At 42.3% G+C, this 72,089-nt stretch overlaps 2 protein-coding genes across 6 annotated transcripts; both read left to right on the top strand.

The window, feature by feature from the left end:
* Window positions 1-5,866: 5,866 nt before the first annotated feature.
* ppp1r3b (protein phosphatase 1, regulatory subunit 3B) lies at window positions 5,867-26,063 on the top strand. 2 transcript variants are annotated; one of them, XM_068030354.1, is made up of 2 exons: window positions 5,867-6,021; window positions 23,282-26,063. In XM_068030354.1, exon 2 carries the CDS (start codon window positions 23,283-23,285, stop codon window positions 24,180-24,182), a length of 900 nt encoding a protein of 299 aa, XP_067886455.1. In that variant the 5' UTR covers window positions 5,867-6,021; window position 23,282; the 3' UTR covers window positions 24,183-26,063. The 2 variants fall into 2 exon arrangements, with proteins under 2 accessions (XP_067886455.1, XP_067886454.1); XM_068030353.1 differs by lacking the exon at window positions 5,867-6,021 and adding an exon at window positions 12,936-13,078.
* Window positions 26,064-41,341: 15,278 nt separating this feature from the next.
* Window positions 41,342-69,002, top strand: eri1 (exoribonuclease 1). 4 transcript variants are annotated; one of them, XM_068030351.1, is made up of 7 exons: window positions 41,342-41,481; window positions 60,109-60,287; window positions 61,244-61,463; window positions 62,319-62,402; window positions 63,448-63,557; window positions 64,536-64,650; window positions 67,311-69,002. In XM_068030351.1, exons 2-7 carry the CDS (start codon window positions 60,148-60,150, stop codon window positions 67,551-67,553), a joined length of 912 nt encoding a protein of 303 aa, XP_067886452.1. In that variant the 5' UTR covers window positions 41,342-41,481; window positions 60,109-60,147; the 3' UTR covers window positions 67,554-69,002. The 4 variants fall into 4 exon arrangements, with proteins under 4 accessions (XP_067886452.1, XP_067886450.1, XP_067886453.1 ...); XM_068030349.1 differs by lacking the exon at window positions 41,342-41,481 and adding an exon at window positions 54,781-54,917; XM_068030352.1 differs by lacking the exon at window positions 41,342-41,481 and adding an exon at window positions 54,825-54,912.
* Window positions 69,003-72,089: the final 3,087 nt, after the last annotated feature.

The following is a 72,089-nucleotide window of genomic DNA, read 5'->3' as shown; positions in this document are numbered from 1 at the left end:
CAAAATGGTCACTCACTGCTACTTCATCCACTTCCCAGCTTCATTTTCAAAGACTAAATCTAGAATTGCACCCTGTCCCATTGGGCTAAAAAAGTCCCCTTGAATGCAGTTCAAGAATTTTGTGCCCTCTGTGCCCTTCACACTCTTTGTATCCCAGTTGATATTGGGGTAGTTGAAATCCCCAACTAATATTTCCCAATTGTTTTTGAACTCAGAAATTTGCCTACATATTTGTTCTTCTATCTGCCTCTCACTATTTGGGGGTCTAGAGTACACTCCTAGTAGTGTGGTTGCCCCGTTTTTATTTCTGAGCTCCATCTATATGGCCTCATTTGATGACCCATTTAGCATATCATCCCTCCTCAAAGCTGTAATTGATTCTTTAACCAATAATGCTACAGACCCGGCTTTTTATCCCCCTCTAGACCCTGCCTGAAAACTTTATATCCAGGGATGTTGAGCTGTCATTCTTGCCCCTTCTTAAGCCACATTTCTGTTATAGCAATGATATCATGCTGCCACGTGTCTGTGACTTCAGCTCATCGGCTTTGTTTGCTATACTCCTTGCATTTAAATAATTATCTTTTAACACTGCCAAATTCCTGTGCTGTGCACTTTTTAAACTTTTACTTCTGTCTTTCAGAGTCACTCACTAATTTCCTGCCTCCCGTTCCCTGCCCTGAATTTGTCTTATCTAAAACTGTCCTCTGGTTCCCATCCCTCTGCCAATTTATTTTAAACCATCCCCAAAAGCACCAGCAAACCTTCCTGCTAGGATATTTGTCCTGGTCCTGTTCAGGTGTAGACTGTCCAGCTTGAACAGATCCCATCTTCCCCAGAACAGGTCCCAATAACCCAGAAATCTGAATCCCTCCCTCCTGCACCATTTCTCCAGTCAGGCATTCATCTGGTGTGTTCTCCTATTTCTATACTCACTAGCACGTGGCCTTGGGAGTAATCCGGAGATTGCTACCTTTGAGGTCCTGCTTGCTAATCTCTTTCCTAACTCCTTAAACTCTGCCTGCAGGACCTCAAATAAAAGCAAAATACTGCAGATGCTGGAAATTTGAAATAAAAATAATAAGTGCTGGAAATAAGCAGCAGGTCTGGCAGCATCTGTGGAGAGAGAAGCAGTGTTAATGTTTCAGGGCTGAGCATTTCCAGCACTTTGTTTTTGTTTACTGCAGGATCTCATCCCTTTTTCTACCTATATCATTGGTACCAATGTGGACCACTACCTTTGGCTGTGCACCCTCACCCTCCAGAATGCTCTGTAGCCACTCAGCAATATCCATGACCCTTGCACCAAGGAGGCAACATACCATCCAGGAATCATGTCTGCGACCATAGAAATGCCTGCCTGTACCCCTAACTATAGAATCCCCTACTACTATTACTCTCCTGTCTTTTCTCCTCCCTCCCTGCACAACTGAGCCACCCATGGTGCTCTGGTTATGACTCTCACTGCACTTTCCAGATGAACCCTTTCTCCCATCAGTACTCAGAACTGAATATCTGTTAGAAATTGGGTGCGTGCCAGGGTCTCCTGCTCTACCTGCCTTGCCCTTCTTGAGTGGGTGGCTGCCAGACAGACCCACTCTGCCTGCACTCAAGCTTCAGAGTGCCCACCTCCACCACATGCTATCCATGTATCTCTTATCCTCACAAATGCACCTCTGAGACACCAGCTGCTCCTGGAGTTCCAAGATTCGACTCACATTTTTGCATTTGGTAGCACTTTCTGCACATGTAGTTGCCCAGGACATGGGCAGGGTCTTAGAGCCCCCACATGGTACAGGATGTGCATTTGATGGGTGTGAGCAGCACTGTTATGCCTCAAATGATTTATTAACTGCACTAAAAATTGGAAGTTAAATAAACAATAAAATAGTTCTAAATAAAATGAACAAGTAACCACCTACCAACTACTGGTATTTCAGCTTCTACTTGAGATAGATTTAAACGTTAGCCAAAAAAATAAAATGAGCAGAAAAAGAAAATAAGAAAGTAAGAAAATACCAACCAGATGTTAGAGAAATCTCCAAGCCTGTTTGTGAAGACACAGAGACTAGGATGCTTTGGTGTCAATTATTTATTGCTTGTCACAGAGCTTACTTCTGCTCTCCAAACAACACAGCACCAACCAGTGCTGCCTGACTCTTCCTTTTATATATATATATATATATATATATATATATATATAAATACACACACACTTGAATACAATTAACTAGTTAACACCCAACACCTGTTCACCCTATTATCTTGAACTACCAGGTATTTATCATCCATTAACAGAACTTCAGACCTTAACAGATTCCCCCTTTTTTCTTTTAATTAAATACATATATATATATTTATATAAGAAAAAGAAATAAAAATCAAATAATGACACATTTCTCTTTACATTATTTATCATTACCTTTCAACAGCACCAGCCATTAACAAGCTGTATATTCCCCCGTTAAAAAAAAAACGTGTTTAAAGAAAAAGCAATCTTACAGTAAAAATGTTTTCCACATTTTCCTAACTTATCATAACACAAGACGGCCCTCTTTGAGGATATCCAACAATTTTTTCGAACAAGCACCTCCCTTAGTAAAACAATCTGACAACTGATGACCTGCGTCAACCCATTTTATTTTAGAAATTTCCTTTCTTTCCAGCATTTATTTTATACTTGCAAGATCAATCCTCAACCTCTTTTCTGTGACACTTTTTGTTGAATGGACATTGTCCCAGAGAGAATGGTTATCTATGTAGCATTCTATAGGAAAACCTTTCTCCGATTGCCCCTTATACAAGAGCTCCTTTAAAATACTCGATAAATACATACGCATATCTATCGCTTCTGTCAGTTCAAGTATCTCAGCAGCTAAGGTGCTTTTAACTATCCTCTCTATTTTCTTCGACTCCCAGGCTAACGGACAACATTTATCATTTCTTCCCACCAAAAATATAATCGAGCCAGCTGTGTTCGAATAACCATCAGGAAGATTAGCGTGTGAGGCGTCACTAAAAAATGACCAATTTCATCTCTTCTGGGTCACCCAATGCTAGAAATTTGAGTGTATATTTATCAAAACTCAATCTCTTCAATGTTTTATTTGCTTTCAGCACTTCCCCAACAGTAACATGTTTCAGCTTGAACGAGCAGATTTTTATCATCCATTAACAGAACTTCACACCCTAACACCAGATACTCACTGACTGGCTCCCTGTGCCTTGTCGCTCTCTCTCCCCTCTCGTGCTGTTTGTAGCTCTGAAGTCTCATTCAGCCAATCACCTACCTGCTTCCCTGTGATGTCCACTTTTCAAAACGAATCTAGCTTCCCATTATTAATATAACCTACCAATATTAAAATTTTACCAATAGTAGTAATAACCTCAGTAATAAACCTTACTGCTTTCAGATAAAATTAAAAAGTAGATTCACTGGCTTTTCCCTTCTGCGCCTTAATTAATTATAAGGCAATTACATAAATTTTAATTTTAAGTTTGTTTTTCTCAGCAGAACTCCTCATGACATTGAAGTTTTGGTGGCTGCCAGTAAACTTGAGGATAAACTAATGAGAAGTAAAACAAAGGGAATTAGATAGTTGGAGAGAGTTTGGAGTTTATTCTGAGACACCAGATAAGTGGCAACCAGCTTTGTCACATAGGTGGATTTGTACTGAAAACATCCATGCAAATGAGCTTTATAAGGCTAAAGCGAGGCTAGTTGCTAGGGATTTTGAAGAGTGACTGGGTGATACAGATGCTAGAGTGGATTCTACCACAGCTGGAAAAGTAATCTTGAATTTTTTTTTGCAATTTTGGCCACATAATCGTGGGAGTATAGATCAATTGATGTAAAAGCTGTGTTTCTACAGGGAAATTCTTTTCAGGGAGAAGTATATCTGAAACTGCGCAAAGATGCAGCACAGCCAGAAGGGAAACTATGGAAACTAAACAAATGCCTGACTGATGCTTCCAGAGTGTGGTATTTTTTGGTGAGATCTGTTCTGCTGAAATAGGTTGTGTTCAACTGAAATCAGATTCTGCAATGTCTTATTGGTATCATAAAGGGAGGAGGGTTTGGTGGAGGCTCTTGTGGAGCATAAATACCGGCATAGACCGGTTGTGCTAAATGGACCGTTTCTGTACTGGAAACTCCTATACATTTCTATTTAAATTTGCACTGCACTAAGATTGTTCAAACTCATTTTATTAGGAAGATTATTCTTTACAGAGTTAGTTTGAGCTCCCGCTGCTTGCCAGCTGCACATTTTGGAAATTCGAGGGCAGTTGGCCCAAGTATTTCCCATATACACGTCAAGTGGGTAAGACTTCTCCAGCAGTCTGAGCTCAGAATATTACCCTCTGTAATCAATGCTGCCTAAACTGAACTTGAATCTGAGCTAGCAGGGAAGGAGCAGTGTTGCTCAGTTCTGTACATTTCTACCTGCTTTACGCTGAATGTGGCCTGGATATGTGTTAGACACACAAATGGATTTGATAAGCTCTGACAGTGGCTATTTAGAGTATCCTGCTGTGTTGGAAACATTCTCAATGACATATCTGACATCCTCATGATAAATGCTTAATGTTACTGTAGTGACCTTTCGTTCTAAGTTGCCTGTCTACTGCCCACTCTGCTAACTGCTGGTGCATGAGTTCGATATATTAGAGCATTGTAAACAATCTCTACAAAGGGAACTGTAAAGTTTATGTTATAAAGTGGGGACTATAGAACACATCTCATTAGTTAGGTCTCTCCCATGTAAACTGAAATCCTGCTCAGTCTGGAATTCCTATCAATGTAAACACTTCACTTCTAATTGTGCTACAGTAGGAAATGTGGAAAGCAGACATCCAACCAGCCTCTGTATTGAACAGACGAGTGTGACCTTGAAAGCTATTTATTGGTTTAACTGCAGTGAACTGGACACTGGTGTCAGGGTTTGAGTTATGAAAAACACACTTGTGCTTTTCAGCCTGGAGAGAAGATATCTGTGAGATGATTTTATGGAGGATGTAAGAGTTTAAATGGTGTATAAAAAGTTAACCGGATATATTACTTTAAACTGCTGGGGTAGAACACAGAGGATGAAGTTCAAACACGTAAAAGTTATTTTTGGAGCAGATTAACAGGCAATTCTTCTTTACACAAAGATCAACATTTGGATTAATACCCTGAATAGAGTATTGGAGGTAAAATCCCTGGAATCATTTAAGAAGCAATTGGATGCGGCAATGGAGAAGAGAGAAAGGCTTCTTTGGATGGATGAAATAAGAAGAGCCGAATAGTCTTCCTTATCCAGAATGACCTCATGACCTCCCTCATTCCTGTGTCCAGCTAATTGGGGTAATTTTAACTTTCAGCAATGGTATAAGATGGGCAACATAGATTGGCTGCTCATCGACCACATAGAAAGGAAAATCAGGAAGGGTATAGAATAGGCGCCGATATATTGCCTGTTTTACACGATGACCAGAAATTCCAATATTTGGATTGCTGGAAGGCAATCGATTAGTTCATTTCTCCTTGACTGATAGGAGTTCTTCAAGAAAAATAGTGAGCTGAGATTTAACTCCAGATGAGAGGAAACGCCAGCCAGTGTATGCAATAGGCGGCTGATCTGATATTGCTGCTTTTGCATCACAGCCAAAGTTGAATTTCAGCTCCACATGTCTCTTTTTCTGAACCAGAGATCAGAAAGAGACCATATGAACATATGAAATTGAAGGGCAGGAGAAGTCCAACAGGTCTACACCACAATCATGATGGCTGGAGTACCATGACCAGACACTTCCTACCCCTCCCCGCCAACTCCCCTCATCCCTCCTGCAGCCACATGTTATCCTAGGAGAGGCAGAAAAAGAGAAACCCCCAGGGTCAATAAGGAAAAAAAAATACTCCAGCAAATTCTGCTCTGACTGCCTCAGGTGATCGAAACCAGTCCAGGAGAATAGTCATCATCACAAATACTGGAATATTCTCCAACACACAAGCGAAGTTACAGCCTACTCTTACTCAAGGTCAGTTAGTTTGAAATAATGGACAATTAAAAAAAAATGACTGAATTATCAGAGGTAGACTGTATTCTTAAAAGGGAAGAATTTCCTTCCTATAGAAATCTTGATCATGCTGAATATGAGGACCAGGGTACTCTTTTTTTCATTTTTCATGGGATGTGGGCATCACTGGCAAGGACAGCATTTATTGCCCATCCCTAATTACCGTTGAGAAGACGGTGATGAACTGCCTTCTTGAATCACTGCAGTCCATCTGGTGTGGATACACCCACAATGCTGTTAGGGAGGAAGTTCAAGAATTTTGACCCAGAGAGAGTGAAGGGGTGGCAATATATTTCCAAGTCAGGATGGTGCGTGACTTGGGGAGGAACTTGCTGGTGGTGTTCCAATGCGCCTACTGCCTTTGTTCTTCTAGGTGGTAAAGGTTTTGGAAGGTGCTGTCAAAGGAACATTGGTGAGTTGCTACTGTGCATCTTGTAGATGGTATACACTGTTGCCACTGTACACTGGTGGTGGAGGGAGTGAATGATTAAGGTGCCAATCAAGCGGACTGCTTTGTCCTGGATGGCGTCAAGCTTCTTGAATATTGTTGGAGATGCACTCATCTAGATAAATGGGGAGCATTCCATTATACTCCTGACTTGTGCCTTATAGATGATGGACAAGATGTGGAGAGACAGGAGGTGAGATACTCGTCACAGAATTCCCAGCATCTGGTCTGCTTTCATAGACACAGTATCTATATGGCTGCTCCAGCTGAGTTTCTGATCAATGGTAACCCCCAGGATGTTGGAGATAGGACATTCTGTGATGGTAATGCCCTTGAATGTCAAAGGGAAATGGTTACATTCTCTTTTATTGGAGATGGTCATTACCTGGCACTTGTGTGGTGCAAATGTTACTTGCCACTTGTAAGCCCAAGCCTGGATGTTGTCCAGATCTTGTTGCATGCATTATCTGAGGAGTTACGAATGGGACAGGACATTGTGCAATTATCAGTGAACATCTCAAATTATGACCTTATGATGGAGGGAAGGTTATTGATGAAGCAGCTGAAGAGGGTTGGGCCCAGGACACTGCCCTGAGGAACTCCTGCAGTGATGTCCTGGGGCTCAGATGATTGGCCTTCACAAACACAACCATCTTCCTTTGTGCTAAGTATGACTCCAATCAACGGAGAGATTTCCCCCTGATTTCCATTGACTTCAATTTTATTAGGGCTACTTGATGCCACACTTGGTCAAATGCTGCCTTGATATCAAGAGCAGTCACTCTCGCCTCACCTCTGGAATTCAGCTTTTTTGTCCATGTTTGGGCCATGGCTGTAATGAGGTCTGGAGCCAAGTGACCTGGGGGAACTCAAACTGAGCATCAGTGAGCAGGTTATTGCCTTGTAAGGGTTGCTTGATAACATTGTCAACAAAACCTTCCATCACTTTGCTGATGATCAAGAGTAAAGTGATGGGGCGGTAATTTGTCGGATTGAATTTGTCCTGCTTTTTGTGGAAACGACATACCTGGGCAATTTTCCACATTGTCAGGTAGATGCCAGTGTTGTAGCTATACTGGAACAGTTTGGCTAGGGGCATGGCTAGTTCTGGAGCACAGGTCTTCAGCACTACAGCTGAGCTGTTATTAGGGCCCATAGCCTTTGCTATGTGTGCTCAGTTGTTTGTTGCTATCACATGGAGTGAATTGAATTGGCTGAAAATTGGCATTGGTAATGCTGAGGACCTCAGGTGGAGGCCAAGATGGATCATCCACTTGGCACTTTTGGCTGAACATGTTTGCAAATGCTTCAGCCTTGTCTTTTGCAGTGATGTGATGGGCTCACACATCATTGAGAACGGGGATGTTCTCGGAGCCGCATCCTCCAGTTAGGTGTTTAATTGTCTACCACTATTCATGATTGGATATGGCAGGACTGCAGAGCTTTGATCTGATCCATTGGTTGTGGGATCCTTCCTCAAGCAAATCTCACAATAGGTGCACATTTACAGGGGCAGACTAATACAGGGGTCCACATGGTCTGTGCTCAGGACCCACACATAGAAATTTAGAAAATTTGCAGCACAGAAATAGGCCATATGGCCCATTGTGTCTGAGCCAGCTGAAAAAGAGCTGTCCAGCCTAATCCCACTTTCCCATTCTTGGTAGGTAGCCTTGTAAGTTACAGCACTTTAATTGCATATCCAAATATTTTTTAAATGCCATGAGAGTTTCTGCCTCTAGCACCCTTTCAGCTAGTGAATTCCAGGCCCCCCACCATCCTCTGGGTGAAAACATTTCTCTTCAACTCCCCTATAATCCTTCTACCAATTACCTTAAACCTACTTCGTCTGGTTATTTACTTCTCTGTTAAGGGAAATAGCACCTTCCTATTCGCTCTATCAAGGCCCCTCATCATTTTATACACTTCAATTAAACCTCTCCTCAGCTTCCTCTATTCCAAAGTAAACAACCGTAGCCTATCCAGTCTTTCCGTGTAGCTAAAATTCCGGGCAACATCCTCCTAAATCTCCTCTGTCCCCTCTGTACCATCCTTCGTGCAATGCGATGACCAGAACTGTCGACAGTGGTCTAACTACTGTTTTATACAGTTCTAGCATAACCTCGCTGCTCTTATACTCTATATCTTGGCTAAGAATGGAAAGTACCCCATATGCCTTCTTATCCAACTTATCTACCTGTCCTGCTACCTTCAGGGATCTGTGGACATGCACTCCCTGTTCCTCTACTCTTCTCAGTACTCGGTCTGTGCCCAGGCCCCCATGGTCCATGTCCTGGGCCCCATGGGGTTCATGTCCAGGGGCGCCACGTAGTCCATATCCAGGAGCTCATGTGGTCCCTGCCCAGCAAATCTCTGCCAAATGTTTTTTCAGTATAAAGTTCAGCAGAATGCAGAAAAACTATAGAATCCTTGGATCAGTTTCATTTAAGTGAAGTATATTGTGATACAATTTGCTTTATTATTAGTGCAGTCTGTTAAACATTCTACAGTACTATTTCTTCATTCATTTTACTATATGTTTGTGTCTAAATGTATCGTGGAGTGGGGGATTTGTTGGGCAGGGATACAAAAGAGCTCCCAAATGCACTTAGTGTCTAGAGCCCCAAAAATTCTGCATATTTGGGGTAATTTTATGATTTTCTGCTCGCAGACTGCAGCGAGATTACATGGGAATCAAGGTCAGAGACAAGTCTATCACACTGTAGGGTGAAATCTATTGCCCACTCTCCCATGTAGCAAGGTCCCACATCAGGAAATAAAAGTTGTAAAGCAAGTGTTGTCCAGAAGTCTGCCAATGTTTTACTGCCATTGATTTCTCTTTATATTGTAATAATTGCAACCTTTAGCTTTTGCTTGTTACAGGAAATTATAAGTCAATTTATCTCCAGTGACTACTGAACTGTTGAAGTAAGATTGACTTTAAAGCAATGATCAGTTTAGTCACTTCAGTAAACCTACTCTCACAGTACTGCTCTGAAATATCTGTTTTTTTGCTGAGTTCCCCTTTAGAGATTCATGGCCCATGGGCAACCCACTCTTCTTAGGAAAGAGAGAGGGTGAAGTTCGTCTTCGCTGGTAGCGCAAAACAGGCAACAGTGAATTGGCAGCCTGCTTTACACCACAGCTAATTTTCTATTGAAGCTGACCGTGAAGGGCACTGTAAACGGGCAGCCAATTCAATATGGGTGTTTTCACGCTATGGGCAAAGACTAAATTCACCCCTGAATTTTTGCATCGATCAAGAGGATTTTATTTTCTTATTCAATACATTATGTAAGACAGATAGCAACATAAAAGAACACTTGATGGCTCACCTTTATCTCAGTGAGTAGGATGAACCTCTTTGCTGCTGGTGCATAATTTATGGAGTTGCAGACAGATTTTGGAGAGTTTCAAGTGCAAATCATTTTCTGCATTCAGGCTGCTTCTATACTCAATGTAAATAATTAAGAAAATATCCCCTCACAAAGATCCATTGAGGCGAAGTGAACAACTATTTCAATGACTCATCTCGGGCAATTCTGAGAACTCTTTCTGAATTAAGAGGCAGAACCAATCAAAAGGCATGACTTTAAAATTGTTTCCCAGAACAGAGTCACCAACACCATTAATCAAATTCTCTTTTAAACTCACAGCAATCTTGACCTTTGCTACAAATGGATTTGGAACCCAGGTGAAATCCTGCAGTTCATTTATCTCTTTCAGGAAAATATTTGCTGAATTTTGTGTAAAGCTCCAGATGTTTGCTGCAGAATTATAACTTTAACTTCTAGGACCAACACTGCACAGTTCAGAGGGACAGAAGATAATCTCACAGACACAGTTGCATTGTCTTGCAGCCTGTAGCAACTAATCAATAACAAAAACATTCTTAGATAAATCTCTTCTTTGTCACGCAAGATGAAAATTTTATAGTTCTTAGATTGCTAATAAAGGTTGACTTCATTGAGCCTGCTACATATGTCCACCAAAAAGTCCAGTAAAACCTGGTGGAAAATTGATGGTGAAGTGGTGATTCTGAGTTTACCAAAAATATATGGCTCTTCCCCGAGTTCGAAGATTCTTGCCAAAACTTTAGCCATCAAACGTCTTTCATTATCTGCATCTGCCTATTCAGCCGAAAGAGCTTTGAGTTGACAAAGTCTCGTGTTTATCTTTGAGGGTAGGATGTTTGGTCACAAGTGGAGTTTTAGCTTCTTCATTTCGTTCTACCCTGAGGAATAGCTACAATACAAACAGTACACTACAGTTAAGCATTTCTATCGGAACCAGCAACTGTGACTTGCAAGTCTAAGTCAGGAGGATTGTATTTCTTATTTTTCTTCTGCCCAACTCTACTTGTTCTTTCCAACATCTTCAATGCTATGTTTCTAAAGATGCTCTATTCCTTCACAATTATTGGCACACTCACATCAGTTGTACAGCAGGTGGGCGCTAAGGGGTACTGTGTTGTCTAGAACACTTCAAATTTGAAACATAGAACCAAAGAAAAATTTACAGCACAGAAGGAGGCCATTAGGTCCCTGGAATGGTGCATCAGTGCAGATATCAATGCAGGTATGGATCATCAGGAGTGGTAGCAAACTAAAACAACAACTTACATTTATATAGCACCTTTAACATAGTAAACGTGCCAAGGTCTTCAAAGAAACAATGAATAGCGTGGAAAAATTGCTGGGCTTGTGGGTATTTCTCTCCAAACTTCCTGCTTTACAGACAATTAGACAATCAAAAATCCAAATTTCTTTAAATTTTTAATTTTAAAGAAATTGAGTAAATGTAAGAAAAAACTCAAAAGATAACTTAGAAACTGATGCAGCCTCGCAAATGACAACTTAGATGTTTGAAATCTTGCTGATTTGCAGAAGCAGAAATTGGCCCAATCAGAACTGCTTCTGATGGACAGTAATTGGTTACTTCTGGTCAACAGCAACACATCAGTGAAATCTTCTGGTGCACATTTTTCCTTTAATGTTGCGTGCTGGTGGTGGAAGCTACAGTTATGTTTTATTGAAAGAAATGGAAGTCCTTCACTGATATTTTTCTAAAGCTGTCAGAAATTAACTGCGGGAAGCTGGTAAATGAGTTCCCAAAGAACTTCACATCCAATTAAATATTTTTAATGTGCAGTGACTGTTTTTATGTCGGCAAATGCAGCAACTAATTTGTGAAAAACCAGGTCTAAGATGCAACACAGATGTCCATGATCAAATTGAATGGCAGAACAGGGGTTGAATGACCTACTTACTCCTGTTCCTATGTTCTCATGAGGCACCATAGATAAATGAATAAATACTATTCTGAACAATGAGGACAATGAGGGTTCTGGGGATCTGGCACAATTAGCAACTTATGCACTGTGTGCCATGCACAAATAAAGTTTGTGCACATCTCAGCACAGGGCAAATTCGGTGTGGATTCAAAAATAATGCAGTCAAACTCTGAAATGGGACAGCAGATCAATCTGCATCTGTAGAAAGAGCAGAGGTGTTCACTTTTTTACTGCCGTTTAATTCCAAACCTAAGCCATTTCAAGTTTTGACTTCATTATAAGCACCCATGCTTTGAGACAGAAGTTCATAGGTCCAAGTTCCACTCCAGAGACTTGACTGCTTATCCAAGGCTGACATTTTAGTGCAGTCCTAAGAGTGCTGCAATGTCAGAGATGTTGCCTTTTGGATGATACATTAAACTGCTGCCCTATTGGCCCCCTCAGGTGGATATAAAAGGTCTCAGCATTATTTGAAAAGCAGGAGTTTTCTGTTCATGATTTACCCCTCAGCCAACATTACTTAAAAAATTCTGGAAATACTCAACAGGTCAGGCAGCATCTGTGGAGAGTGAAGCAGAGTTAACATTTCAGGTCTGATGAAAGGTCACTGACCTGAAACGCTAACTCCGCTTCTCTCTCCACAGATGCTGCCAGACCTACTGAGTATTTCCAGCATTTCTTGTTTTTATTTCAGATTTCTAGCATTTGCAGTATTTTGCTTTTACTTAAAAAATTATTTGGTTATGATCACTTTGCTGTTTATGGAACCCTGCTGTGCACAAATTAGCTGTTGTCTTTCCCTACAACAGTGACTCAATTTCAAAAGTACTTCATTGGCTCTAAAGCACTTTGGGACAACCTGAGGATGCGAAAGGCACTATATAAAAGAACGCCTTTCTTTCATCTACTCCCAGTTGAAATGTTAAACGAGCCGCTGTCGCGACTTTGACTTGATTCCTCATATTGAAACATTATCACCACATGAACTGGCCGCTGCTGTTGCTGCGCCTCCTCGCGGTTGCACACGGGGTAGCGGCTTCCTGACGGTGGTCCGGGCTCCTATTGGGCGGATATTGTCGAGGCGCGCAAGTTAATTGGCTGAGAGCGTCTGTGACGTTTCGTGGGGGGGTATGGGAGTCGGGCTGTCAATCAGGGGAGAGTTGCAAGGAAAAAGCGAGAGGAGTGGAGTTGGGAGACGGCGGGTGGCTGTGTTTCCAGCCACCTTCCTAAGTACGGTGGGGCTGCTAGCTTCCCCCCTCCCCCATGAATTGTAGTAGGTAAGTGTGAGAGAGGAGCAGGTTCCAGGTAGCAGCCAGTGATTCAGTTTGTAATTTGTATGTGCGTTTACGGAAGTTGCCATTAAATTATTTGATTATGTATCTTGGGGAGAAAGGGAAAGCTTGTAGATTCTTGGTGTAAGTTAGAACTGGATGCATTTTACATGATATAGCCACTCAAGACAGTGGGTACTTTCCAAACTTGTAATGCATAATAGATACGAATTTATAATGTATAATGAATAAATAATAAATTAGGTGACGGTTGGGTCACTTTAAACTCCTTCTGAACCTTACGGCTGAGTGTCCGAGGCTCCGGTGAGTATGTGGGGAAAATCCTCCAGGAACCTGCGTTACGGCATTGCCGACCGTCCGTGGACACTTCGGGCAGCAAATACTGGACCGTCGTTCGGACTTGTGTATAGAGAACAGACGTTGTTCCTTACAGTGAGAAAAGAGATTGTAGCGGGTGGTGGAATGTTGCTTTTATGTTTGAGGTTCGCTGGGGGAAAGGGGGAGCTGTCAGGCTGGAAGAAGTGTGGGTTACTTAACGTATAAAATGATTACTGTTCAAACTAAGTTTGTGCAGCTCAGAGCAATTGCAGCGAAGCTTTGAAATAAATCGCGTTCCTTATTGAAGCTTATCTTGCAAGATCCGTGCACAATTCTGAATAAATAATCAGTTGCAGCTTCTTGGCCAAGTTAAGAGCAGGAATGAAACAGCACGGTTTTTGTATTGAAGTTCATTTCTTTTATTGATCAAAGCAGGGATCAGTTGCACTGACTTCCTGGGGTCTCCAGTGTATATTCCGCAGACGGTGTAGGCTCCACTCCCCCGAAATATGGAGCTGAAGAGAGACAGTGGTGTAGGGGTTGTATTGGCCAATGTTCTGGTGATTATTTTTTGATAGGGGAGACTGTCTAAGGGCACCTCACCTTTTTTGCAAAATTTTTCCATGTAATTGTAGGCATTGTCAATTAGAGGAGATAATTTGGTTACAAAATCTTAGTTTAAAACATCCAGCAGACTAATGTTAGTGGATCCAATCAACTGCCACTGTCTTAATTTTCTCCAATTTAATGACTTGCAATTCTAAAGTTCTTGAAGGATGAATCCTTGACCTTTGATTGTACCATGTCATTTTGAGGCCTGTTGAGTTGGTTGCCACTTAAGTTAAATCCTTCACCTCAGTCACCTAAAAAGAAAAAAAATCTTGGTCGAATTACAAAGAGGAAAGAAGTTGCATTTGTATAGAACCTCATATATCCCCAGGACCTCCCAAATTGTTGCACAACAAAATTCTTCTGAAGTGTTGTTGCTGTTGCAATGTAGGAAATGCAGCAGCTAAATTTGTGCACAGCAAGAGCCCACATGCAGCATTGAGATGAATGACTAGATAATCTGTGATGTGGTTGAGGAGCAAATAATGGCCAGGACCTCGGGGAGAACTCCCCTGCTGTTTGAAGTAGTGCTATTGGATCTTTCGCCTCCACCTGATAGGGCAGACAGGGCCTCGGTTTACCGTCTTATCTGAGATGGCAACACCATTGATAGTGCAGCACTCCCTCAGTACTACACTGAAGTGTCAGCCTGGTTTATGGGCTCACGTCTCAGCCCATGACTTTCTGACTTGGAGACAAGAGTGCTACTACTGAGCCACAGCTGACATCTTGGTCTTCTGCCTAGCACACATCAGCCTTGCCTGAAAAGAGCCACATCTGATGGATAAATACAATTTTAATAAAGTCCCAACTAATTTCAAATCAATAAGTATGTAATATAATAATCAACAAATAAGCTGGAATTAAAACCCAAAATTCAGAATTGAATAGCTCACGATGTGCTTTGAAAGTCATTTAAGCTAACATATTCTCTTTTTAGTAAAGTGAGCACTTCTGGAAATAAGGATTCAAACAAATTCTGCAGGAAGCCTGCTGGCTCTGAAATATCTGGATCTTGAGTTCAGGGTTTCCCAGGATTATTGCCCTTTTAGCTGAACGGAAGTGCCTCCCTCCATCACCGAGAAGGATGAGCAGGGATGGCGAGAGTACCTCCAAGTTCCCCTCTTAAGTTGCACAACATCCTGACTTGTATTGTTGTTCCCAACACACATCTATTAGGTCACTATACTGGAGGGAGCACCATCACCTCAAAGACTGGAGTGGTTCGAGATGGCCCAACACAACTGTCTTAGGGTGGTAAATGAATGTGGCTTTTCTGCCATCATTCACACCCAAGAATGTTTGTTTTTATTGAAAAGCTCAAGCAGGTGTCAAGATTGCTACTTCCAGAATCTGCTTCAGGTTGCTCCTTTCTGACTAATTAACATAACTATGATGGGAAAGGGGCTGCAAGAGGTGCCAAGAATTTCTCATTAACAGCAAGACATGCATTCATATTCCTTGCCAGGGCTTGCTGTTTTTAGACCCCATCCTCACCTCTTTCTAATGATGGAAAAGACTTGATAGCTCAATACCAAAACTGTAATTAGGACTGTGAATTAGCATTTTGATTTGTATGAAAAAATCAAAACAAAATAAAATACAAAGTTTTAAACATTTAAAGTAACCTTGGCAGGAAAATCTAGGTAACCAGCAACACTCATGCAACCATAGTATGTGGCCTGAATGGATTATTAATGGAACTAATTTGTGAGGGGCACATTTATTGGTCTGCAATAGATCAGGAGAAAATTATTTAGATATTCAGAATTATTTTAAGCTCTTAGATGAGCAATGCCATGGGTGATTGGCTCTTGCAGTATCTAATTTGGTTGAGCATTCAAAAATTTGAATAAATCATCTACGATAACAGAAACTTGCATTTATATAGTACATTTAGCATAGCGATATGTCCTAAGGTGCAGGAGCAGAATAAGACAGAAATTGACACTGGGCCAAAGAAGGAGACATTAGGGCAGGTGATCCAAAGCATGGTCAAAGAGGCAGGAGTGAGAGGTGGAGAAGTTTAGGGAGGGAATTCCAGAGCATAGGGCCTGGAAAGCTGAAGGCACGGTTGCCAATGTGGGATGAAGGAGGTGGGGGATGTTCAAGAAGCCAATATTGGAGGAATGCAGAGTGTTGTAGGGCTGAAGGAAGTTAGAGAGGGATGAAGTCATGAAGAGATTTGAATGTAAAGATGAGAATTTTAAAATTGAGACATTGCTGGACTAGGAGTCAGTCAGTCAGTGAGCACAGGGATGATGGGAAGTTGATCAAGAGAACATTGGAATAGTTGAATCTGGAGGTCACAAAAGCCTGGATGAGAATTTCAACAGCAGATAGGTTGAGGCAGACATGTGATATTATGTAGAAACTGATTCCATTGAGAAAACTTTGGCAAATATAAACAAAAAGCAAGGGTTAAAAATTGGCACGACTCTAGTTGTATTTCCCTCTGCTTTGCCTTTGGTAAATTAAATGTGTTGCTTTATAATGGTGGGAGTGTTATACTAAGTAAGTATTATTTTGCTGTCTGGATGTGGCTGCGCTTAACCTGACATGTCCCTGTACGGCCATGAAGTCCAATTGTTGTATTTAAATACATCAGGTCATTTAGAGGGTAATTGCCGTGCAGGGAAATTTGACAATTTGTAATTGGTTCTCCATTTAAATAATTTTGACAGTTTGAAATATACATATTGCAGTTGTTTCACACTCTCCATTCCATTGTGGGGACTGGGTTGTTTTACATTTCATTCTCATTTTGAAAAAAATGTTACCTGTGGCCCACTGGTAACTCTCGCCTCTGAGTCAGAGAAGGTTCTGTTTTCAAGTCCCACTCCAGAGACTTGAGCACATAATCTCGTCTAACATTCTGGTGTAGTACTGAGGGAGTGCTGCACAGTCAAAGGTGGCCTCTTTCAAATGAGGCATGAAACTGAGGCCCTGTCTACCCTCTTGGGTGGATGTAAAAGATCCCATGAAACTATTTCGAAGAAGAGCAGAGGAATTATCCCCAGTGTCCTGGCCAATATTTATTCCTCAATTAAAGATCACTAAAAACAGTTTATCTGGTCATTATCATATTGCTGTTTGTGGGAGCTTGCTGTGTGCAAATTGACTGCTGCCTTTCCTATATCATAACTCTGACTACACTTCAAAAGTATGCCATTGGTTGGAAAGTGCTTTGGGTCATCCTGAGGTTGAGAAAGGTGGGACATAAATGCAAGTTTTTTTTAACTCAAAATAATGTAATTATAAGGTCAAGGATTGTACAGATAAAACCCATTTTTTGGAGCGAGTGGAGAAGATTCATGTTACCGATGGCTAGTGAGCAATAAGGCTTCTGGTCAATATTGAATTTCATTTGTTTTTTCTTCATTCATCTCGGGATGTTGGCTTTACTGGAAAGGCCAGCATTTATGATCCATCCTTAGTTGCTCTGAAAAGTTGATGGTGAGCCTTCAGTTTGAAATTGGTTTGATACAGTTGAGTGGCTTGCTCAGTTTGCAGTTAAGATTACTGAACCGGTTGGAATTTTACGACAATCCAACAGCTTTGTGGTCATTTTTACTGATTTCAACTTTTTTCTTGATCAGTTTTTTTTTACGCCTGAATTCAGATTCTCAAACTGTCAAGGAGGAGTGTGAACTTGCATTCCCTGGATTGCAAATTCAGGCCATAAAATGAATACTTGCAATAAATCAAGTACCAGTTGGAGCTGGAAATCTGAACTGTAAATGAAATAGATACTGGGGATGTGAATAAGGAACATAATAGTGGTAGTGCATGGATTAAATTTAATAATGAATGACTTTTTGTTGAATGTAGTAACTAAGCCTGCTTGGTCATGCTATCGACTTAATCTGCGCCCTTTTTTGATGTTGATCAAAGCTGTAACTGTGCCCAAACTAATGAATTGAAGTTTGGTGCTAACTTAATTTTGTTATCAGAACTAATCGCTTCATGAATTGATGCTGTGGCTTACAGACTGCTTGTGGTGCAAAGACAGACATCTACTTTTTAATATAGTTTTTAAGAAAATCCCAGGAGATGTTGAGGGAGAGAGGATGGGGTAGAAAAAGGAAGTCATGTGTTTCTGCACATTTCTGACCTCCTTGGTATTTCCGTGGCCCAGTGGATAACTATAGTTTAAAATGAGTTTTTGTTTAAATTTGGCTTGCTGCCTAGATTTCTTTTTAGCTGCGGGGTGGTAGGCTTCTTAATGTGCATGAATTTGTAGAAGTTGTTTTTTCTGCCTTTACACGGGTGAAGTTAAACAAATGGTTTATATTGTACTTCAGTTAAACCACGTATGACATTACCTTTGTCTTCTGGAACAGTATGTGCAGTAACATTGCGCAGCAAAGTTGCCTATTAAAGCACGTGATGGTAGACTCAGAGGTATGCGACACTGCTCTAAAGAAGTGCAGCACCACTCATCTGATGTGACTGCCGAATCTGTAAAAATAAATGTGCTCTTCATGTCAACTACCGACTGTTAATAGGTTCATCTCAAGGTCATGTGGACCCGTCATGCCATTTGCTGTTAGGCACAGCTGAGAGTATTAGGTTTTGCTCCAAAATAACCTTCTGGGGTCGGTGGGGAGTGTATTGGGGTAAACTATCTTTTGGATAACTAACTGCCTTCTAAAAAATAAAATGCAGTAGGCATACAGCTGATAGTAGTGGAATGCAGCAACAAATTGCATTTATAATAGTGCCTTTAACATAGAAAAATGTTCCAAGGCATTGCATAATGAGCAACATCAAACAAAAATGGACACTGAGCAACATGAGGTATTTGGAAAAGTGACCAAAAGCTTGGTCAAAGACATAGGTTTTAAACAGCCTCTTGAAGGAGGAGAGGGAGGCAGAGAGATTTAGGAGGGGAATTCCAGAGCTTAAAGCTGAAGGCATGGCCGCCATTTGTGGAGTGATTAAAATCGGGGATGCTTGAGGCCAGAATTAGAGGAGCATGGATCTCCCGGAGGGTTGTGAAGCTGGAGATGATGAGAGATGGGAAAGGGCAAGCCTATAAAGGGATTTGAAAACAGGCATGAAAATTTTAAACTCTGTTGCTGGACTGGGAGCCAGTGGAGGTTAGCAAGCGCAGGTTGATGGATGAATGAGACTTGGTGCTAGTTAGGACTCCAGCAGCAGAATTTTGGATGAGCTCAGGATTATGAAGGGTGGAAGATGGGAGGCTGACCAGGAGAGCATTGGAATTGTCAACTCTAGAGTTAACAAAGCCATGGATGAAGGTTTCAGCAGCACAAGCTGAGGCAGGACGATATTACGGGGATGTAACCAGATGGTCTTGGTGGTGTATGGTGGACAGCTCATCTCTGGGACAAATGGGGCACCAAGGTTGCAAACAACTGGTTCAGCCTGTGACTGTCTGCCAGAAAAAGGGATGGGGTCGGTGACAAGGAAATTGAGTTTGTGGCGGGTACCAAAGACAATGGCTTTGGTCTTCCCAATATTTAGTTGGAGAAAGTTTCTGCTCATCTAGCACTGGATGTTGGACAAGCAGCATAACAAATTAGAGGCAGTGGAGAGGTCAAGAGAGGTGGTGATGAAGTAGACCTGGGTGAGTAGGATTTGCAACACTAACTTCCCTGATCCCTTTTTAATTTCTGAAATTAGAAATTAAAGTTCTTCTGAGTGCGTACTATAGGCTAACACCTCGGGTCAGTGCTTCAGGAAGATTGCACTTTTGGAGGGGTTATCATTCAGAAGACATTAATCCAATCATCCATCAGTCTGTTCGGATTGATATCAGATTGGCATCATTCACTGAAGAGAAAGGAATTTTGACATTCTGGCCAACATCCTCCCAACCATACCATCAAGAAAAAAGTCTCAGCTCATTTGCTGTGTGCACATTTACTGCTGCATTTGCTGGAGTATCTCAGTGATCTTCAAGCCATACCTGTTGATTGTGAACCACTTTGGGATATCCTGAGGATGTATGAAGTATTAAATAAATGTAAGTTCACCCTCTTGCCCCTTCCACTGTCCACCCCTCCCCTTTTCACCCCCTGCCCCTCCATCGTCTCCTCTTCCCTGTCCACTTGCTCCCTAAAACCAGGTACAGCAGAGTATCTGATGTTGAACTTAAAAGTACTGATTTAAAGTAGTAATTGCACATTAATTAACACATCTATTATGATGTTGTTATGCTGTAATGTGTATATTACTGATGCCCATTGGTCTTCGGTACCTCGTCCAAGAGGCCACAAGTTATTTCCAAGTCCTGAATTTGGAGTATGGGGGAAAGATGGTGATGGAATGGGAGGAGGAAGAAGCACAACTGAGCCTGATCTTGCCCTCACCTGACATCCACACATTTGCCTATCCTGCAGGGGTTGCTGAATGGTGATGGCAAACCTTGGTGAGTTTCTCATTCTTAACCTGAGAAGTGCTTCAGCTAGTAAGAGCACGCTTACTGACTGAGCACTCTGGCTGAGAAACTAACAACACAAACCCACAGATTTGCTGCTGTTTGGCTCCACTTCTCATTGGATGGATAGTGCTAAAGGAAGAAGTTGCATTTGTATGCTGCTCTTCGCTGTTGCAGGTCGTCTCAAAATGCTTTACGTCCAATGAAGTACTTGTGAAATGTAATCACTGTTGTAATGTAGGAAATGCAGCAGCCAATTTTTGCTCAGGAAGGTCCTACAAACAGCAATATGGTAATAAGCAAATCATGTATTTTAGGTGTTGGTTGAGGGATAAATATTCACCAGCCCACTGGGAAGAATTCTCCTGTTCTTTGAATATTGTCATGAGGAATGTTCTGTGAACTTTTTACCTTTACCTCAGTTTAGTGTCTCATCCAAAAGATGGCACTTTCAACTGTGCAGCAATACCTCAGTACTACAGAGTACTCAACTCTTTGGAGTGGCACTTGAACCCATGACCTGAGATGAGTACTACCAACTGAGCTACAGCAGACACAATAGTGCTGAACAACACAGCTGACTGCACATTTCTGAATGTGCAGAGGTGCCAATGAGACAATTAACTGAAATATATATGAAAAAGAACCAATACAATGGAAAATGTTGAATTCAAATTCCCACCGGCAAAGTTTTTGACATCTGGTCTCAATTTGAGACCTTGTGCCAGTAACTGGCTGAAATGTCGACAGTGACCACTGTAAGGTACCTACCATGTTATAAGGATCCTTGCCTTCGACTGGGGTTTGGTGATAGAATAACCAAAACCTACCAGACGGCAGCTCTGTGGGTGCAGAATTACACTGGTCTCTTTGGGTCAGTCCACAGGGTCACTTGGAAGCCCAGTAACATTATAAGATTCACTTGTTATTGCATTGTATCATGCCTTTTTTTTTTACTGTGCATTGTGACATTCTGTCATCAGAGATACCACACATTAGCTGAATTTATCTGGAAACCGTGTTGTTTCATAGCACTTTTATTAAATTGAAGGCTGCGTTTGCTGACAATGCAACTACTAGGTGATGCAGTAGTAGCACATGTGCAAATGCAGCCTCTTACACTGAAACGTCACTATCTGCCACGTTTCAGGCAGCTGCCAGGATTAAAGAATGGCGCTGCTCAATTTTTTACAAAAACAAATTCAACCCAAAAATCCCCTCAATGGTTGCCATCGCTGCCTCCATCCCACCCCCAACAGTGCCCAGCTCTCTCCTGTCTCTTTGCCACTCTCTCCTGTGCCCGTCGTCTTGTCGCTCGCTCCCCGCTGCCTTCCCTTAGCCACTCACTCCCCGCTTCCTTCCACCCCACTTTCAGCCGCTCACTCCAAACCTCGCCTCTGCTCCCCACCTCCACCCCCCCGTCCCAAGCCACTAGCTCCAGGTTGCGCCGCTTCCCTCCTCTCGGCCACTTATTCCCACGTTCGATCGTTTTCTGCTGCGCGGCCTGAAGAAGCAAGACTGGCCGCGAGGGGTGAGGCAGTGAGTGGCCTAGAGGAGGGAAGCTGTGAGGCCTGGAGCTAGCGGCTGGAGGGGGAGAGCGGTGGGGTGGGGGTGGGGCAAGCGAGGAGCACGGAACGGTCGGCCCAGGGGAGTGTTGGGGGAGCAGTGGCAAGATCTGGAGCGAGCGGCTAAGGTGGGGGAAGCGACCGGAATGGGGGAGGGAGAAAGCATTGAAGGCGGGAGCGAATGGCTGAGAGGGGGTGGGAAGCGTGGAGGCCTGGAGGAGTGGCCGAGGGGTGGAGCAGCTAGTGGGGCAGGAGTGAGTAGATGGGGTGGGGGGAGGGAGCGGCTGAGCGAAGGCAGGGATGGAGCAGGGTGAAGTGGCGATTGAAGCAGGGATGGCGGGAGTGAGCGGGGTACTGTTGGGGTGAATGGAGACAACATTTGAGGGGTGGTGACATCATTGCGTCATGACGTCATGCGCGCATTCATATTGGCAGGCTGACAGATGTTCGCACACATTGACGTCCGTGATCGCTCTGTGCATGCTCTGCGTTGTCAGGAGTTACTTTGTAAATTGAATGCAGATGGAGACAGCTATACATCTACTCAATGTTAGCTATGTTTGTATAGTCAAACCATTTTAAATTAGTAACCCACTGTTGCTGAAAACCATATTCATGCTTTCCTCATCTTTAGACTGTTTCTCGCACCCCCCCGCCCCCCCCCATACTCTTCCTTCCAGCTTCACATCCTTCAACACAACCTCTGCCCCCACCTCATAAACTTCAACTCAGTCGCCCCATACTGTTCTACACTCAAAGTCCTGCTTGTCCATCACCCTGCCCTTGTTGATCCACACAGGCTCCTTCTTCCCCCAAATACTTGGTCTCTACAAATCCCTTCTCCCTACCTCTATAATCCCATTGGTCCTCTAACTCTGATCTTCTGCGCATCTCCTTTTCTCTTCATCCTTCATTCCACTATTTGTAGCAGAACCTTTAACTACCCTCACCCTGTTCTCTGGAACTCCTTCCACATCTCCCTTTGTCTTTAAAAAATCTTCCTAAATCACTCATTTTCCATCCTCCTTTTGATTTTCCTCCTGAACTTTCTTGGTGATTTTTATTTTCTGTCTGTAAAGTGCCTTGGGACTTTTCTTCTGTTAACTGTGCTATATAAATGTATTAAATGCTCTGGAAGTAAAGGATTTGCAGTAAATAAGAGTCGTATTAGTGAAAGGTTGTTATGTTTCTATTTCCTTGACTTGCAAATGTTGGGAAGAAACTGGATTTGCTTCTTGTAGCTTAGGTGCAACGAATAACTCTTACCTTTTTTTCTTCTTTTCCTTTTAGTATGCTTGAGATCTTGTCTCCCAGATCTACAATGCCAATTGACATAGCAATGCAGCTGTATCTTCCTCCTCCATTCAAGCAAGTGAGCTACACCAGAAAAAGAGCACTGAAAGTTACCCAGCCACTACGACCATGTATCCACCTCCACATCAGTGAAGATGCATCAGAAAACAAGCGCAGAATCAAGGAGCAGAAATGTGTTTCCTTTGCAGATAGTAAGGGCTTGCCCTTGACTACAGTTAAGTTCTTTGATTTGCACGACTTCAATTTTTCCTTCAGTGTTGATGACCTGATCAGTAGTTTGGTAGGCCTGAAGACCACTGAAGACAAAGATAGCCTGCTCTTAGATTTTGCACAGCCTTCGTCAGATTATCTTGATTTCAAGAATCGTCTAGAAACTGACTCAGTCTGCCTTGAAAACTGCATGTTACAAGAGAATACTATTATAGGGACGGTCAAGGTGAAAAACATTGCATTCGAGAAGTCCTTGAAAGTAAGAATAACATTCAACACTTGGAAAACTTTACAAGACCATGACTGCTGCTATGTCCAAGACCCTTATGGGGGCTCAGATAAAGACACTTTTGCATTTGAGATTCGTTTGCCGGAATACATTGTCCCACATGAAAGAATAGAATTTGCCATCTGTTATGAAAGTGGTGGGAAGACTTATTGGGATAGTAACAAAGGACAGAACTACAGGTTAATCCGATCGGAGCTGAAACATACTCCAGAGACTAGCAAAGCAAATCAGCCGTTAGATACTTTATTGACTGAATCTGACCGCATGCCTGGATATGGGATTGAGTTTGACCATTATGGTGGACTCAGGTGCTCCTATGGCTTGTTCCCCGAATGGCCCAGTTATGCTGGTTACGACAAGATGGGACCTTACTATTGAACAGGATTGATTGGAATTATATCGCTCTTGAATGTCTAGATGGTTTTTAATTTGTCTTTCAATGTATAATTGCTGGTTTATAGTAAGCTTTGGGTACAGCAAAGCAAGTGCTGGTTCCGAGCGTCAACTTGGACTTTGTCAACACATCAGAATCTTGCGCTTTTTAACGTTTATTAAATCCGGTGTGTCAGTGCACAAGCTCATGTTGTAATCTGTAATTTGAAGTGTTTTCTGAGGATCACAAAAAGAAGGCTGCCTCTCCAAATATACCAAGTGCCACATTCTGTACTCTGTGTTGCTGTTTAATTTTCCAGTATGTTTTGTAATATGGGGTGCCATTTCAAGGATGGCCCTCAGTCAATTCTGAAATGTTCTGAGTGTTGTGCTTGGCTCCCACCTGCCTCGAATGAGGCATGTTAATTTTGTCATGAAGATTGATTTTAAACCGTTACTGGAGTGAGGGGAGGACTTGTTGAACAGATCAGCTGTGGCTGGAAAATACATTTGCATATTAACAGACTGTGTTTGGAAGGACAAAGCAGCCATTTCCTGACATTAAACCCACAATACACAAACTGACATGGTCACATCAGCTAGTCACATGACTAACCTGCTGGGCAACCTGAGTGTTTTGAATTGGTACAAACAGTTTGGGCAGAAGATCTCTCTATCAGCTCCCATCTCTTTCTCAGAAGCCTCTGAATCCACTGAAGATGCATGAACCCCAAGAGAGAAAAGTCGCCTACAGCGAACAAGTTTAAGAAGAATACTGTGCCCCAACGAAAAGCAAGATCTACCTACAATCAAGGACTCTACAGTGAGCTCGAAGAACTGTAATAACTCCTCTTCAGATATTGGCCTTAAACCTTTCCACTTTATTTTTCTTCTCTTTTCTGTCTCTATTTGCATGTATCGCATATGCATTCTAGCGTGGGGCATGGCATGTATCCATAGGCGTTAACCAAATTGGAGTTTAAGTTCTAGTTTAATAAATTTGTTGTCTAGCTTCTGCTGCACCCCTCTGTGGCACTTCAGTTAGGTGAAGCATCTGCCTTACTGTCGGTTTGCCTGTTTGGGAACTTTCCTTGTCCCTATTGTTACGAACGTGTATTATTTTTCTCCTCAGATTAAAACAGTGTGCCTTTAAGCCAGGGCGAGAAGTTTTGGCTTTCTGGGGCACAGTGTGCCACAGCTGCACTTGTTACTTTAGGCAACAGCAGGAGGGAGAGGGTTGCATGGTATAATGTTTCCACTTAAATGTGTGTAAAACTGGCAAAAACCAGTCTGAACCAATTTTTTTTTGGAGAGACTATCCAGCGAGGCGTGCTCCTGAAGAACTGTCTATTTTCATTCAGAAAAAAATTCTACAGGGAGCTAAGGGCCAAGTTGATTGCCTGTTGAGGAGGAAAGAAAGCCCTTTTAAGAGAAAGTTTGTATTGCTTAAGGTAGTAAAACTCCTTTTACTTCCAAGCCAGGAAGTATTTGCTTCAAGATTGAATCTCTCTTGACTGATTATATTTTCTGGAATTCACCGGTGTTTGATGCCTACTGCAACCGAGGTGTTTTGAATGCCTATTAAGAACATACAGTTTCATCAAAATCATGTGAAGGCTTTGAGTAGCATTTGATTATTTCCACATTAGAATACCTCATTCATCAGGAACGTAACCCACAAAGGCTTGCTTGTTTATTTATTCTTAAACAGCATTTTTTTAAAAAACACCACTTTTAAAACTGGTTATTAACTACTGTTATTTTTGAGTGTATATGTGTGAATGGGTAAGTTAGGTTAAAATCAGAAGTTATAAGGTCTTTAGACATGGGTTTATCTTAACATTGTTTAAGATTTAGATTTAATAAATAGTTAATTTGTTGTCTGAAGGTACCTGGTTTGGTTTGTTTTATTCTGGGGATTACTGGAGTGTTTAATTTGGCTGTTTTCCTGTTGGGTGGGAAAAGTTTAATATGCTGCGACCTGTGGAGTGACAGGAATTGAGAGTGCATTGCTCCCGCTGCAGTCGTAACACTATTTAAATCTTTAAAGAAGGTTTCTGTTAACCATACCTCTGGTACAGTCCCTTCAACCTCTGCTGTGTTTCTCTCTGCTCCTTTTTTAAATTGCTCTGCCTCCATCTTAGCCTCTTGAAATTCTGCTGGCTCCATCTTGGCCTCTTTAATCTTTACTGGCCCTGTCGCCCCCGCCCCCCCGTGGGATTTTTGGGACTTCCTCAGCTGTCTGCAGCTGCACAGAATTGTTGTATGTTCCCCTCAGTTTTCCCAGTCTCTGGACTGCTCTGGACCCTCTGGAAGCAATACCGTGCTCCTTACCAGGTCATTGCCTAGCAATAGGTTGACCCCCTGCATTGTAAGCTCAGAATGACCCTGACCGTCGCCATCCCAGTGACCAATTTACTCTGCAAGTAAACCTTTAACTAAGGGAACCTTCAAGCATTTGCCAGTAAGCCTTTTCCCAATACGATGATACGATGGTATTTGTTCTGCTTTCTGTAAACTTTGCTACAGGTACTGTTTGAAGACAACTGATATCCCTAAGAATTTGCCTGGTGTCTGGGACACAAGGAGTCATTTTTGCAAAAGGTTGCAGGGATTCTGGTCCAGTGCTACATTAGAACACATGTTCAGCTTCATAGCTACGGACACTGTCTTGACTGCAGCGTCCCTGTTGGATTTTTGGAATACCAACAGTCTGCCATAATATGCCCTGATTTTTCCATACTGGAAACACATCGTCCATGTCCTTATTGGTTTATCATCTTGGTTCCTTTTAAAAGTTAAAGACTAATCTGGTTTTCTTTCCCAATTCTCCTTTTCTCTTGATCCCATTTCCGCTCCATCTGCATCCCTCCTATCTCTCCCTAACCAGTGCGTGTTACTAGACCCAAATTTATTTTGAATTGGAGGTTTATGTTAATTCATAGTCATTTTCCATTACTGCTGCTTCTCTTCCCCTTGTACTTTTTTCCCTTAAATATGGGTTCTAATACTAACTGGGATGCCATCTTTAAATTCTGCCCGCAACATCACCTCTCAAATTTTCATATGAGTGTTCTGGCTTGAGAGATCGTATCCAGCGATCAAAAGCCAGGTGTTTAATTCTTTCAAATTCAATGTAAATTTTAGTTTGGTTCTGTATTTTCCTCACTGCACCTGTCATGAGCGGGACAACTTTCATATTTATTCAGTCTGGCAGAAATTTGTTAACAGTTTGAGATGATTATGTTCAGTTTATTGTTTTGCCTATTAGTTTTCTCAAACTTGAATTCAATTTTGTAAAAGTCTTGCTCCTTGAAACACTAGGAGCTTGCATAGATATGCTTTCTATTGAGTGTTCTTTCACTCAATCAGTCCAATCCTAATTAGTGGCTCAAAGATATTTAAACTGAAGTTATGAGTCCTCCTCTGTCGCCTGAGATTTGTATTTCCTTGGAAGGTGTATCAGGTACCAGTGACTCTTTTTTTGTTTGTTTGTGTATGCTGAGAATTTGCTACTGTGCTTGTCAAAACTGAGCCTGTACAAACCGTCTGTGAAACTGTATCATTATGTGAGTGAGCAGGAATAAGCATCAACAATTGACTGATTCTTTTGTCCTAAAGGCACTGTTGGCTGGCACACAGCTCCCTTGGGCATTTGCAGCCCTTCACTGTCTTGGCCAAATAGCCTATCTTGTCTAGTGTAGTAGATGAAAGTATTGCGTAGGAATCGGGATTTACTGCTGAATCGTAGAAGAGCTTAACTTGGGTAAATTGTGTTTTTTGTGCACGTTCACTCCCTCCACCACCGACGCACAGTGGCAGCAGTGTGTACCATGTACAAGATGCACTGCAGCAATGCACCAAGGCTCCTTAGACAGCACCTTCCAAACCCGCGACCTCTACCAACTAGAAGGACAAGGGCAGCAAATAAATGGAAACGCCAACACCTGCAAGTTCCCCTCCAAGTCACACACCATCCTGACTTGGAACTATATCGCCATTCTTTCACTGTCGCTGGGGCAAAATCCTGGAACTCCCTTCCTATCAGCACTGTGGGTATACCTACCCCAAATGGACTGCAGCGTTCAAGAAGGCAGCTCACCACCACCTTCTCAAGGGCAATTAGGGATGGGCAATAAATGCTGGTCTGGCCAGCGTCGCCCACATGCCATGAATGAATAAAAGAAACGTTGCCCAGTTCTAACAGCAAGGATCAGTCTGGGAAACTCCTGGCCTTTGCTCAGCATTGTACCAAGTTGTGCAGTCATACATTGAACTGCCTGTGAACCCTAGCAAGTACTTTTCAATTGAAGAAATTTGGAGATTTTTCTCCCCCTATCTCTGCTACTGAACCCACTATGTTTCATAGTGTAATTTTAATGCAATTCATTGCATTGATCTATTGTAATTCTCGTTTCCCCCAAAGAAGGTCATTAAGTGTGTGCTGTCCGCACACCACGTTCAAATTTGTCAAATTCTATGCAAATTCCACCACTGCCTGACTATAGTACTTAAACCATTGGGATGGTCACATGGCAACTGCCACTGTCAAATTCTATTCTTAGACATGGCAGTTTAGAAATTAGACTGCTGCTTCAGGGATTACATTCCATGAATCTCTTTTATTTTCTCTCTGCTAAAACTGCAAACCATTGAATTTGGCTGTGAATCACAGAAATAATGGCATAGAAGGAGGTCAGGCCATTCGCCTGCCCCAGTGCCGGCTCTTCAACTGTAGTTCTCTATTCTGGATTGATTTCCCCCCCCCCACCGTCCTTCTATATTTCTTTTCAAATACTTCATGCAATCTCTTCTTGTCCCTGCTCTGTAAGTACTTGTGATGAAGCATTCCATGATGCACTGTAGGGGGGGGGAAAGAACCTTTTAACTTCCCCCTTTGTTCCAGCACCTCAGGGATTCCAGCAACTCACTAATCAGTGGAGATAATCTGTCATTATTTTGATGGCCTTGGAGTAAAATCTCATAAGATGATGAAGTCCTGAGAAATTTCTCCTCTAAATAGAAATCTGCAATATTAAATCTTCCAGTTCTATGGAAGGCTGAAGTTTTAATTTAAAAAAAAATTGAGTAAGGGTATCAAGGGATATGGAACAAATGGACTTGAGGTGCAGATCAGCCATAGTGGTGGAACAGGTTTAAAGACTATATTACCTGCTCCTTTTCCTATTTCTTACTTTTTTTAATAATCTATTGGCAGAGCAGGCCAAGGCGTCCTCCTGCTCCTCTAGACAAATATACTCAGTGGATGCTGTTCAATTCTGCTGATGTGTGTTTTTTTTGGCAAACTGTATTCTGTGTTTGATGTGCTTTACACACTAAAGATTGACCTGGTTGTATCTTTGTTCCAAGTCAATTTTTACGTTTGAGTCTTTCAACTGGCTGAAAATGAACTTTCAAAGCAGGTTTTTCCTGGCTGAGCAGCTTGTATAAAAATAAGTTATTCCCATCTCAATGGATAGAGAGCTGGGAGGAGGAAAGAAGGTCTGGGGATTTTATTTTTGGAAAATTATCTATATAGAGAATAAATGAGGCAAGGTCAGCTTGAAGTTCCTGCCATCTTTCCTCCCTCCACTCACCCAGGTATATTCAAACACTGAAGGAATGGACTGATCTCAGGTGCCTAGTACTTGACATTTAATTGTGAAATTATTTATTCCTTTTTGCGTTTATTGATTGATCATATTCCAGAACCTAGTCTGAACCACAGACAAGGGTTTCCAATTATACTCGAATGAGGTCCTCTTGTCCTCTTCACCTCATCCATTGATCTTCCATCCAGCTGGGATGTAAAGGAAGAATTAAAGTAGCAAACACCTTTGACATCCCAAAGGCCTTCATAGTTAATGAATTGCCATTAAATCAATCCTGGTTTTTATGAAGCCAATAGAAGTATCTTACTTTGTTGGACTCTTACTAGATAATGAAATTACTGTATTTCGCGTATACATTTTAGCAGGTGGTGAAAAAGAGGTGAATGTAACGTGAATACAGGAAATTTCAGCACTCCTTACCATGTTTGTTGTCCTCCTTTCTCTCTTTCTGTTCCTCTGATACTGTTATGTATTTCTCTTCCCCCCCCCACCCCCCCCAATTCTCTGTCTCTCTCTCTGTCTCTCTCTCTGTCTCTCTCTCTGTCTCTCTCTCTGTCTCTCTCTCTGTCTCTCTCTCTGTTATCCATTGTTCTACCTTTTCCTGGTTCTTTCTCCATTCCTTTGGTGAGCTCGAGACTGTTCTAATTTGTCTCTGTGTCCCCATGTTATCTTCCAACACCTCACTTCCTTCACTACAGACATTGCATTAGCCGCACACATCCCTCCACTCCCCAGATCCCTGGAAACACTTGCTCACTGTACTGTATAAGGTGCCCTTCCACTCCTCTGACCCTCAGAGTTGCTTAATGGGCACTTGGAAACTTGGTTGAACAGATAAGACCTGTTATAAGACTAATGCAATTCAACATAATTTCCCCGCCCTCCACCCCATCACCACACACAACACTGAGATTCATATATGCTTTGAACATAGATTAGGCAGGGACATAGAATTTTTTTTTTTAATGGAGACTAGAGTAAGCAGAACTGACAAATATAAATTTGAGTTAAAATTGTGCTTACTTTAGTTTGAAGTAAAAATTACAGTAATGAAGCTAGTCCTGTAATTAAGTAACTTAATTACTGTTCATTTTAGCACTACGGTACATGAACTGGAAACCTGTAAAACAAGTTGGCCTGTGGAAACATAAATTTTCTTTGTTAAGTTGCCAGTTTAAAACATTTAGTTCTCATCATAGTAAAAAAAAAAGCGTCAATCTCCCCAAAGTATATTGCAATCTGCATTAGATCTTCCCATCAATTGTATTTTTTTAAAAACCAAGAGGAAGACTAAGGTCAAATAGTGCAGGATGTCACCAAGATTTTCTTTTTAAAAATAATGCTGAAATAAAGTAAAAAGTTGCGATTGGAGATACCAAGCTTGTGTTGTTAGACTCTTTAGGATTGTATTAGAAATAAAAGATTTGGAGTTTACAGTTGTGTTACGACCAGGTGAGCAATGTGTCTCGGGGTCTGTTACTATCTTCACCTGGTCTTGTAACAGGGTTTAATTTTAAACACATTGTTTTGAGCTCCCCTTTTGTGAATCCTTGTTCACAGTTTCCAATTATAAGGCAAAGAAATGAGCACAAACAAGCTTTCTTTGGTTTAAAGCAGAAAGATTAAATTTATTAAACCTTAAACTTAAACTCTAATACAGTTAATGCCTATGGATATATGACACTCCCATGCTAGCGTACACATGCAATATGCACATGCAAATAGGGACAGAAAAGAGCAGAAGGAAAGATAAGTACAACAGTTTGAGGCAATCTCTTGTTACTGTGCTTCGAGCTCGCTTTAGTCCTTGATTGAAGATATGTCTTGTGTTTCGTTTGGGGCCCAGTGTTCCTTTTAAACCTTGTTTACATAGGAAACATGTTCTCTCTTTTTGAGTTTACGTGTCTTCATTGGTTTCTGAAGTTGGTGAAAGCAAGATGAGGACAGACAAGAATGAGGTCTTATCAAGTCAGGAGCCAGGAGCTTTCTCCATCCATGAGCACACGGCTTTCTGATCTCAAGTACAGTTTTCTCCAATTTAAAACTCTCACTTCAAAACTCTACAACAGGCGGTTAGTCATGTGACTAAAACTGGTCTGACCATCTCTGTATTGGGGAAGCAACTATTGGGTCCCCATTGTTTCAACACTGTTACTATGCAAACATGTCTTTTCAGTCTGGAGCTTGCACTTTTTAAGTATTAATGTTCATGTGGCGAATTAATGTGTGCCTCAGTCTTGGCAGGTGGGGAGTTTGCCTGACATTTGGGAGTTCCTGAGCAAGAACAAGTTAGATTAGGAGAGGGTGAAAGTGAGTGCCTGAGGGCATGTAATTGAAAGGAATTTGATGAATGTTGCGTGTCATTATTCAGCAGTAAGGTGAGGTTATCAGTGATAGGATGGAAAGGAGATCGCTGACATGGGGAAGGAACAGTGTGGTGTCAGTACAGAGATTTGCTTTAAGGGGGTGGGGGTGAGACATCGGCTGCAGCATTGATTGTTCATTGTTAGTATAGATAGATAGATTCTTGATAAGCAAGGGGGTGGAAGGTTATCGGCAGTAGGTGGAAATGTGGAGTAATCATTTCAGCCATGAACTTATTGAATGGCGGAGCAGCCTTGAGGGGTAGGGTGGTTTACTCCTCCTAATTCGTATGTTCATATAGATGAGCACTTGAAAAGCCATAGCATACAAGGCTACGGGCCAAGTGCTGGAAAATGGGATTAGACTGGTATGGTGCTTGATGGCCGGCACAGACATGATGGGCCGAAGGGCCTGTTTCTGTGCTGTATAACTCTATGACGCTATGAGATAGAAACTAGTTATCGATGAACATAGCTGAGGCTGGGTATCTTGTTCAGAGGCATATGTGTGTCAGACTGTTCGAGGCCAATTCAGATAATTGAGAACTGTGGTATACTAACCCCATTTTGTAGACTGAATTGATAAGGGTTTAATGTGAAAATTAATAGTGAAAGATTAACTTGATTCCGATTGTCAGAAAAAAATTCAAGAGGCTGCAGGAAAGCATTCTTTCCAGCTGCCGTTAAACTATGATTCTGGGAGCTGGGAAATTAAAAGGTTCTATTCATTTCGCAAACTAATCACTTTCCTTCACCCGGACTTAACTTGTTGATAACTGAGCCTGTTTCACATCTACATGATTATGTGAAATCCTGTCGTGAGAAGCACAAAGATACGCAGAATTGACTGCCTGTTCAACAGGTAAGGCACAGAAATTGTTCATCCAATCGTGGAGATTGCAGGTGCCTTTTATATTGGTGCCGGTTCCCCAAAAGTAGGGTCTCCGGCACAGCCAGCAGCAACTCTAGTGTAAAGCACCAGATTCACTGAATCCAATCACCAGAAAAACTCAATCATCTTGGGAAGTGGATGGAGCAGGGTTTACTCCAGGATCACTGCAGGTTATCCTAGGCCTGAACTTCAGGACCTGGCAGCATAAACACCTCACTTGATCTCTATGGAGGATTTGTTCTGTGTCCTTTTTCAAATAACTTTCAATCCCATTCTCAACAGAAGTTAATGCATTTTTAAAGGTATTCACTGACCCCTCCTGGATAATTTCTTTCAACCCATCCAAATACTTGATTAGGATTGATATTTGTGATTTCGACAAATAGTTAAATGCCTCTACATCCCTTTTCTGCTCTACCGAATGGACATGCATTGAATGGTTGTCAATGTTTAAATGTGTTGGACCAAAATGGCAAACTTATCCACATTATAACTGACTGGTCTGTAGAAAATAGTATGCTGTTTGCCATCCTTTCACCTGGCCACTTATTGCTTCAGTAAGCTGTAAATACAATTAGTCATCCATCTAGGTGGGCTGGGCTAGCCAGCAATCTAGAACATGAAACCATAGAGGTTTACAACACAAGGGGCCATTTGACCCATCGTGTCTGTACCACCAATCAAAAACTAATCCCACTGTCCTGGAGTTTCCCCATAGCCCTGTATCTATCTTTGCTTCAAATATTTGTCCAATTTTCCCTTTAAAAGCCTCAATCAATCAAAGTATTATATGCTCCAATGACATTCTAAAGAAATTTATCCTAACCTCTCTCTCCACTTTCGGTGAATTGTAAATTGTTGTACCCTGTTAGTAAATTGCTCTGCTATTCATCTTCATTAGAGAAGGCACTGTACCTCTTCTCAGCTAAACTTGGTGTTGCTCATTCTTTTTGTCCTTATATGACCCATTACTTACAAATGCTCATTTACTACCCCATCTCTGTAGAACACATTATGCTGCAGTCTTGAAGTGCCTTTCAATATTTGAGTGTACGTGTTGCGTGGGTTTTAAAGGTTAGCATGTTCTAACTTTAGAGAGGATGCGAGGGACAGAAAACCACTTGATACCATAAAATAAACTTTCAGTATGTTTTGTGGTCAGTTGCTATAGTGACACACACAATTTTGGATCACTGTATTGCATTAAGTTCTCTTGCAAGCATTGCTTTTAACTTTTAGTTAAACAATGGCACCTTGTCATGATCACCCAACTCGTAAGGGATACTTGGTTATTACCCTCAGTATATTTAAATCAAAAAAAGTGTTTCCCCACACCCCTCCAACCAGTTCGAGTCTGGATATTGGAATGAGAGATCTAGGCTGCCTTGCTGCAAAGTCCAAGGCGCTCTATGATTTTCAAATTATGGGTGTGAACTGGTTTCAGTTTTACAGAGCAAGCATTGAAATTTAATGAGATAAACACGGGTGTGTTGAGAATGAATCGCCTGGAAGTGTCAGTAAATGGGTAAATAAATATAGATAAGGTGATCACAGAATATACTTTAAATCTGATCTGTTAATTACTTACTTTTAATCCATCTGTACCATACTAGTTTATGTATTGATTTAGGTATTTATTTCAAATCCTTCCTCAGCAGTTTTCTAACCTAAAGAGAGGATTTGCATTTATGTAGTGCCTTTCCTATATCCCCAGGATGTTGCAGAGTACTTCAGTCAATGCAGTATGTTCTGAAGTACATTTATTGTTGTCACCAAATGAGGCAGTCAATTTGCACAGCAAGGTCCCACGAGCAGCAAATGTGATAAATGACCTGATCATATGTTTTAGTGATGTTGTTTGAGGGATAAATATTAGCTAGGGCAGCCTGAGAACACCCTGTACTTCTTTGAATGCTGCGACATTTTTCACATCCACCTGACAGGCAGACTAGATTTTACTCATCCAAGTAACTGAAAAGTGGGAAAAATGTTGATACTGGAGGAAAAATTTAAAAGTGAAAGTAAACCAAATAGATAGCCATGGATTTTAAATTTGCAATTCCAGAGAAGTTTGCACACCTGGAAGGATCAAATCAAACTGAAAATTGGTCACTCTGGTGAAAAAAGTTTTTGAGATATAGAATTGCTTCCAAATTAGACAGTCAGTCTGAAGCAGAGCAAGTTAACACAATGCTGTATTCCATTGGAGCAATAGCAGACGATGTTATTGCAAGGCAAGGCATTAATGAGACATCTGATAAATTTGATGAAGTTTTAAAAGCTGTTGATAGCTATTTCAACCTCCAGAGCAATAAGATTCTGGAAAGGGCAAAATTTAACAGAAGGGTCCAGAAACCAGGTGAAACATTTGATGCTTTTACTAATGACCTTTACCGACTAGCTGAAGGATGTGAATATGGAAATCTAAAAGAAGAATTAATAAGAGACTGCATTATAGTAGGCATTACTGATGAGTCCCTAACAGATTTATTGTAGTCTAAAGAAGACCTCACCCTGGACAAAGCAATTCAGCTGCCGAGACAAGCAGAGGTCCAGAAGAATGACAGAACAATCCTGACAGGAACTCCATTGCGAACAGTGTCCTGCAAACAAAACAATGTTTCCACTAAGAAAATAGGGCTGTTATGGCTAGGTGAGGGGGGGGGGGGGGGGGGGGTCACAGTCACCCCTCTTGCCTTTCTTATTTGACCGCAACAGGGTTTATTCCTTTTTTAAAAATGCTTACCACCTCAATGAGTGTTTTACCTTTTTAATGTGATGGTGAAAGAACCAATTGGACAGGTTTTCTTGAGTTTAAACAAGAAAGAGGTGAGTTTTTATTATACTTAACAATCTAAGCCCGATTTTAAAATAATAAATATGCTACACGTTCACACGAGAATCTCACACACACGCAAATAGATTTAAGTGAAAAGTAGACTTTGTGGTTGGATTTAGAGTCCAGAATAAACAAAATATTAAATACACAGTCTGTGAGGTTGGATGATTTGGTGGTCTTCCAACTGAAGTTGTATTCTTGAAGTCTCTAGCTGGTCAGAGTGCACTTTGTGGCTGGCCCACTTAGCTCAGGATTTTCTTGGCTTTCTTTAGGTAACTCTCTTCCCCTGCTCTCTGTAGCATTTTGTAGGCTTGGAGGATCCACAGTCACAGACGGGTTTCAAACTTGATGTCCTCTAGAGAGAGAGGGAGGCACACAGCCTTTTTTTGCTGCTGCTGTCTCAATTACTGCTTCTCCCTTTGTTTAAGGAAACTTCCAGCATTTTTGAGATGGACAGTCAGTTACATGACTGCCTCCGTGTATTCTCTGGAACCTTCTAATGAGATTTGGGGTTCAGGATTGGATCCACAGGCCCCAGGATGCCAATATTTACACTCAGAGGAGTTTGCTCTTTCAAAGTTAATGTGTTAGGATTGCCTTGAATGCCATGCTAATGAAGCAATCCTAGGTAATTTAATCACTTAGAGCAAGGCATTGTTCTGGGTCAATGCTCCTCATACTGTTGTCTCCTGTTGGAGGCCTTGGAACGTGAAAAAGTTTCATATGGAAATTGCAGTGGCCATTTTGGCTGCCAGTTTTAAAAAAGTTAACTAAGAGTTTTTCCACTAAAAGTTTCATGTAAGTTTCCAACTGATTGATTCATATTTTTCATTTGGCATATCGTGTTTTCTTGACTGGGCACTTTGGCACATTTTCTCAAAGTAAAATCTCTACTCCTACAGGTTCAAAATAAAAAGTCCTCAAGCATAGAGTTGTTAACAAAGTTAAACAACCTCCATCAGCAGAGAAATCAAAAAACTTCCTTGGTGAGATCAATGATCCTAATCAATCATTTTGGTCTGCAGATATATATGTGAATGGACCTAAGAAGATACCACACCCACTGATGAAACAAGTTGAACATTAGTTAGAAAAGATGACCAGGAGGGGAGTCATTTCTCCTGTCACTGAACCTACAGATTGGTGTTCGGGAATGGTTCCCGTTCCTAAGCCTAATCTTTGCATTTGTGTAGACTTAACTCAACTTAATAAGGCTGTGGCAAGAGAAGTTCATCCGATGTCCTCAGTGCTCAAAAACTTGGCAAAGTTATCCAAAAGTACCGTCTTCACTAAGCTTGCCATGAATAGTGACTTTTGGCAAGTTCCGTTGGATAAGAAGTTAAAGTTATTGACTACCTTTTATTACTCTGGAAGATTTTGTTTTAACCGTCTACCATTCGGTATAACATCAGCATTGGAAATATTCCAAAGAACTATGTCGACCATTCTACAGGTTCTTTAAAGGTGTAATATCCAAATGGACGGCATCTTAGTTCACAGTGAATCCATTGAAGAACAAGACTTGAGGGTTAGAGCGGTTTTGAATCGTCTACAAGACAAAGGCCTAACACTTAATGAGAAACGTGAGTTTTCGAAAACATCTATTCGTTTTTTACTTCACGTTGTCAGTAGCAACGGCATAATGGCAGACCTGCAGATGAGAGCTGAATTCCTACTTCCTACTTCTGTTCAAGATCTACAATGGTCATGCCAAGGAATCAATCAGTTGGCAAAATTCTTACCCAATCTAGCACAAGTTACTAAGCCTTTATGACAACTATTAAGGAAAGCTCAAGCATGGTGTTGGGATGCACAATCATAAACGAGCATTTCAAAGGGTCAAGAAGATGTTGATTTTGCCAGATATTTTAGCGCATTTATAACGCCTCACATCCAACCACAATTGCAGCCGATGCCTCATCTACAAGGATAGGGGCAATTCTTCTCCAAGAACAGCCAGATGGAAGTTGAATACGGTGTGTTTATTATGCATCACACACATTGACACCTGAGACAAGGTACGCCATAATCGAGAAAGAAGCTTTCGCTGTCACTTAAGCTTGAGAAGTTTTCATTTATATTATTGGCTAAAGGTTGTCATAAAGACAGACCACAGACCCATAGTTTCCTTACTTGGTGAAAAGGAACTGGCTAGGATGCCTCCAAATCCAGAGATTCGGTTGAGGCTAATAAGGTTCACATACGAAATGGTATATGTACAGGACAAGCAATTAATGACAGCAGATGCACTGTAGAGAACTACTGTCGACCATCCTACACAACAGGATGTTAACATTATTAATGAAACTGAGTCCTATTCTTGGTTCACTGCGTCACAATGGCCGGCAAGTTTGAAAAAGCTCCAAGAAATTCGTCATTCTCTGATGCAAGATGAAGAATGCATCTATATCTGTCACTATGGTAAGCAAGGCTGGCCACAGCAGTGGTAAGAGGATAAAAATCTTCTTTGAACACGGAAGGCACTTTACTGTAGTGGATGATTTGCTGGTATATGATAGGCTGGTGATTCCAGAGTCACTACAGGTGGACATCTTGGAGAAAATACACCAGGGCCATATGGGTATAGCAAAATGTAGAGCATGGGCTCAGGAGTCCATGTAGTGGCCGGGAATATTGAAAGACATAAAAGAAATGATTTCAAATTTCCAGGTATGTGCAGTGCACAGACAGGATGAGGGGACCCCTTTATCTTGACCCAATTCCCAACCAGACCACGGGAATGTCTGGCGATGGATCTATTCATGTTTAATGGAAAATCCTATCTGATTGTCATTAATTACTTTTCAAGATGGATTGAGGTCAAATGTTTGTACACAATGGCAACTGAAGCAATCATTTGAGTGTTACAAGAAATCTTTGCAACAAATGATATACCTGACCAGATAGATTCTGATAATGGACCACAATTTGCAAATGACTACTTCACGCACATGGTGGAAAACTGTGGATTTGTATATCTACCAAGTTCCTCTAGATATCCACAATCTAACGGAGAAGCTGAACGAGGAGTCAGAACTATCAGAGCACTGTTTGAAAATCTTCACTTTTTTTTTTAAAAACAGCATTCCTGAACTACAGAACTACTCCATTGTTATGTGGATTAGTACAGGTAATGGGAAGGAAACTTAGAACACAACTTCCGATCCTACCCAAAAAGTTACTTCCAGGGTTACAAGTCCAGGATTATCAGAGTTCAAGATAGAGAGAAGTCTTACTGAAAGAAACAAGCTTATCATTATAATAGGAAATACCATACCAGGAACTTACCTAAGTTGACTGAAGGACACAAGGTATGGGTACGAGAGCAAGGCACAGAAGGAGTAATTATCCAGAGATGAGAACCAACAGCGATCTTATTTAGTACATACTTCAGAAGGTACTATAAGAAGAAACTGGATGAATCTTATTCCTATTCATCAAAGATGTCAACCAGTCATACATTGGACGAACCAGATGTTGAACCTGAAATTCAGAAAGCACCAGATGCTACAAACCTCAATGAAGGCTATCCAAGTCAAGAAACAAGAGTTCAGAGAAAGATTACTGATCTTCCGCATCTGACAACATGATCAGGGAGAGCTGTGAAGCCTCCTGACAGATTGAATGTAAGAGATCACATGTGAGAGAGACTTGGAGGGAGATGCAGTGTGGCTTCAGAGGTGTCGCACAGACTGGTGTGAAGCTGTAAATAGTTAGAATGTAATAAAGAGTTAATGTTCAAAGTACTCAAGCCTAAGGAATCTCTCTCTAAGCTAGACTAACGAACTATATCAAGGTGGCAGTGCACCAACCAAACATTCAATACCAGCTACAGTGCGGGTCAGATCAGGGTCAATCATCAACTCCCAGAGCAATCTTGACCTTATTGCCGATGACCTTGGACAGAATTTTGTAGTCCACATTAAGCAGTGAAATGGGCTGCCAAATTTTGATTTCCTCCCTCTCTCCCTTCTGCTTGTAGAGGAAGGTGATGTATTTCCTCCTGGATTCTGACGTGCTGCCAGCCAGAAAGGTCGAGGTCCTTTTTTTTTTACTTTTGTCTTTTTTGTGTAGCCTAGAGGGCAAGTTAAAGGAAGAATCCCAGATGAAAACCCCTACTGTCCGGCCAACCAACCCAGAGAAATGTGAATAGTTATACCCCACATCCTCCTATGTAAACGCAGGCTCTAGCAGCACCCCACCAGAGTTGCTAATAACATTTACAGGAACCTGCAGAGACAAAGAGAAACCTCTAGGAGCCACAGAAACAGTGAGGGTGATCTCTCACCTAGTCGAAGTGTCACAGGAGCGTGCAGTCAGGTCTGCACAAATACCTGCAGGTAGGAGTGTCCCAGAGAACAAAGAGGAGATTAACAAAGAATCCTCCCCCACCATCAAAGGAAAAGGGAACCACCCATCCCCTGAAGTCAAAAGTCTTTGCATGACACCAAAATGGTGGTGAATGGTATTGGAAGGCAGTCTGTGCCTGGAGTGTGACCTGGTTTCGGGACCAGTGACTGTAGGCATTGTCCTTAGTTTGCCTGTGGACGGAGTTGACCTGCTCCTACATAATGATCTTGCAGGGGTGAAGGTGGTAGCCCCCCAGTAGTGAAAGAAAGACCGCAGGAGGTCAGAGAGACGGGGCAGTGGCACTGCTATCATTGCCACAGAAAGGGTCATCTTCGTTCAGAATGCTGGAAATTGCGAGGTGAACCCATAGGACTTGGGATCTAAACAGCTAGTGCAGAGGAAAAGACTCTGACTGAGAGTATAGCAGACCAGGCTATAGCTTTAATGACAGCTGTAAAACCAGATACTAAGCTAAAAGGCGTGTAGAGGTTAAAAATAAAATACTCGAAAGTTATAATCAATTTTTGTCAAAGGGAAAAGTAACTCCATATCCTGTAAGTGAGGGAGGAAAACCTATCATTATACTCAGGGATACAGGAGCAACACTCTTGCTGGGAAAAGATATAAGGTTTCCACCAGAAAGCGCCTTGAATGCTAAAGTTTTAGATAATGGAATTGGTGGGGAGTGTATACCCGTACCTTTATATAAAGTACACCTAGCGCGTGACTTAATATGTGAGATAGTAACTGTAGGAGTTGTCCACAGTTTGCCAGTAGAGGGATTTGATCTACTCCTGGGAAATTATTTGGCTCTTATAGTTTCTCCTATAATTACAGAGGAACCAAATTAAATTAAGGAAATGGAGCAATTACAGGAACAAGTTCCGGGAATATTTCCTGCGTGCGTAGTCACCCGAACAATGGCTAAACAGGATCCATTGTCGGAGGTAAAAGGGGCACCACAAACAGATAGCCAAGTGTCTGAAACCTTATTTGGGGATTTGGTTAATCCAAATGAGATGTTTAACAGATCTTCTATCTTTGCAGCACAGCAAGCTGATCCAGCGATATACCGAATAGCACAGACTGCTCTGACAGAAGCTGAGGCAAAAGGAGTTCTGGAAGGCTGTTATATGGAAAACGGGGTTTTGAGGAGGAAATGGAGACTGCCTCATAGACCTGCAGATGAAGACTGGACAGTTGTTGAACAGATACTGGTACCACCTGAATATCGCCAAGGATTATTAAGGTTAGCGCATGACATTCCTTTTGCAGGACACAGGGGCATTCGGAAGACCAAATCACGCATAAGCCGACATTGTTACTGGCCAGGTCTTACAAAGGATGTGAGATAATTTTGTAGGACATGCCATACCTGTCAAATGGTGGGAAAACCATAACCTACCATAAAACAGGCACCACGTTCCCATGTCAGTGATTGAGGAACTATTTAGCGGGGTATTAGTAAACTGTGTAGGACCCTTGCCAAAAACAAAAGTGAGACATCAGTACATACTTACTATCATGGATATGGCTACTTGATTTCCAGAGGCCATTTCTTTGAGGACAATTACTGCTAGAGTAGTAGTAGAAAAGTTAACCCAACTCTTTACAAGATATGGGTTACCACTTGAAGTTCAATCAGATCAAGGTTCTAATTTCATGTCTAGGATATTTGAAGAAGTCATGGGCAATTTGGGGATTAGACAGTTGAAATATTCAGCCTATCACCCACAGTCAAAGGGAGCTTTACAGAGATTTCACCAAACTCTCAAAACAATGAATAGAACATACTGTCTCAAATATCCACATGACTGGGATAAAGGACTAGACTTTCTTACATTTGCAACCAGAGACTCACTGAGTCTACAGGTTTCAGCCCTTTCGAATTGGTTTATGGATATGAAGTAGTAGAGCCTGTAAAACTTATAAAAGACAGATTCTTGGAACAAAAGAATGGATCTTTGATACTAGTCTGTGTTCTGGGAAAGGCTTATGAAAGCTTGCGGTGTAGCTCAGGAACACCTTCAAGCATCCCAAGCCAATATGAAAACTTGGACAGATAAGAATGCAAAAGCCTGTGATTTTCAACCAGGGGATGAAGTATTAGTGTTGTTACCATTACAGGGAGAACCATTAAAAGCACGATTCAGTGGTCCAAATAAAGTAATCAAAAGAGTGGGTAAGATAGATTACTTGATCGACACCCCTGATCGCCAGAAGAAGAACCCCTTGTGTCACGTCAATATGCTAAAGCAATATTATCGCAGGGAGGAGGATAATCCAGTACAGGTATGTCAGGTAATCGGGACTGTTCAGAAGGAAAAGGATGGTGAGGATGAGGCAGAAGCAAGTCTAGGAAATTCTCAGATTGAACCTCCAGCTATCAGATTAGCCAATACAGAATGGCTCGGAAAATTAGACAACATGCTTTTGCGCTTAGAGCAAAACAACAATAACCAGGCTTTTCACAACGTTTAAAAGAGTTTGTATGGATAAGCTGGGCTGTACAACCTTAGCCACGCATGATGTGGGTATAGGGGGAATCATTCCTTTAAAACAACATTCTTGTTGCTTAGGTTCAGACAGGCCCAAGTGGAAGCAGAGGTACAATGCATGCTGAAGGGCAGCTTAGTTGAACCTAGTCAGGACAGCTGGAATTCGCAGGGGGTCTTGATGTCTAAACCTGGTGGGTCGGTTCAAACTTGCATAGACTCTAGAAACGTCACTGCGATAATGAAGGAAGACTCTTATCCAAATTCTCATTTAAAAGACTGTATGGATAGAGTGGGCAACACCATGTGTCTTAGACAAATATGTTGGAGGGATACTGTCAAATTCCTTTGACACCCCAAGATAAGGAAAAGTCAGCTTCTGTTACACCGGACGGGGTTTTCCAGTATCAAGTGATGCCACACAGGTTAAGGGGTAGTCGAGAAACCTCTCAGAAAATAGTGAACACAGTAGTGGCCAGTGTTCCTAGCTGTGGAGTTCACCTGGCTGAGGTGATGGACAATAGGGACACTTGGAAGGAAAACACGAAACAACTGGGAGACTATGTTTAGAAGGTTGAAAGGGGCTAATCGGGATAACCTTTGTAAAATTTAAAGCCAAAAATGTTTTGATGGAACTCGTTGCTGTACTTATTTCACTTTAGAAAAATTGTGTGTATGTATATATATATATAGATATATATAGATATCTATATCTATATCTAATCATCGGGGGGAAAAAAAATTGTTAGTGTTTTATCAACTTTTATTTTTTAAATTGTAATGAAACGCATTTCGGGAATGGTATTCCATTTCACCAGGAGCAGAGTTTGTCACGATCCTGTGTTCCTTTTTCTCTCCTCGGGCATTATCTTGGTGTGCCTTTAAGGCTGTAAAAGATCAGTACTTCTTTCAGGCAGCAAGCTCTGGAGTCTGTGAGCCAAAGTGCATTCTGGTTGCCAGGCAACAACCATACAGGGAGAACAGAACTTCAATGTATCTGCTTTGACTTTGAAACTAGCTGGCAAAAAACTGGTTTTTGTCAGTTGACAGCCTGTTCCAGCATGTGAAGGAAGAAGGAAAGCTCTCTCCTAAGTCAATTTAAACCCTGTGTCGTTTCTCTCTCAAAATTCTAAAAAGCTTCGAGCCAAATTAATTCCTTAAAGAAATAAATATAAAAGATTTTTATTCTTTCACAACAAATTATTGATCTGCTGTTTTCATCACTGGGAAAAAAAGAGTAATACTACAACTGCTGAACTGAACTGCTGAATTCCTATCTTTGGAAGGATCTTCACATTCATCGGACCTTGGAAGACTGCAAGTGAATTTTGACTATTGCATTAGAAGACTATTAATCAGGAAGCGTAATCTGCAAAGCCTTTATTTTTTCTAATTTTTCAGGCAGCTAATTAAAAACCAAACTACTGTTAGTTTGAGTATATGTATGCGAATGTGGCAGTTAAATTTTTAAATAAGTTATAAGGTCTTTAGATATTTAATTAATAGTTAATTTGTTGATATCTAAAGATACCTGGTTTGGTTCACCTCATTCGGGGGTTACTAAATTGTTTCAACTTGGCTGCTGCTTTCTTCGATTTGGAAAGCTTAAAGAAATATGATGCGACCTGTGGAGTGACGGGACTGAATTGACAGTGCGTTGCTCCCACTGCGATCAGAATCATATATTTTGATTTGGGGGCTTTGTCCGGAGCGGTGGTAACACTGTTTGAAAAAGAGCAAAGGAGTTCTCCCAGTATCCCCTCCAATATTTATCCCTTAACCAACACCTAACAAGAGATGACCTTACATTGTGCACTCTGGTAGAGATCAGGAAAAGACCCGGATGTGGATTTTCTATCAAATCTGGCATCAAATGCCTGGACTTCTCTGGATATGGAGACCATGCTTCTGCACTGGACTACATTGAAATAAACTGTAAGACTCTGCTTCTGTCTATAATCTACTGCTCTTCTTTGATCTGTGAGCTTTGGATAGATCTGGAAAAATCTAGATCCTCTCAAACTTGGTTTCAAATTCCTGGACTTCTCTCGACATCAAGGCACGCATCTGCTGTAGATTACATTGGCTATACTGTAAGGCCCAACTTCTGTCTCTGATTTGCTGCTCTTCTGCGATACTTAAAGTAACTTTTGTCAGTTTACTGCCCTTCCCCCACTACTGTGATTGAGAGATTTCAGTCTCCTGCTGAGCCTGTGATTGGCCATTGGTTATACTGGTTTTTCAGCTTCAGTCTGTTCCTGGCCAGAAAATCACCAGATTGGGCCGAAGAACAAACCTCTGCTGCTTCTGGATTTTATGGTGTCCTGAAATTTCACCACCATCTTTCTGATCCTGCAACTGACTTTGTACACCGTTTGGATCTTCATTCCTATGAAAATATCTCCATCACTGCATCCTCCTATACTCTACCCTCTATTAGCTTCTGGACTTCACTCACTACACCTATCTCCGAACTTGGATAACAGCTCGTCAATGCTCCATGCTGGACTCCACCCTACCCAAGTCATCGTTGTCCCACCATGGGACCCCCAACTTTATCTCTGGACTCCTTCCTATTATCTCCTATCTATTTCCTATGTCCTTTTTACTATCAGGTTTTTATGTATTCTAATTTTTATGTAACTAGACCTACGTAACTTGAGCTTTCCCTAAATCCATTCACATGCGCATTTTGGCTACTGCTCCGGACCCAAGCCCATCTCTCTCTTTCCACTTTTGCTCTTTTTAACATATTTTCTCTTTACCTTTCCTAGACCCCTCTCTCCCATCATTATTCCTCCTTTCACTTCTCCCCTCTCAGGTACTCTGCCCTCTCAATTCCCTACCCCAACCCTTCAGTACTTCTTGACCTTCCAGCTCTCCTGCCGCCGTCCCAGGCTTGACTCCCTCTTAGATAAACCTGCAGATTCCCTCTGTGCCTCTCTTGGCATTCTCCGAAGGTCTTATTTGAGGCACTGGGCGCTGGCTCATTAAAAGCAGCAACCTTAATTGCCCCATTCTTTCTCATAAACCTTCCAGTCCAGTGCACCCCCTATGAGATGATCTTGTCAATCTCCTTCCTATGCAGCTCACCCCTCGCACTGCTGACCCCTTGGACTCTGCCAGTGGATCAGCTCTCACCACCCCTCTGCGCATCTCCCTCTAGGATGTCCGTTCATTTGGGAACAAGGCCCTTGCCATTCATGAACTATTGTGGATAATTGCATGACATCATGACCTTACGGAAACCTGACTGAGGGGCGATGACACCTTTCCCCTTAATGAAGCCTTCTGCCTTGCTACATCTTCCACCACTTGCCCTGCCAAGACCGTTGTGGTGGAGGTTTGGCGCTCATCACCAGGTCACACCTTGGCTTGACCCCCTACTCCTCTGGCACTTTCTCCTCCTTTGAACATCTCCACTCTCATTCACAATCATTGTTCCCTACCACGCTCCCAAATTCAATAAAAAATTCTATCACTGAGATATCTTCACTGCTTTCCCCCTGCCCCCAGGGTCTACATTGAACAACTTCTCATCCTCGATTTCAACATCCATCTCAACTCATCATGCGCTCTCTCCTCTGAGTTCACTGCCCTCTTATCCTCCCTAAATCTCTTCCTCCATGTAAACTCCCCAACCCATATTCACAGCCACTCCCTTGGTCTTGCTCATCACATTGTATGAATCACAGGTAAGGCCATCTCTGGCCACTTCCTTGTATCACACTCCATCCACATCCCATTTCCATGCCCCAACCCTACCTCCCTTCTGTATTGTCTTGGTAGAAAACTATCCCCCAATTCATTTACAATTGCACTTGCAAAATCCTAATTATCTAGCCTTTGACGCTCCATTTGCCACAACATTTCTGCAGTTACTGAAGAAGAGTCATATCTGACTCAAAACGTTAACTCTGTTTCTCCCTCCACAAATGCTACCTGACCTACTGAATATTTCCAGCACTTGCTGTTTTTTGTTTCTGATTTCCAGCATCTGTAGTATTTTGCTTCTATTTCTGCAGCTACTGATTTGCACAACCACACCCACACCTCCACCTTTTGATGTCCTAGTCCCCAATAAAACCATTACTGTCTCTCTCACCCTTGCTGCTCCCCTTGGTATGATCCTCATCTCCGCTTCCTTAAGTCCAAGGGATGCAGACTTGAAAGGATATGGTAGACAACTGGTTTAGCCATCCACTGCCAATTCTGACTGGGCCACTTAAAACATTATTGGGTACTGCTCTTGTCTGCCACAACTGCTCACTCTTCCAGGATCACCACGAATGCAAAGATAATCCCCGGCTTCTTTCCTCTACTGCAAACCATCTTCTTAAACCCCTCTCCCCTCCACCCTCACCTCCAACAATAAGTGCAAGGAGCTCATGGACTTCTTTGTTACTAAAATCGAGGCCATCTGATCAGCTGCCTCTGTCACGTCCCTCCATTCCACTAGCCCACCTGGCCAAAATTCCTCTAACACTCCCTTGGCCCCAGCCCTGAACTCTCAGCTTTCTCTAGTTTCTCTCCTATCTCCCCTCATGCCCTGTCTGAGCTCATCCTGTCTGAGACTCGCCACCTGTTTCCTTCACCCTATTCCCACTAAAATACTGACCGTCCAACTTCCCTTCCTGCTCCACATGTTAGCCAATATTGTTAGCGGTTCTCTCTCTTCAGGTTTGTCCCTCTCTCCTTTAAACCTACCTTCATCACACCTCTCCTTAAAAAAAAAAAAACCCTTGATCCCACCGTCCTTGCAAACTACCAACCCAACTCCAACCTTCCTTTCCTCTCCAAAGTCCTTAAACGTGTTCTCCCTTCCCAAATCTGTTCCCATCTGTCCCAGAACTTCACGTTTGAATCCCTCCAATCAGGTTTCCGCCCTGCCATAGTATTAAAACCGCTCTTATCCAAGTCACAAATGACACTCTGTGTCTCTGACAAAAATAAACTATTCTTCCTCGTCCTTCTCCACCTGTCTACAACCTTTGACAAGGTTGACCATAGCATCCTCCTCCAACGTCTCTCCATTGTTGTCCAGCTGGGTGGGACTACTTTCACCTGGTTCCATTCTTATCTATCTAATCGTAGCCAGAATATCACTTGCAGTGGATGCTCTTCCTGCTCCCATACTGTTACCTCTGGTGTTCCCCAAGGATTGATTCTTGACCCCCTCCTATTTCTTAGCTAGATGCTGGTCCTCGGTGACATCATATCATCCAAAAGCACGGCGTTAGTTTTCACACATACACTAACAACACTCAGCTCTACCTCACCACAACCTCTCTCAACCCCTCCGCTGTTGTCAAATTATCAGACTGCTTATCCAATGTACAGTACTGGATGAGCAGAAATTTTCTCCAATTAAATATTGGGAAGACTGAAGCTATTGTTTGTGGTTTCCATTCCAAACTCCATTCCCTAACTACCAAGTTCATTTATCTTCCTGGTGTTACGCCAATGTGCTTTGTTGAATGATAATTTTCTTTAATCCACTGACTGGAGATCTGAATTAATTTTTTTCTAAAGACATTTTTAAAAGACCAGCTAAATGGATGATTAAGCTGGCAACTTAAGATGATCACCTAGTTTGCAATACTATATCCTAGATTGTGAAGGACTGTGAGGTCGGGGGGCAGGGGCGGGGGGGGGGGGGGGGGGTGGACAAAATGGCTGCATTTCCCAGCAAGAACCAAGACCCAGGAAGTTAAGAGAACTGTTTGTTCTCTTTCTTTTAGCAAGAAGAGGAAATACTGCCAACTGCTATGTTTGAATCACTGAATGACTGTCATGTGACAAGACCCTCCCCATCTGTGGTTTTAACCTGGTGTTTTCTCTGCAGCAGAGGAGAAGCAACTGGACTTTGACACATGCAGACCTAAGTGGGGGGTCTCTCTCTCTCCCTCTCCATTCTAGCTTGAAAGCTTTCAATTCCTGTCTGTTGACTGACCATAGTGTGCATACTCCAGCTACAATTAGAATGCCTGTTGGAGGAAATCATCCGCATTGCTGTCTCCAAGAGCCCAACCGACCCAGTCATCTACCACTTCAAACTAAAAGCGTCAGGACCACTGAATTCAGCTAGAAGCCAGTTGAATCATCAAACACCAGACTGTATACCCCTTTTTCCTATGTACTCCTAACTCAATCAATCTACCCTTCCCCACTCTGTCATCTATTTGTGTTGTGTGTAAACCTCCAGCGTGTGTGAGTGAAAGGTTGTCACATTGTTATTTTTGGTTTCTTTGGGCCTCCTTATCTCGAGAGACAATGGATATGCGCCTGGAGGTGGTCAGTGGTTTGTGAAGCAGCGCCTGGAGTGGCTATAAAGGCCAGTTCTGGAGTGACAGGCTCTTCCACAGGTGCTGCAGAGAAATTTGTTTGTCGGGGCTGTTGCACAGTTGGCTCTCCCCTTGCGCCTCTGTCTTTTTTCCTGCCAACTACTAAGTCTCTTCGACTCGCCACAATTTAGCCCTGTCTTTATGGCTGCCCGCCAGCTCTGGCGAATGCTGGCAACTGACTCCCACGACTTGTGATCAATGTCACACGATTTCATGTCGCGTTTGCAGACGTCTTTATAGCGGAGACATGGACGGCCGGTGGGTCTGATACCAGTGGCGAGCTCGCTGTACAATGTGTCTTTGGGGATCCTGCCATCTTCCATGCGGCTCACATGGCCAAGCCATCTCAAGCGCCGCTGACTCAGTAGTGTGTATAAGCTGGGGGTGTTGGCCGCTTCAAGGACTTCTGTGTTGGAGATATAGTCCTGCCACCTGATGCCAAGTATTCTCCAAAGGCAGCGAAGATGGAATGAATTGAGACGTCGCTCTTGGCTGGCATACGTTGTCCAGGCCTCGCTGCCGTAGAGCAAGGTACTGAGGACACAGGCCTGATACACTCGGACTTTTGTGTTCCGTGTCAGTGCGCCATTTTCCCACACTCTCTTGGCCAGTCTGGACATAGCAGTGGAAGCCTTACCCATGCGCTTGTTGATTTCTGCATCTAGAGACAGGTTACTGGTGATAGTTGAGCCTAGGTAGGTGAACTCTTGAACCACTTCCAGAGCGTGGTCGCCAATATTGATGGATGGAGCATTTCTGACGTCCTGCCCCATGATGTTCGTTTTCTTGAGGCTGATGGTTAGGCCAAATTCATTGCAGGCAGACGCAAACCTGTCGATGAGACTCGGCAGGCACTCTTCAGTGTGAGATGTTAAAGCAGCATCGTCAGCAAAGAGGAGTTCTCTGATGAGGACTTTCCGTACTTTGGACTTCGCTCTTAGACGGGCAAGGTTGAACAACCTGCCCCCTGATCTTGTGTGGAGGAAAATTCCTTCAGAGGATTTGAACGCATGTGAAAGCAGCAGGGAGAAGAAAATCCCAAAAAGTGTGGGTGCGAGAACACAGCCCTGTTTCACGCCACTCAGGATAGGAAAGGGCTCTGATGAGGAGCCACCATGTTGAATTGTGCCTTTCATATTGTCATGGAATGAGGTGATGATACTTAGTAGCTTTGGTGGACATCCGATCTTTTCTAGTAGTCTGAAGAGACCACGTCTGCTGACGAGGTCAAAGGCTTTGGTGAGATCAATGAAAGCAATGTAGAGGGGCATCTGTTGTTCACGGCATTTCTCCTGTATCTGACGAAGGGAGAACAGCATGTCAATGGTCGATCTCTCTGCACGAAAGCCACACTGTGCCTCAGGGTAGACGCGCTCGGCCAGCTTCTGGAGCCTGTTCAGAGCGACTCGAGCAAAGACTTTCCCCACTATGCTGAGCAGGGAGATTCCACGGTAGTTGTTGCAGTCACCGCGGTCACCTTTGTTTTTATAGAGGGTGATGATGTTGGCATCGCGCATGTCCTGGGGTACTGCTCCCTCGTCCCAGCACAGGCAAAGCAGTTCATGTAGTGCTGAGAGTATAGCAGGCTTGGCACTCTTGATTATTTCAGGGGTAATGCTGTCCTTCCCAGGGGCTTTTCCGCTGGCTAGAGAATCAATGGCATCACTGAGTTCCGATTTGGTTGGCTGTATGTCCAGCTCATCCATGACTTTTTGGTTTAGGTACAATAAAGTTAACCTCTTTCTTAACTCAAGAAAACCTGTTCGACAGGTTCTTGTTTGATTGCTTACTTGCTATAATCATAATACCTACTGAATTGGCCAGTACATCTACTTTAAAAAAGAATTATACCTGTTGTGGTCAAACAAGGATGGAAAAGAAGGAAGTCCTTCAACCCTTGCTCACTTGACCTTAACACTGGCAACAGTCTGAGATTAAGCCAGTCTATTTGCAACCTTGCAACCCAATATTTGACACCAAGATGAGCTTCCAACATCGTATTACTACCATCAATAAGACCACCTATTCTCACCTCCAGAACATCACATGACTTCATCCCTGCCTCAGCACACCTGCTGCTGAAACCCACAGTTGTGCCTTCATTACCTCAAGACTTGACTATTCCAATGCATACCTGACTGGACTCCCACATTCTACCCTCTCTAAACTTGAGGTCATCCAAAACTCTGCTGCCATTCACCTATCACCCCTGTGCTTGCTGACCTAGACTAGCTCTGAGTCAAGCAACATCTTGATTTTAAAATTCTCATCCTTGTTTTCAAATTTCTCCATGGCCTCATCCTTCCCTGTCTCTGTAACGTCCTCCAGCTCCCTAACCCTCCGTGATATCTGAACTCCTCGAACTCTGGCCACTCGAGCATCCCCGATTGGCTGCGCCTTCATTTGACTGGGCCCTATGCTCTGGAATACTATCCCAACATCTCTCCGCCTCTCTACCTCACTATTCTCCTTTAAGACACTCCTTAAATTCAACCTCTTTGACCAAGCTTTTGGTCATCTGACCTAATATCTCCTTATGGCTTGGTGTCATATTTTGCTTTATAATGCTCCTGTGAAGCACCTTGGGACATTTTACTGCATTAAAGGTGTTATATAAATGTAAGTTGTCATTGTTACCTCATTGTGCAGTGAGAGCTCTCACATAAAGCAAACAGGCTGTTGCATTTTCTACATTACAATAGTGACTACGCTTCCAAAGTTCCTCATTGGCTGTAAAGCACTTTGGGATGTCCTGAGGTCACGAAAGGCGCTATATAAATGAAAGTTATTTTTTTCTCATTTTAAAAAAAGGGTTGTACATAATCTCTTCGGCCTCCTTATCTCGAGAGACAATGCGTAAGCACCTGGAGGTGGTCAGTGGTGTGTGGAGCAGCGCCTGGAGTGGCTATAAAGGCCAATTCTAGAGTGACAGGCTCTTCCACAGGTGCTGCAGAAAAATTTGTTTGTCGGGGCTGTTACACAGTTGGCTCTCCCCTTGTGCTTTTGTCTTTTTTTCTGCCAACTTCTAAGTCTCTTTGACCCGCCACACTTTAGCCCCGCCTTTATGGCTGCCCTTAGAGCAGAGAAGGCTGAGGGGGGACATAATTGAGGTGTACACGATTATGAGGGGCATTGATAGGTTAGATAGGAAGAAACGTTTTCCCTTAGCAGAGGGGTCAAGAACCAGAGGGCATAGATTTAGGGTAAAGGGCAGGAGGTTTACGGGAGATTTGAGGAAAAAAATTTCACCCAGAGGGTGGTTGGAATGTGGAATGCACTGCCTGAAGAGGTGGTGGAGGCAGGAACCCTCACAACCTTTAAGAAGTATTTAGATGAGCACTTGAAACGCCATAGCATACAAGGCTACGGGCCAAGTGCTGGAATATGGGATTAGAATAGCTGGGTGCTGGATGGCTGGCATGGACACGATGGGCCGAAGGGCCTGTTTCTGTGCTGTATTACTCTACGTGAATGCACAGAGTGTGGTTAATAAGACTGGTGAGGTACAGGCGCAGATTGAAATGTGGAAATATGATGTTGTGGCTATGACAGAGATCTGGCTCAAAGAAGGGCAGGACTGGGTATTATGTATTCCTGGATACAAAGTGTTCAGGAAAGATAGGAAAGGGAAAAAAGGGGAAGAGCTGGCGGTATTAAGGAGCGGTAGAGATTAAAATAAAGAAGAAAAAGTGTGCTTATGACAGATGTCAGGTAGAAAATACTATTGAGAACCAGGCTGAATATAGAAGATCCAGTGGGGAAGTGAAATAGAGAAGCAAAGAGAGTGCATGTAAAGCGACTGGCAGCTAGCATTAAAGGAAATCCCAAAGTTTTCTATAGGCGAATAAATAGTAAAAAGGTGGTAAAAGGACTGGGGCCGATTAATGACCAGAAAAGGGATTTACACATGGAGGCGGAGGGCATAGCTGGGGTATTAAATGAATACCTTGCATCTGTCTTTAGCAAGGAAGAAGATGCAACCTAGGCAATATTGCAACAGGAAATAAGTCCGACACTTAGAAGGGTTTAAAATTGATAAAGAGGAAGTATTAGATAGGCTGTCTGTTCTTAAAGTGAATAAATCACCAGGGCCGGATAAGATGCATCCAAGGTTACTGAGGGAAGTGAGGTTTGAAATCGCAGAGGCACTGGCCATATTTTTTCAGTCTTCTTAAGACTCTGGGGTGGTGTCAGAGGACTGGAGAATTGCAAACATTGCACCCTTGTTCAAAATGGGTGTAAAGATAAGTCCAGCAACTATAGGCCAGTCAGTTTAACTTTGGTGGTGGGGAAGCTTCTAGAAAAAATAATTTGGGGCAAAATCAATAGTCACATGGACAAATGCGAGTTAATTAAGGAAAGCCAGAATTGGATTTCTTAAGGGAAAATCATATTTAACAAACTTGCTGGAGTTTTTTGAGGAGGTAACAGAGGGGGTTGATGAGGACAATGCTGTTGATGTGGTGTACATGGACTTTCAAAAGGTGTTTGATACACTGCCATCCAACAGACCTGTGAGTAAACTTGTAGCTCATGGAATAAAAGGGCAGCAACATGGATTCGAAACTGGCTGAGTGACAGGAAACAGAGTAGTGGCTAATGGATATTTTTCGGGCTGGAGGAAGGTTTGTAGTGGAGTTCCCCAGGGATCAGTGTTGGCACCCTTGCTTTTCCTGATATATATTAATGACCTAGACCTTGGTGTACAGGGCACAATTTCAAATTTTGGAGATGATACGAAACTTGGAAGCATTGTGAACTGTGAGGAGGATAGTGTAGAACTTCAAAAGGATATAGATAATTTGGTGAAATGGGCAGACAGGTGGCAGATGAAGTTCAGTGCAGAGAAATGTGAAGTGATTCATTTTGGTAGGAAGAACATGGAGAGACAATATAGAATAAAGGCTACAATTCTAAAGGGAGTGCAGGAGCAGAGGGATCTGGGTGTATATGTGCATAAGTCATTGAAGGTGGCAGGACAGGTTGAGAGAGCGGTTAATAAAGCATACAGAATCCTAGGCTTTATTAATAGGGGCATAGAGTACAAGAGCAAGTTGAACTTGTATAAGACATTAGTTCGGCCTCAGCTGGAGTATTGCGTCCAATTCTGGGCGCCTCGCTTGAGGAAAGACGTGAGGGCATTGGAGAGAGTACAGAAAAGATTCACGAGAATGGTTTCAGGGATGAGGAACTTCAGTTATGAAGATAGATTGGAGAAGTTGAAGAGAAGGCTGAGCGGTGATTTGATCTAAGTATTCAAAATCATGAGCTGTCTGGACACAGTAGATAGAGAGAAACTGTTCCCACTCGTGAAAGTATCGAGAACGAGAGGGCACAGCAAAAGTGACACGAGGAAAAAGTTTTCCATGCAACGAATGGTTAAGGTCTGGAACGCGCTGCCTGAGAATGTGGTGGAGGCAGGTTCAATTGAAGCATTCAAAAGGGAATTAGACAGTTATGTAAAAAGGAAGAATGTGCTGGGTTATGGGGAGAATGGAACTGAGGGAGTTGCTTTTTCAGAGAGCCAGTGTGGACACGATGGGCCAAATGGCCTCCTTCTGCGCTGTAACGATCCCCCACACTCGCTTTCTCCACCGGTCCTGAACTCCTTCTGTTAACGTTGTCACTGTGTACAAGGCGCACGCGCCGGTGCCAGAGCGGAAGTGAGGTCAGAGGGTGATTTCCACCCCCCCCCCCCCCCCCACACCCCGGCTGGTGTTCGTTGCTGTGGAGAAGCGGAAGTGATGATTGTTAGTTGCGCGGCGGTTGGAGCGGAGATGGAGGAGGAGCACAAGGAAAATCTTCCAAGGGCGGCGGAGAGTGGCTTGGGCCCGGGATCAGGTCAGGTGAGGCAATTAGTGTCACTGACTCGGAGCCGCATGCAGGGGCTCGTGATAGAGCGAGGGCCCAACGTGGCCGGGGAGGGAGAGGAGAATAGACAGCGAGTGAATTTGTAAACTTTATAATCCCAGAGACACCCCCCACCACCCCCATAATCCCGGAGACACCCCCCCTCTTATAATTCCGGAGACCCCCCCCCCCCCCATAATCCCGGAGACACTCCCCCCCCCACCCCCCCCCTTTTATAATTCCGGAGACACCCCCCCATAATCCCAGAGACACCCCCCCTCTTATAATCCCGGAGACACCCCCCCATAATCCCGGAGACACTCTCCCCCCCCCCCCCCCCCTTTTATAATTCCGGAGACACCCCCCCATAATCCCAGAGACACCCCCCCTCTTATAATCCCGGAGATCCCCCCCATATAATTCCGGAGACACCCCCCCCCCCCCCAATAATCCCGGAGATCCCCCCTTATAATATCCTGGAGACGATCCCCCTTTATAATTCGAGACACCCCCCCTCTTATAATCAGGTAGATCCCCCCTTATAATTCCGCAGGCACCACCCCCCCCCCCTCTTATAAACCCGGAGATCCCCCCCTTATAATTCCGGAGACACCCCCCCCCCCCCCATAATCCCAGAGAGACCCCCTTTATAATCCATTAGGCACCCTCTCTTGTAATCCCGGAGACTCCCCCCTTGAGATCCCGGAGACCCCCCCCTTGTAATCTCGGAGACACCCCCCCCCCTCTTTATAATCCCAGAGATACCTCCCCCCCCCTTATAATCCTGGAGACACCTCCCCCCCCTTTATAATCCTGGAGGCGACCCCCCCCTTATAATCCCGGAGGCGACCCCCCTCTTATAATCCCGGAGGCGACCCCACCCCCGCGTACTCCCGGAGACCCACCCCCGCGTACTCCCGGAGGACTCAACCCCCTCTTATAAACAGGGAGATTCCCCCTTTCACCCTGAAAGCCCCCAATTTATAAACCTTGAGACCATCTCTCCCCTTCCCCCCCTCCCCCCTCAAAAGTACTTGATTGGTTGTAAAGTGCTTTAGGTCATCCTGATGTTGTAAAAGAAACTCGGTAAATGTGATTTCTTTCTTTTTAATTAGTGCCTAATTTTGTACGTTATTGTGAGTTTGTCATTAGATGAACCTATGAACCTTCAGTACTGCGCTGGTGTCAGTCTAGATTAGTGCTCAGGATCCTGAAGTGGGATTTACACCCACAGTCTTTGGGCACTGAGGCAAGAGGTCATCTCATTGAAAGATCAGATTGTGAAGCCTTGGCAGGGCATGCTGAGAGGCTGTTTCCCTTGGCTGGAGCGTCTAGAACTAGGGCGCATAGTCACAGGATAAGGGGATGGCCATTTAAGATTAAGATGTGAAACTTCTTCCCTCATAGGGTTGTGAATCTTTGGAATTCTCTAGCCCAGAGGGCTGTGGATGCATATATTCAAGGCTTAGATCGATAGATTTTTGGATTCTAAGGGAATCATGGGATCTGAGGATTTGGTGGGAAAGTGGAATTGAGATCAAAGATCAGGCATAATCTTATTGAATGGCAGAGCAGGCTTGGGGGACCGTATGGCCCTACACCTGCTCCTGTTTCTTATGTTCTTCATGCTATCATCAACCCACAACTGACGCTGTCCATTTCGATGAGTCCACAAGTTTTTTAAGTGGGAGGAGGGGAAAATCTGGTAACTGGGTTTGTCCATTTCAGAAATATTTCAACCTTGTTACTTCCCCTGTTTGTGTGCACAATTTTGAAGTGTGGAGCACTATAACTTCTCAATTTGGGCCACTGAGCAGGTACTGAATTAAAAACAAAATATGCAGGTCAGACAGCAATCTGTGAAGAGAGAAAAACAGAGGAAATGTTTCAGATTGATCTTTCATCAGAACTGGGAAGAATTAGAGATGTAACAGGTTTTAAGCAAGTACAGAGACGGCAAGGAGGGGAGGATAGAACAAAAGGGACGCTGCTGAACTAAGTTCCTTTTGCAATTGCAAGTTAACCTATTAATTGGATTCATTACTTGCTTCAAGACAATTGACTAGGGTTCAGAGTTTGTGAAACTTGCACATTGAGTGTGTGTACCTGAAGTACGTCCCTTAACTTTCTTGAACCAATGAATATGTTGTAAAGTTTTGCAATGTTGTGCCATAGGCATGATCAGTCTAATACCTGGATTGACCTCTGAATACAGGATGTTACATAGAAGCCGGTGACAACCGCAACATAAGTACGTATTTTCATGAAAGTTGTTTCACAGCATGAAGATAATCATGCTTGTACTTACAAAGCATCTCTGAAGGATTCTTTTTCACTTGTATTAAAGGGTTCACTCAATCTATTATACTTTATTATACTTATTAAAAAAAAAACCATTACACTAAAGATGTTGAAAATACGACTGTTCGTGATTTACTTTGTTATTTGTGACCTGGAGTCGTGTGTGGAATAGGTTTGTGGCTTAATGATGCATTTGGATAGCAGTGTCCCCAAAAATGCTGGATGTCTATCTAAATTCTGAAGTTTACTGCTATTATGAGTGGCTTGGCTTACTAAGCATTAAATTGAGTGACAGATATTGGGCGAGTCCCTTGTGTTAAAGTGACAACTGGTGCTGTAGCAGTTCATTAATTTACCACTAGACTATCTGAGCTGTCAGTGTCCTGTAACTTCATCAGGTAAGTCAGGGGGGAAATCCCATATCTTTAGGATCTCTGCAGGTGAAATATAATATGGCATCTTATTTTTGATTATTTTTATTGCTATTTATATTAATGTGAATTGCCATTGAAGCTAAAGCCTCATTAAAAATGTCCCTTTTATAAATGAAAGTTTGAGTGAATCTCAGTTGCATTGCTGCAGCCTTAAACAAAAATATTTAACAGTAATGTCCTTGACACGTTTTTTAAAAATTCCTGACTGCGAGGAGTGACAAGGTCCAACAATGTGAGGGGCAGAACTTGTTTCTCACTCATTCGCACCCTTATCTCTGTGTGCGCGGGTGTGTGTGTGCCTTGCGCTCTCTGGTCACACTTCTGCGCATTCATCATGTTATGTGCCGTCCTATATTGACTTCTGATCTTTGTGGAATTAATTTTGGACTACTCGAACAAAGACCAAGCGTAGATAAGATCAGTCAAATTGCCACCTCCTGTGCTGTAAACTGTTAAAATTCAAGTCCATCATCAGCTGCCAAACTGCTTGCTCTCAATTTGCAATCAGGAATTTATTTTTCCCCCCTTGTCAGTATTATCTGTCCTGTAACACTTCCCGTGAAAACAGTTGTTCTCCATGATGTCTTTTATTCTAGTTGTACAGAGTTGGCACTAATACTTGTTCTAGCACCAAACTAACCTCTTATACTATAGTGTAGCAAGTCAGCGATAGTTGTTCTTAAGCAGAATAGTAAGCACATTCATGTCAGTGTTATATAAAAAAAAGATTGGTGGGAAGGAGAGATTAATGCATGAGTAAAACTTTGAAATGGAGTATTCTGTCAAAAAGAAAGATTTGCATTTATATAGCACCTTTCATGACCACAGGACATCCCAAAGCGCTTTACAGCTGATGAAGTACTTTTGAAGTGCAGCCACTGTTGTAATGTAGGAAATGTGGCAGTCAATTTGCACACTGCAACCTCCCACAAGCAGCAATGTGATAATGACCAGATCATTTTTTTGTGTGGTGGAACTCGCTGCCCAGAAGGGTGGTGGAAATGGAGACAATCAGTGACTTCAAGAGAAAGTTGGATGTCCACCTGAGAGAAATAGACTTGCAGGGCTACAGGGATTGAGCCGGGGACTGACTTCATAGCTCTGTGGAGAGCCTGCATGGACTTGATGGGCCGAGCGGCCGCCTCCTGCGCTGTAAAGGACATTATGACACTATGATTGAGGGATAAATATTGGCCAGGACACCAGGGAGAATTCCCCTGCTCCTCTTTGAAATAGTGCCGTAGGAATTTTTACTTGCACTTGAGAGGACAGACGGGGCCTCAGTTTAACATCTCATCCAAGAGCCGGCACCTCCAATAGTGCAGCAGTCCCTCAGTGCTGCTGTGGAGTATCAGCCTAGATTTTTGTGTTCAAGTCCTGGAGTGGGACTTGAACCAATAACCTTCTGACTCAGAAGCAAGAGATACCAACTAAGCAATTGTATAAACAATTGAGCAATGCTGGTACTTCAACCTTCATGGCCTCTTTTGGTCTTTGTGATTTCTGTTAGCTTGTCATGAGCTTGTTGTTTCAGCACTGAGCATCCTTCCTGTGACCTTGTATGTGAGAAAGTAGACCTCAACCAGAATGGATGCAGAGAGCAGGGTGAGCCCTGACCTGGTGAATATGTAAAACTGAAGAATTTGAAGTATTTCTACTTTTGACATTGTTTTAATTATTGCTGAATTATGCGGAATATCGTGCTCTGATGCCATGCCCATCAGCAACCAGAATGAAACTCATTTCACATGCAATCCTTTCTAGCCAGTGGAGAGAAGAGGCTTTCATTTGGCAGCCTGGGTCTTGATTTGAACCTGGTCCTCTGAGGGGAATGTCCATTGCAACACCCAGTACCCTCTGTCTGAAGACCTGTGCTTTCACAAGAGATCTCAACCTCTATCCTGCATTCATTGGGAGGGAGATAGGCAAAGTGTGGTCCCACAGGGCAGGAATATTTAGAGTAATGCAACCTATCATTTTGTGCTTCTACCAACCAGGCAAATGATAGTATTGAAGGTGGAAACAAAATTAACCCAATATTTTTTTGGGAGGGGTAGAGAATGATGTGCCTGACAATATCATATGATATAACTTATCATATTAAACAATTGCAAAATGGCTAACTTTTGTGAAAGCAGTGGAAATATAGAAGTTAATTTTCTTGCTCACCCTCTGCCACACTGACAGCAGCATCTGCCCGGTGGGGAACAAAACATCTGTTTTAACCATCTCCTCCCAGCCTTTTTGTTCCTATTTCTGAGTAATGCGTGTGTAATTGGTATCATGATTTGCATGTAATGTAGTGTGGGCTATTCTTTATTGTATAAGCTGTGTGTTTTGTAAACAAAGATCGCCTGAAGTCTGTTAAGACAGCAGTACTGCACCTGCCATGTAGCATAAGCCATTGACAACTGTCACTGATCGTTCTGATGTCTATTTGCCTTTACTTCAGGTGAAACAACGCAGCAGACTTGATGGACAAGAACTGCCAATGAAAGCTACTCCTACTGCCTGTGTTAAAGACTTCAGTGACCCAGTCTACAAAGAAATTGCTGTCACAAATGGCCATATCAACAGGATGACTCGCGATGAGCTTCGCACAAAGCTAGCGGAGCTCCATCTGGAAACCAGGTGGGTGTCATTCTGGCTGATGATGAAGAAAGGAATAAAACACAAGCGAGTGAAGCTCCAGGGAAAACTAACAGCCTGGTTCTATTAGAATTATGTTCTTATGAAGTTGTAAAAATTCTGTTAACGGTGCAATATAAATGCAAGTTACTCTGCCTGGGGGGGGCGGTTTGAGGTGTTGAAATCTAAAATTGTTACTTTTGAAAATGAGCAAATAAACATTTGCTCTATGCCCAGACTAGATCAATGCACAGATTTTCCTTGCTTGTTTCTATAGCTAAATGATCTACTATTGTTCCTATAGCAACAAATTTACTAATAAGAGTAAACTGTGGCTTTCTTTACCTCCCCTCTTTCAGTCTAGTCCAATGTATCTAGGATTGGCTAAGTTGTTTAGGTAGTAGGTTTTATTTGTAAAAAAAATACAAACCATAATCTAAGGGTGTCCACGCATTTTGTTCTTGGGTGTCAAAGAGCCTCGGGGCGGGGACTCATATTTTGTTTAATGTACATTTGCATTAATTTATTATTCCTCTGACAAAAATGCACCACCTTAGCCTATCTTACTGATTTTGTTTGAGTTATCTATGTTACTAACACTTGTGCAAGTAGCCATAATTATATTAACTGTTCTGCAGAAAATGATGCACAAGGAAAATACTTAAATTGCTATTGATGAAATATATAGGTGTGAATAGATGATGCATATTATTAATTAAATGTATTTTTTTTCCTTGTCTTTAATTCTGTATGTCACTCTCTCCTTGTGTGTGTCCATCTTTCACTTTTTGTCTGTATCTCATGCTCATCCCATTTGTTTCACCCTCTCGCTTCCTGTCTCTGCCTTTGTCTCACTCACTTTGTGTTTGTGTCTCACTTTGTGTTTCTTACTTATTTTTGCTCTGTCTTGCCTACATTCACTTGTCTTTGTACCTCACTCTCTCGCTGGCATACTTTAGGGGAGTGAAGGATGTGCTGAGAAAGAGATTAAAAAATTACTACAAGAAGCAGAAACTAACTCAGACATTGCTAATCAGGCCAGAGTTTTCAGACACTTATTACGATTACATCTGTGTCATTGACTTTGAAGCAACGTGTGAAGAGAACAACCCACCAGAATACTTGCACGAAATTATCGAATTTCCCATTGCCCTCGTGAATACTCGCACACTGGAAATTGTGAGTATTCTTATACACCACTTTATACACCATGCATGAGATTTAAATAAAGAACCTGCATCTTATCATAAACCAAAGCGCTCCACATCCAGTGGTATGCAGTCACTGTTATGTAGGAAAATGTGGCAGCAAGATTCCACAAATGAAACATGGCACCTCTGATGCAGTACTCTCAGAGTACTGGAGAGAAGCGTAGATAATAGGGCTTGAACTCCCAATCTTCTGACTCGGGCTAGAATGTTACCAAACAAGCCAAGGTGGCACTTAAACTCTTTAAATGAATTGAGATCTTTACTGTGAGGTTGTTTTATTTTGCCCAACAGTTTCCTTTGCAAAGTATTACTTTTCCATAAGGTGTGCCTGCCTAATACCATGTTTAATTTTCTAAAAATGCAGTTGCATTCCAGTGGGGTCTGCTTAATGACAGCTTGTCTGTGAAACCTTTTTTAATCAGTGTAGAAATTGGGGCTGAATCACTGTAGAGTTGACGGCAGCATTGAGAGCTCTAATCGCAGCATTTTGGGGAACGGGTTCCAGATTTCCACTGCCCTTTAGGTGAAAAACTGTTTCCTAATTTCACACCTAAATGGCCCAACTCTAATTTTAAGGTGATTTCCTCTCGTTTCTCATTATTCTTCTAATTTGTTCTTTGTGGGACCTTTGTGCACATTTAGCTGTTGTGTTTGCATGCGTCAAAGTAGCTGTGAAGCGCTCTGAAACATCCTGAGGATGCAAAAGGCGCTATATAAATACAAACGTTTCTTTAACTGTCAGGCTGTGGGAGGAAGGATTTCCCAGGGCCACAGAACTGGAAAAAGTACTAACACAAAAATACCTTTTTGTGCTATTTTCAAGGAGGATACGTTCCAGGAATATGTCAGACCAGAACTAAAACCCAAGCTTACAGAATTTTGTACCAAACTCACAGGCATTACGCAGGTAAGCTTATTCATTTGAGAGTAGTTTTAATTTGTTCAGGTATGATTTAAAATTATGATTTTATTTTTTAAAAATCAATCCTGAATGTAAAATTTTTGCTTCAACTTTTTTCTCCGTTTGTCAGAAGATCTGACGGACATGGTTTATATTGTCTAATAGTGGCATAGTGAGAGTAGCCAATTGAGATTTGAAACTGTTTAGTAATTAAACAAAATGAGAGCTACAGCTTTTAAATTGCATGCTTTCTGTTGTGTTTGTAAAAAATCCCTTGAATTTCAAGGTAGAATATTAAATTAAAACATGTGCACGCTTGAGCACAAAACTCTGTTGATAGTCTCAGCCTTGTAAACTAAGAAATTGAGTAGGGCATTCCTCAGTGGCTTACTACATTGTTTAGTGTTGGCAAAATTCTTGTATTGCACATTGGTAGATGAACAAAGTTGGAGTTCTATGTCGTGTTTCTGTCACACTTGTATAATTCCCCCCCCCCCCCTCCCCCCCATTCTATATTCCTACATCCACATCTAGAAAAGAAATAGTTTAGTATAATTTTATAAGAACAACCGCAGATTGTATAACTTTCAAATGGGGACTGAAATATGACTGCTCGACTTCTTTATTTATGCCCCACCCCCACCTGAAAACTACTTGGTCTTAACTTTCTTTGTGTAGCACTACAAGAGATTGAATATTAATGTATTAAGTCTTGCATGTAGTGTGCAGTTCTGGAGGTGTGACATTTTCTGACTTAACATGAACAACTTTATGGGAGATTTGTTGGTACTAAACATATATGGGAGAGACTTAAAAAAAAAAAAGGAGCTGCGGAGCCTAAAGTGACAAGTTTTTGTTTCGTGTAGGTTTTTTAATTTTTTTATTTGTTCATGGGATGTGGACATGGCTGGCTAGGCCAGCATTTATTGCCCACATCCCATGAATGAATAATTTTTTTTTTAAACTACACAAAGCAAAAACTTGTCACTTTAGTCTCTGGTGAAGGTCATTCTTTCAGCCCTCTTCAGTGTGCATGTTTTGTTTCTTCCAGGATATGGTTGACAAGGCAGGGAGTTTCCCAGATGTTCTTCAGCAAGTAGTTGACTGGATGAGAGAGAAGGAACTAGGAATCAAGTGCAGATATGCAGTGTTAACTGACGGGTATGTCGTACACCCTCATAAAACATATAAAACAAACAATCGCACTGACATTCATCACAGAAGAAACAGAATGGATAAATGTGAGGAATGCAAGATTAGATTAGTTTGATTACCATATAATTTTGGCATGGCATAGAAATTGCACTTTAAAAAAGAAACTTCAAGTAGCAGCGCCTGCTAATTTACAATGCAGTGTGGTTCAGTCAGTTATCCTGCGTACACTGTTCTTGTACACAGTATACAAATTCTCCTGCAACCGGGCACCCAATATACTTTTGATATCAGAGCTTCATCAGAATCACATTTTCTTGGTATTGAGTAAATACCTATCATGGATTTCATTAATGCACAACTAAGGACATTCAATTCCTGTCAGTAAAAAGGGAAAAAAGCAACTTATGACTTTTTTCAGTATGATCCTTCTTCAGACCTATTCTGCTGGTCCAATATCCAGAACTGTGGAGGTGATCATCTACCGTTATGCATCTTAAATTCATAATTGAGTTTCCGAAAACCATTTAGATTAGATTAGATTAGATTAGAGATACAGCACTGAAACAGGCCCTTCGGCCCACCGAGTCTGTGCCGAACATCAACCACCCATTTATACTAATCCTACACTAATCCCATATTCCTACCAAACATCCCCACCTGTTCCTATATTTCCCTACCACCTACCTATACTAGTGACAATTTATAATGGCCAATTTACCTATCAACCTGCAAGTCTTTTGGCTTGAGGGAGGAAACCGGAGCACCCGGAGAAAACCCACGCAGACACAGGGAGAACTTGCAAACTCCACACAGGCAGTACCAGGAATCAAACCCGGGTCCCTGGAGCTGTGAGGCTCCAGGGTTAGATATGGTTTTAAAAGTCGCTTGCTCTGTCTTGCTCTATTCAGTGTGAAGCACTCGTGTTGTGTCTTTCTCTAAGTGACTGACTAATACAACATTGAAACTTTCCCCCCAAAATTTTAGCTCCTGGGACATGAGTAAGTTCTTGAATGTTCAGTGCCACCTTAGCAGCATCGAATATCCACGGTTTGCAAGGAAATGGATTAACATCCGAAAAAGTTATGGTAACTTCTACAAGGTTTGTGATTTGATTTGCCTGGTGTTATGTCCAGTAGAACAATTAACTTCAAATTTTCATTATATCGTACAGCAGACATGTTCAAAATGTAACCCATGGACTATCTACTAAACCTCCTGGCCCCTGACATCCAGCCCTCGAAGCCTGGGCAAACGCAATCCTATTTGTGTTCGTATTTCCTACTTGCAGGTTTATCCTGTTTGAAAATCATGGGCCCAGAGGTTTGAAAATAGCTCTTATCTCATTGACAAATAAATCCCAACTCAGAATCCCAAGATCTGTTGATACCAGCAGTTAGATAGATCTACAAGTTAACGGGAACAGAGATTTAAACTAAGTGTACCTTGATGCTCCATAGTCATGCACACTTACAAGACCAACGAGGTTAAATATTTGGGCTGTCCTGCTGTTTGTTATTTGCATATCCAGAAAACGGGTACTGACACTGAACTTAATTGATTGTTACTAATTTAAAGCTTATTGTCAGAACTGGTTATTGGAAAATAAAACTTTAGAGCAATAAATTTGGACGGAATGCGATCATTTATGAGACAGTCACAATGAAGACCTCACTGTGTGGTTTGCACTCTATGAACATGGCAATTTCATCATTAACTGCTGAGCATTTAAAGCAAATGTGAAGGATGAATGTTTGAAAGAGAATTGCCAAGCATTCACTTTGTCTGCTTAAACCAAGTACAATAGGAACTTTGTTCTCAATATTGGGAAAAACGTTGAATCTGAGCCATGCAGTCCAATCACTACTTATACAGTTGTGTTGCACTGATTAGTGTGCTGACCACTGGTCTATATTTATGCTGCAGGTTTTTCTGGAGGCCACCTGTAAGTTTCCCTATACCACGATGCTCTGTAAACTGTAATGGCCAAATCTAAAGACACTAACCTAGAAATTCAGGCGTGCCAATTTTGCGCATGCAGGGGTGCGCAGAGACCAATCCCTGTGTCTGAATGACAAGACCTGAGGTGCCCCGTTATTGGGCCTCAGGCCTCATTTACAAGGAGCTGGCGAGAGCAACAGGCAACTTGCAGGTGAAACGCGGAAGATCGGGCCGCTGCTGGTGAAGCTCTGGTAAGTGTGGAAGGGAGGAGTGATTGGGCCGGGATGTAGTGGTGGCCATCTGGGTGAAGGGAACGGCGAGGCTTGGTGTCCATCAAGGGTTGGGGAGGGAGCAATTCCAGCAGCGGCTCACATTCTATGAATGTGGGGACTGGCTTTCCAAAGGATTGTTTACGTTTCCAGATTGTGCTGAAATGCGACTGAATGCTGACCAGATTGATAGAATGTGGATATGGATCTGGGGATGTTTGGACCTGAGAGTCAACAACAGTGGTGTCTGTGGTCTACGGTGATGGGCCTAATGAGCTTGTGTGGTCATAACAGGGCTAAAATTTAACCATTACTTCATATTTGAGCTGTGGTTAGAAATATAACGGTGAATTATTTTCACTTTGGTAGTCGCTATTCAAACCTTTTAATAGAGCTAAGCCCAATGGAAAGATGAAGAAATAGTTTAATAAAATGTAATTCTGCAGTGCATCGAAAGAGCTGATTGTTGAAAAACTGCAGCGAAGCTTAAATTACTGTGCACTGCTGATTGCTGGGCCAATCTCCACCCTTAAAAACACAGGAGGATCTTTAAGCATTAGGGCTCTGTAGTTTTTAAGGTTTGCTATTTTGCTGAGATCAGTACTGTTGATGGGAGCATTGACATTGTTTACTGCTTACAATGCTCCCCTGTGTAGCTGGAATGGCCATTGTTATGCAGCTGTCTCAGGTCTGTAGATACAGGAGTAGGCTATCCAGCCCTTCGAATTTGTTCCACCAGTTAATCAGATCATGGCTGATCTGTACCTCAAATCCATTCATCCACTTTTGATCCATATCCCTTGATACCCATACCCAACAAAAGTCTGACGGTCTCACTCTTGAAAATATCAATTGACCCAGAATCCACAGCCTTTTTTTCCACTCTCGCTTGCCCTGATAACTGGTTTGTAAGGCCATCAGAAGGCAGTTAAGTTTCAACCACGTAGTTGTGGGCCTGAAGTCACATTTAAGGCAAGGGTAAGTGGCAGGTTTCCTTTCACAAAGTTTATGAGTGAATCAGTTGAATTTTGATTGCAATCTGATGGTTTTGTGGTCACTTTGACTGCTTGTGTTTTAACTGAGCTCTGTTGGACTATTACAGATAATCTACACAACTGAGACATTTTTGAAAATGCCTTAATAATATGGTTGGTATTGTCACCTTTAGTGTTTGCTGAAATCTAGCACATACCCATGCGTTTTAATTAACTTTTTGAAGCATTGTCATTGCACAAACTTCAGCAACTAAACTATGTACTTTGCAATGCCATAAAACATGCCTCAATGCTGTCTGTGCATAAAGTGCTCCTGTCACTTTGAACTGAGTTGGGTTGATTATTGCTGAATAACTCATTCTTGCAGGTTGCATTTTTCAAGAAATTCGTTTGATTCCAGAAAAAAAAATTCTACTTGACATCAACTGCATCACTTTTCCCTAAAGGCGCTTGGGGAAGTTTGAGTGATCTTGGTCCAGGCTTCATTTTGTACAAATTTGTTTTTTGACCGTTACACTTGTCTGTTTTTGACTGACGCTGTGGCCATCTGCCTGCAGGTTCCCAGGACTCAGACCAAACTCGCATCCATGCTGGAAAAGCTGGGAATGAAGTATGAAGGGCGGCCTCACTCTGGGCTGGATGATTCCCGAAATATCGCTCGTATTGCTATACGGATGCTCCAAGATGGATGTGAGCTACGAGTGAATGAGCGGCTGCATGCGGGGCAGCTGATGAACGTGCCCAATACCTCCCCATTGGAGAGTGCTCCTCCTCCCTATTCACCATGGCAGAAAATCTAGACAACAGAATGCTCAGGGGGCGGGGCCAAACTGGACTCCATAATGAGCCCCAGTCAGTTTGAGGGAGCAAGGCATTCTGTCTATTTGCTGGCAGCTGCAAAAGACTCTGTTTTTTAGAAATTGTCTCATTCAGAAGCACCAGCAGGAGTTTGTGCTACATTTCTCAATTGAGTCACACGATTGCCTGTTAGGTTTCAATTGTGCTATGAGACTTAATGTACAGTATAAACTGCTGGAAGGTGGTGAGGTGAGAATTGGCCAAATTCAGCTTAATCCTTTTGAACTAGACTTTTTTTGTAAAGAAAAAAAACCTTCAAAAGCATTGTTTTAGAATAACCCAGCTTAGCCTTTTTGCATCTCGTGGAGTTTAAACTTGTTGAAATTATTGTGAAGTTGTCACCTTTAAAGGAATCGCATAAGCATTTGATTAAAGAAAAGCATTGCATCTTAATTCATAGTCTGACTCGCCCATCCTAATGTCACGCGAAATCTGTGTAACTTAAAGGAAGCCAGGTATCAGCTTTATGCAGTCTTAAAATTTATCATGAACAGGGGCATTCTTGTTTGCCTTGCATTAGGCAGATGAACTCTACATAGTCATGGTATGATTTTTTTTTTTCCTGCTGTGCTAATGTACCAAAATAATATACAGCCCAAGCTTGTGAAATTTGATCAATTTAATGGGACAGAAAGCTTCAATGTGGTAACCATCTCCATCAAACATGTGGCTGCAACCTGTACATTGCATGGTCATTTTGTGTACTCTTCATCACAGAGGAATTTGCTCTCTTCCCTCCCACACTTCTGACACTTTTTGTTTGCTGCAAATTGTTTCTGGTATTAATTATATCCTGAAATCTTTGATATAATTTTATGCCAGTTTGAACATGTATATCTGACTGGCATATTTACACTGCAATGCTTTAGATCTCAGACTTTTTTTATTACACACTTAATATTTTTCCTTTCCACATCTCGTCACATTTTAATATTTTACCCAACTTCTGACAGTGACTGAGAAAGCAATCAAATTTCCTGTGACAAAGTCACTCCGCACTTACATAAGAATGGTGTAGGTTGACACGCCTTTTGACCTTTCCTGTCCTTTAATTATCGTGTTTGAGAGCAGAAGCTCACAGGAGAGAGTCTGCTATAAGTGTTAATCACTGCACTTGTGCCTGTGTTATTTGCATTAACTATAATGGTAAATTCAGCTACTCCTCATTCTCAGAGCTGTACACAAACCGGGCAGGATCAGAAATAAGGGGCACAACGCTAGTAGCATTTCTCCAATCCACACTTCGACACATGGTTCCCTGGTGGGAGTCCAGAATTTATCCTTTAATTGTTGATTCATTTCTCCATGTGAAAGTTTGAATAGATTAGAACTTGTTACACCTGTTCAGTGCCTTTGTTTGGTTTTGTTAATTAAAGGCTTATTTTAAAATGCTTTTTACTCACTGTGTTCACTTTACACTGGTCTTTGATTTATAGAGGGCACTTTTCATATTCTGTAGTTGTAAAGGACCGGATAGCTGATATATAAAATGGTGGTTCTCATCTACCACCAGCTGCTCTGGTGTGACTGGCTGGAACCTAACCAGATAATATTGTGCTGTTGTACAAAAGTTTTGTAAGAACAACCCAAGCAGGACTGAGCTCCTCTCATCACCTATCAGTGTTTCCTGGAATGTTATTTTTAGACCAATGTGAACCTGCAAAATAATCCCTGGTGCTGAATAGGAATAATCTTAGCACTCCGTGATAGTCCTACCCCTCCATGTTCCATTAGGGAGCCAGGCTGGTTTTTTTCTTTTTCTCTTTTTTTTGTATCTAACCCCGTTTTTTTTTTACAAGGTGGCCTTTATACCCTAGGCCCCTTTTATATATTCTATGTCAAGGGGGCCTTTATTCCTCAGGCCCCCTTTATAAACATACTTATATTTTTTAAAATAACTTTTTTAAAACTTTATTAAAACCAGAAATAAACAGAACTCAAATTAAAATGCCATGGAGCCAGGCTGGTGGATTGTTGGACTGGTTTTGAACTGTCCCTGCCAGAATTGTGTTCTTTGGAGCTACCTCAGCTGCAAAGTGACTGCCCCAAGGAGGATGCTGCTTGTCAAATAGCAATCCCTGTCCTGATCCCATTTAAATTTTTCTCACGTTACTTGTTCACTATCTTTTTGTAAGCAAATCACAACAATTAGCTAAAAATAAAATAGTCCTGCATTGACCTTGCATATTTCCTCTGGAGGATAAATTTTCAAGCATTGCACCTCCTTTGCAAGCTGAGGGAATGGACGCCCTTTCTATTCATGTATCTTATCTGATTGTTTCAACAGTACTTGTTCATAAATGAGGGTAAGTTGACCAGTACTTAGGGAATAAATAGTGGATAAACTTGTAGCCTTCCACTCAGTGCATCACTCACCTGTATGTTGGAGTGTACAATGCTGCTATAATCTCTACTTCCAGCAACTTAGGCCTTTAATGTAGCAAAAAGGCACACGTTGTGTGACACTTCGGGGCAAAACTAGAGTTGGGGAGGTTCCTGAAGCTGTACTTGGAGGTATGTTTTACTGAGGCTTTGAAGGTGAGGTGAAGTGAAGGGCTTAGGGAGTTAGTTCCACAATGTAGGAGTGTGATAAAGGAGCACACGGAATTAGAGTTCAAAGGTGTGAGCAGGGGCATGGGTTCAGAGATAATGAGAGGAACATTGATGCTCTGAGAAATGGAAACCCTGTGGAAGTTGGTAAGGAGAGGGTGATACTGAAGTGTGACTGCAGAATAGGATGCAGGCAGTGGAGTTCTAGATGAGTTGAAGTTTCTGCAAGCTGGAGCTCAAGAGGAGAGAGTATTGGGAAAGTGTGGAAGAGTACAGTAAGAGTGAAGATCTTAGCAGTAGTGGAAGTGGATTGGGAATGGCAACACTCTTTTTCAGGTGGAAGTAACCAGTCTGTGGTGATCTAGATGTGGAGTTTGAAGTTATTCGTAAGAACATTGAGGTTGCATGCTGTCGGGTTGGCGTTTAAGTGAATACAAGCAGTGGGTGTATAATGAGTTATGGGCTAAAGATGATGGCTTCTGTCATAATAGTGATGCACTGAAGAATGTTATGGCTCTCCCATGACTTGATTTCAGACAACAAAATAAGGTTGGTGCTGGTGAGGTAAAGCTGGTTATTCTCAGTGCGCATATAAAAGCTGACTCCCATATTCTTCAATAAATGTTGCGGAGGTGGGGGCGGTCAGTGAGGAGTAGCATGTAGAGGAATAGCATATAAAGGAAGGGGGGAGGGGGTCAAGGAGATATGGGAGGAAAAGCCATTGCAAGAGATATGCTGGCTGCTGGTTCTAGTAAGGATGCAACTACGTAAGAATAGTAACTAAGAGGTGGAGCAAAAAGGAGAGATTCCAAATGAGGATTGTGTGGTCAACCATGTCAGAAGAGAGAAGTTGAGGAGGAATAAAGGCACTTGCCACAATCACAGTAGCACAATTTTATTGGAACCCTGAACATGAGGGAAGCAGACTGAATGGATTTAATCATCACATTAGTCTTAGGGATAGGGAACTCCACCAATGCTTGTACTTTTGCTGTTCTTGGCAACACTTGTCCTTGCCCTACTATATGCCTGAGGTAGGTTACTCTCGCTTTTGCAAATTCACTTTTGGTAAGGTTTATCACTAAATCAACCAATTGTGATTTTCTAAACAGAGCTTCTAGTTGTTCCAAATGATCCTTCCAAGTGTCACTATACCAGCACATCATCAAGGTAAACCACACAGTTAGGAACACTGGCTACCACTTGGTTCACTAGTCTCTGAAAAGTGGCTGGAGCATTTTATTTGGCCCGAATGGCATCACTCAGCATTGGACAAGATGGTATGGTGTGACAAAGGCCGATATTTCTTTAGCTCGGGGTATTAAAGGAACTTGCCAGTATCCCTTTAAACAAATCTATTTTTATAAGAAATGTGTTACTGTCCATTGTCAATACAGTCTTCCAAGTGAGGAATTGGGTAGCAGACTGCCTTTGTTACTGCATTAATCTTTATGTAGGTTATGCAGAATCTAGTTGAACTGTCAGTATTAGTGCCAAAACCTATCCGTGAACTTCCGCTGCTTTGACTGGGTTCAGTTAGGTGGTTTTCCAGTATGTATGCTGCTTCACAAACCACTGACCACCTCCAGGCACTTACCCATTGTCTCTCGAGACAAGGAGGCCAAAGAAGAAGATTGGATTTCTGCTTTTACCTAGGCCTGTTTCTCTGGACTTAAGCAATAAGAATGCTGTTCTAAAGAAAAGAATTCCCCTACATCCACATCATGTATGGCTAAGGTTGTACATCCTGGTTTGTCCCTACAGACTCTTTTAAATGCTGTGAGTAGCCTTGTTAGGTCTTCTCGTAGTTCTGCATTTAAATAGGAAAGCATAATGTCCAATCTCCCTAACAATTCAGTATTAGCTAACTGGAGAGTAGGAGGTTCAATTTTGAGAGTGGCCTAGGCCTCCTTCTGCCTCATCCTCAC

The sequence above is a fragment of the Heterodontus francisci genome, chromosome 4 (genome assembly GCF_036365525.1).
Source record: "Heterodontus francisci isolate sHetFra1 chromosome 4, sHetFra1.hap1, whole genome shotgun sequence".
NCBI lineage: Eukaryota > Metazoa > Chordata > Chondrichthyes > Heterodontiformes > Heterodontidae > Heterodontus > Heterodontus francisci.
Note: the sequence above shows the minus strand (reverse complement) of the source record. Positions and strands in the feature narration are given on the sequence as shown.

Excerpts from the sequence above, each read along its gene's own strand:
- eri1 (XM_068030349.1), top strand. The coding sequence starts at position 54,816 with ATGATTGTTAGTTGCGCGGCGGTTGGAGCGGAGATGGAGGAGGAGCAC. Across the intron at positions 61,464-62,318 it reads ATACTCGCACACTGGAAATT|GAGGATACGTTCCAGGAATA; the intron begins GTGAGTATTCTT and ends GCTATTTTCAAG. Across the intron at positions 62,403-63,447 it reads AACTCACAGGCATTACGCAG|GATATGGTTGACAAGGCAGG; the intron begins GTAAGCTTATTC and ends TGTTTCTTCCAG.